The sequence below is a fragment of the Pristiophorus japonicus genome, chromosome 13 (assembly GCF_044704955.1).
Source record: "Pristiophorus japonicus isolate sPriJap1 chromosome 13, sPriJap1.hap1, whole genome shotgun sequence".
Lineage (NCBI taxonomy): Eukaryota > Metazoa > Chordata > Chondrichthyes > Pristiophoridae > Pristiophorus > Pristiophorus japonicus.
The window spans coordinates 190,609,763-190,681,851 of NC_091989.1; positions in this window are offsets into that span (position 1 = coordinate 190,609,763).

The following is a 72,089-nucleotide window of genomic DNA, read 5'->3' on the forward strand; positions in this document are numbered from 1 at the left end:
TGGTATTCACACCACCGCCAGTGAACGAGCAACAAGAACATTCAGCAGCATGCACAGTCCCTGCGGTCAGCCCGGACAGGCCGGAATCACCACAGGTGACAAAGACGCATGCCAAGGCTCAAAAACCAGGGCCCCAACTGCGGCACTCCACGAGAGAGCGTCGACCGCCTGAAAGGCTTAATCTTTGACCCAGAGAAATTGGGGGGGGAGGTTATGTCATGTATGTAACCTTCATGTCACTGTAACCTTCATGTAACAACACTGCATACTGTATACACCTAAGAAATGCACACCTTGACCACAGGGGGCGAACTTGTGGGAGACACTCCTCACCTGGTCATCCAGGTATATAAAGGGAGGTCCCATGCAGGGTCAACACTTCTTGGTCCTGTGAATAAAGGTACAGGTCACAGAGTGACCTTGTCTGCAGTATGAGCCCCATGTTGATTTACAGTAGAGTGTAAGGACATAACACACACAATGCCCCCCCCCCACCCCCCACTCCCATGTCTCCACCCTCCCCTGACTCCTCACTCTCGAGCTCTTCTGCAATCTCCTGTCCCTGTTCCCCATCAGATACAGAATCTCCCTTAGAGAGTCCTTCTGCTAACATGGTTTCTCTAACAGTGCCACTCCCTTCAGCCTAACCTCCACCGTTGACCCTTGCTCCCCATTTCTTCTCTCTCTGGGACAATGGCGCATCTCCACCCACCTTGCTCCGTTTTGGCTTCTTTGTCTCCCCGCTCTCATCCTGCTGCCCCTTTAAGGCTCCTGCCTCTTGTACCCTCTCTTAGTCTTGCCCCCTCCTGCTCCCCAAGATGTCTGACTCCCTGGCTTTCTTTGGGATACAGGGTACTTACACTTTCCCCGCACCCCGCTCCCGCCTCCGCTCCCCCCATGGACAACCGATTCTTTAGAGAGAGTCGAGCCATAATAGAGAGGAGATATCGTATTGTGGCTCTACTCTGCTCTTGACCCATGCTGCCCCCCGCTGGTTTTGTCCTTTTCCACTGTACTTGGTGTGTTTTCAACCATCTCCATCTTGTTCTCTACTCCACAATTTTCTGCCTCTTCTTGCGATCTTTTCTCATTCCATTCGCAGGCTGCATCCTCCGCCTGTTCCTTCTCCCATCTCCTCATCACTCAAGGGGCTTCCCTCTGCCTCACACTCACAGCAGGTGGGGCCTTTGTGACACACCCCACAGCTCTCTGCCTTTCAGTTCTGAGCGATGTGTCCAGACTTGCCACAGTTATAACAGAACAGGTCTGGGCTGCTTCTTGCAAGATGGTCGTGTCCAAGGCACTAATAGCAAACCCTCACCTGGTTATCATCGTCTCCTGCCGGCCGGGACGATCGGCAGGCCGGGGCCATTGGAGGGAGCAGCGTGTGGCGGTATACCACTGCAGGTAGCAGCGTGTGGTGGTATACCACTGCAGGGAGCAGCGTGTGGTGGTATACCACTGCAGGGAGCAGCGTGTGGTGGTATACCACTGCAGGGAGCAGCGTGTGGTGGTATACCACTGCAGGGAGCAGCGTGTGGTGGTATACCACTGCAGGGAGCAGCGTGTGGCGGTATACCACTGCAGGGAGCAGCGCGTGTTGCTGCAGGAGGGCGAGGGCTGGGAAGCCAGGTCGCTGATTGCAGTGCGGGCAGGTACAGCAGGAGGGGCGAAGGAGCGGTGAGAAATTGTAAATGGAAGTGACTGGGGCCCAGGAGAGGCGTGAGTTCGGGGCCCAGAAGAGGCGAGGGCCCAGGGACAGCACGGACCAGCCCACACTGCGATATGTGAGCGCGCTAGGCCCGTGCAGCAGAGCTGGTCTCCAGTCGTCCTGGTTAACCCTTGCCCCTGGACCAAGACCTCGCTCTGTCAAGCCCGTGTGGTGGCTGGTGTCCAATGACCACCCCGCATTAAAAAAATCCACGCACAGGCATCTTCCACCCTTCAGGATGTAGTTCGGGATCTGGAATATTAGTTTGGGATCTAGAACATTGAAACACCTGTGAACTCATCCCTTTTTGGCATGGAAGCAAGTCATCCTCGCTTCAAGGGACTGCCTATGATGATGATGAAAATGATGACCATGCAGAACCCAGAAGTACTGCACTCCTTCCATTGTCTCGAATTTCTTGCCGTGGGGCAATGACCTCACCCCCTCTGGGAACCGTACCTTTACATAACGGGTTCCATTGCGTACTCGCGTTCCAGGATAGTATCTCCTCTTTATTACTGAGCAAAGTTTAATGTCCCACGACTCCAACTTTTTTATCAGCACATCGTCCTCAACATAAACCGACAGGTTTAAGAATGAGACCACCAGCATTTCAGAATACAGCAAAGATACATCCAAATACTTCTCACTAACCTTCAGGCTCAGTAAAAGTCTTCCCACCTGCGCCCAGCCACTGACCGTCACCTCGAACCCAACACTGGGCTTTAGCTGGCCGGCAAAGCAACTTCCCTCCCCACAGTCCTTGTGTACGGCCCGGATAATATCCCAAGCTCGCATCTCCTCATCCTGGCAGTGAACCACCACCGTGTTTTCTTTTCCAAACCTCCTGGGATCCCGGCCCAAATCTTTGAGCCTATTATTCCCCCTTCCCCCAACATTTTCTCCCCTGATTAAATTCATCCTGGGAACATTGTTCTGTGAGGGGCCCGGAACTCCGGACCCCACTGCAGCCTCTGGCTGATGTTTATGGGCCAAAAATGCCCTAAAAGCTGAAAAAAAACATCACCACCAGCAGTTTTTTTACGAACTCACGCCAACTCCCTGCAGGAATCAGCAGCACCTGCTCACTCCTAGCCCCTCCCACCCGAGAGGGCCGCCCACTGAGCCACGGCTGATACCAATACCACTGACTTGGAACCGTTGGCACAAAGAAAGAAATTGCATTCTTTGGGCACCTTCCATTTCCTCAGGGCATCAGCCAATGAAGTTCTTTTTCAAGTGTGGCCACTGTAGTTATGTGGGCAAATGCAGCGGCCAATTTGTGCACAGCAAGCTCCCGCAGAAAGCAAATGAGATAAATTACCAGTTCATTGGTTTGGTTGAACGTTGATTAGAAGAATTCTCTACTCTTCTTCAAACAGTGCTATGCAAGTTTTATGTATTTCATATCCTGTTTAGTGCCTTGGGCCACTTTAGTACATTAAAGGTGCGACATAAATGTAAGTTACAGTGTTTTATCCACCTGAACAGGAAGATAAGCCCTTGTGTTAACATCTGGTTCAAAAGACCCCGACTCCGACAGTGCAGCACTCTCTATACCACATCAGCCGAGACTATGTGCTCAAGTCTCTCGAGTGGTATTTCAACACACAGCCATCTGACCCAGGCCTAAGCTGTTATGCTAAACCTGTCTGGAACCTTGGTTAAACCACAGTTGGAGCACTGCGTACAGTTCTGGTCACCATATTATAGAAAAGATATAGAGGCACTGGACAGGGTACAGAGATGATTTACAAGGATGATACCAGAAATGCGACGGTATACATATCAGGAAAGGATGGACAGGGTGGGTCAATTTTTCTTGAAAAAAGAAGGCTGAGGTCTTACCGAATATATGTCTTTAAAATTATGAAAGGTTTTGATAAAGAGTGTTGTGTATCTGTAAAGCATGCACTCCCATGTTCCACCACCAGGGAGCTCATCCCCTGAAATCCCAAAGGATCCCAGCATCCCTTGGGAGCACTGTATATAAGCCGGCCCCTAAGGCCTGTTCCTCACTCTGGAGTGTCTTATTAAAGACTGAGGTCACTGTTACTTTAACCTCCCTGTGTGCAGTCTCATCTGTGTTAGGAACACAATAACTGGCGACGAGTATACGAATCCAACGCAAAGATGCAGCAAACTGTGGGCATCCTGGAGAAGTTCTCGGAGGGTGAGGACTGGGAAGCCTATGTCAAACAGCTAGACCAGTACTTTGTAGCCAATGAGCTGGGCGGAGAAGGAAGCGCTGCAAAAAGGAGAGCGGTCCTCCTCACAGTCTGCGGGGCATCGACCTACAGCCTCATGAAGAATTTTCTGGCTCTGGTGAAACCCACAGATAAGTCGTATGAGGAGCTGTGTACACTGGTTCAGCCGAGGGAGAGCGTGCTGATGGCGAGGTATCGGTTCTACACGTGCCAGCGATCTGAAGGTCAGGAAGTGGCAAGCTACGTCGCCGAGCTCAGGCGACTTGCAGGACAATGTGAGTTTGATGGATACCTGGAGCAAATGCTCAGAGACTTTTTTGTACTGGGCATTGGCCACGAGACCATCCTACGAAAACTTTTGACTGTAGAGACACCGACCCTCAGTAAGGCCATTGCGATAGCACAGGCGTTTATGTCCACCATGATAACACCAAACAAATCTCTCAGCACACAAGTACTAGCAATGTTCATAAATTAACTGGAACTGTGTTTGTGAGCAGAAATGTACAGGGCAGAAACCACGAGTCTGCAACTGCCAGCAGGTCTCAGGTGACCCAGATGACCCAGAGTCCGCAACAAAGGATGAATGCAAGGGAATTCACACCTTGTTGATGTTGTGGATGTTTCCATTCAGCCTATTCATGCCGCTTCAAAAGGTATGTTTGTAAGAGCTGTGGAACAATGGGGCACCTCCAATGAGCTTGCAGACGAGCTGCAAGCTCTGCAAAACCTGCTAACCACCACGTGGCAGAGGTGGATCAAAGCAATTTTGAGCCTCAAAGAGAGGAGGCAGATGCTGAAGTACACGGGGTGCACACATTTTCGACAAAATGTCCACCTATAATGCTAAATGTAAAATTGAATGGCTGACCCATAGCCATGGAACTGGATACTGGCACTAGCCAATCCATCATGAGTAAAAAGATGTTTGAGAGACTGTGGTGTAACAAGGCACTCAGACCAGCCCTGAGCCCCATCCACATGAAACTGAGAACATAAGAGCTTATCACTGTCCTGGGCAGCGCCATGGTCAAGGTCACCTTCGAGGGCACGGTGCATGAACTGCCACTCTGGATTATCCCGGGCGATGGCCCCACACTGCTTGAAAGGAGCTGGCTGGGCAAAATCCGCTGGAACTGGGATGACATCCGAGCACTATCACATGTCGATGAGGCCTCATGTACCCAGGTTATTAACAAATTTCCTTCCCTTTTTGAGCCAGGCATTGGAACCTTTTCCGGGGTGAAGGTGCGGATCCACTTGGTCCCAGATGCATGACCCATTCACCACAAGGCGCGAGCGGTACCTCACATGATGAGGGAGAGAGTGGAAATCGAGCTGGACAGGCTGCAACGCGAGGGCATCATCTCCCCAGTGGAATTCAGCGAGTGGGCCAGCCCGATTGTTCCAGCACTCAAAAGTGATGGCATGGTCAGGATTTGCGGCGATTATAAAGTAACTATTAATCGTTTCTCGCTACAGGACCAATACCCGCTACCTAAGGCAGACGACCTATTTGCGACGCTCGCAGGAGGCAAGACATTCACCAAGCTTGACCTGACATCGGCCTACATGACGCAGGAGCTGGAGGAGTCTTCGAAGGGCCTCACCTGCATCAACATCTACAACAGATGCCCGTTTGGAATTCAATCGGCTGCAGCGATCTTCCAGAGAAACATGGAGAGCCGACTCAAGTCGGTACCATGCACGGTGGTTTTTCAGGACAACATGTTGGTCACGGGTCGGGACACCGTCGAGCACCTACAAAACCTGGAGGAGGTCCTCCAGCGACTGGATCGTGTAGGGCTGAGGCTGAAGAGGTCGAAATGCGTCTTCATGGCAACAGAAGTGGAGTTTTTGGGGAGAAAGATCACGGCGGACGGCATTCGGCCCACAGACACCAAGACAGAGGCTATCAGGAACACGCCCAGGCCACAGAATGTCACGGAGCTGCGGTCGTTCCTGGGACTCCTCAACTATTTTGGTAACTTCCTACCGGGGTTAAGCACCCTCTTAGAGCCCCTACATGTATTATTGTGTAAAGGTGACAACTGAATATGGGGAAAAAAACAAGTAATTGCTTTTGAGAAAGCCAGAAAAACTTTATGCTCCAACAAGCTGCTTGTATTATATAACCCGTGTAAAAGACTTGTGCTAGCATGTGATGCGTCGTCGTACAGAGTCGGGTGTGTATTACAACAAGCTAACGTTGCGGGGAAGTTGCAACCTGTCGCCTATGCTTCCAGGAGCTTGTCTAAGGCCGAGAGGGCCGACAGCATGATTGAGAAAGAGGCATTAGTGTGTGTGTTCGGGGTAAAGAAAATGCATCAGTATCTGTTTGGCCTCAAATTTGAGATGGAAACCGATCATCAGACCCTCATATCCCTGTTCGCTGAAAACAAGGAGATAAATACGAATGCCTCAGCCCGCAAACAAAGGTGGGCACTCACACTATCAGCGTATAACTATACCATCCGCCACAGGCCAGGCACCGGGAACTGTGCGGATGCTCTCAGTCTGCTACCATTGCCCACCACAGGGGTGGAAATGGCGCAGCCTGCAAACTTGTTGATGGTCATGGAAGTGTTTGAAAATGATAAATCACCTGTCACGGCCCGCCAGATTAGGACTTGGACCAGCCAAGATCGTCTGCTGTCCCGAGTAAAAAACTGTGTACTGCATGGGAGCTGGGCCAGCATCCCCGTTGAAATGCAAGAGCTAATCAAGCCATTCCAGCGGCGAAAGGACGAGCTGTCCATTCAGGCAGACTGCCTGTTGTGGGGTAACCGCGTAGTGCTACCCAAAAAGGGCAGGGAGACGTTCATCTCGGATCTCCACAGCACACACCCGGGTATAGTAATGATGAAAGCGATAGCCAGATCCCACATGTTGTGGCCCGGTATCGACTCTGACTTCGAGTCCTGTGTACGGCAATGCAGCGTATGTGCTCAGTTGAGCAACGCGCCCAGAGAGGCACCACTAAGTTTGTGGTCCTGGCCCTCCAAACCATGGTCGAGGATCCATGTCGACTATGCGGGCCCGTTTCTCGGTAAAATGTTCCTGGTGGTGGTGGATGCTTTTTCAAAATGGATTGAATGTGAAATAATGTCGGGAAGCACCGCCACCACCACCATTGAAAGCCTGAGGGCCATGTTTGCCACCCACAGCCTGCCTGACATACTGGTCAGTGACAACGGGCCATGTTTCACCAGTGCCGAATTTAAAGAATTCATGACCCGCAATGGGATCAAACATGTCACCTCGGCCCCGTTTAAACCAGCCTCCAATGGGCAGGCAGAGTGGGCAGTACAAACAATCAAACAGAGCCTTAAACGAGTCACAGAAGGCTCACTCCAAACCCGCCTGTCCCGGGTACTGCTCAGCTACCGCACGAGACCCCACTCACTCACAGGGGTGCCCCCGGCTGAGCTACTCATGAAAAGGACACTTAAAACCAAATTCTCATTGGTTCACCCCAACCTGCATGATCAGGTAGAGAGCAGGCGGCAGCAACAAAATGTAAACGCTGGTCGCGCCACTGTGTCACGGGAAATTGATCTGAATGACCCTGTGTATGTGCTAAACTATGGACATGGTCCCAAGTGGATTGCGGGCACGGTGATAGCTAAAGAAGTGAGTAGGGTGTTTGTAGTCAAACTAGACAATGGACAAATTTGCAGAAAGCACCTGGGCCAAACGAGGCTGCGGTTCACAGACACAGCAGACACCACCTTTGTCGAGCCCACAACACACACCCAAAGGATCAACGACACCACCCCGGACCAGGAAATCAAACCCATCACGCCCAACAGCCCAGCAAGGCCAGGCTCACCCAGCAGCCCTGCAGGGCCAATAACACACCAGCCCAGCGAGGGCACAGCCAACACACCAGAACAGACATTTGTACCGAGGCGGTCCACCAGGGAAAGAAAGGCTCCCGACCGCCTCACCTTGTAACTAGTTTTCACTTTGACTTTGGGGGGGGAGTGATGTTATGTATCTGTAAAGCATGCACTCCCATGTTCCGCCACCAGGGAGCGCATCCCCTGAAGTCCCAAGGGATCCCAGCATCCCTTGGGAGCACTGTATATAAGCCGGCCCCTAAGGCCTGTACCTCACTCTGGAGTGTCTTAATAAAGACTGAGGTCACTGTTACTTTAACCTCCCTGTATGCAGTCTCATCTGTGTTCGGAACACAATCGAGAGGATACAGAAAGAATGTTTCCACTTGTGGGGAAGAGCATAACTAGAGGCCATCAATATAAGATCGTCACCAAGAAATCCAATGGGGAATTCAGGAGAAACTTCTTTACCCAGAGAGCGGTGAGAATGTGGAACTCGCTGCCACAGGGAGGGGTTGAGGTGAATAGTATCGATGTATTTAAGGGGAGGCTGGACCAGTATTTGGGGGAGAAGGGAATAGAGGGTCATGCTGATAGAGTTAGATGGGGAAAGACGGGAGGAGACTCGAGTGGAGCATAACCGCCGGCCTGGACTGTTTGGGCCCAATGGCCTGTTTCTGTGCCGTATATCCCGTGTAATCCGATGTATTCTCCAACCCTAACATTACATTCAACACTTTAAAAAATATATTTCCCAAGCATTTTTTATTAGCATTTGGCTCTCAACTAAATTTCCAAAAGCACTTAAAATACATTTGGAACAATGTGTATTTTAAGCTTTCTCTTAACGTCACTGCATCTAACAGATTCCCAGAACATTTCAATTTGCCTTCAATTTATTTATAGTAATTCACCATTCAGTGTCTGTGCAATAGTGCCCGCAATAAAAAAATCTATCTGAGTTAAATTACATACTTTATCTACATTATAAAACATCACAGAAATAATACAAGAGGTTATCCAGCATAAAATATATGAATCGAACTGCAATAACTTCTAATGCATATTTTAATGCACGGTGTAGCCTCTGAGTCAGAAGGTTATGGGTACGTCCCACTCCAGCAACATGAGCACAAAAATCTAGGCTGACACTCTCAGTGCAGTACTGAGGGAGCGCCGCACTGTCGGAGGTGCCGTCTTACGGATGAGACGTTAAACCGAGGCTCCCTCTGCTCTCTCATGCCAACATAAAAGACCCATGGCACTATTTCGAAGACGAGCAGGGGAGTTCTCCCCATTGTCCTGGCCAATATTTATCCCTCAATCGACATAAGAAAAACAGATTATCTGGTCATTATCACATTGCTGTTTGTGGGAGCTTTCTGCGCGCAAATTGACTGCCACGTGTTATGTATTTAGCCCTTTGTAACCTGCATTACACCTGACCACCAGAGGGCCCACCTGTTGGAGTCCCAAGGGATCCCAGCATCCCTTGGGAGCACGGTATATAAGCAGGCCACCCACGAGGTACCTGCACTCTGGAACCTTAATAAAGGAGCTGAGGTCACACTTGCTCATTGCACACAGTACTCAGTCTCACCATTATTATGAGTGTAACAATTGCCGACAAGGTAACGAACAACTGCGTGAAAATGTAAAGAGCAGATGAAATCCTGGAGAAGTTCTCAGAAGGGGACGATTGCGAGGCCTTCATGGAGAGGCTCGACCAATACTTTGTGGCCAATGAGCTCGAAGGGGATGAGAATGCCACCAAACGAAGGGCGATCCACCTTACTGTCTGTGGGCCAGCAAACCATGGCCTCATGAAGAGTCTTCGAGCTCAGGTAAAATCAACAACTAAATCTTATGAAGAATTGTGAACGCTGGTCCGGGAGCACCTAAATCCTCAGGAAAGCATTTTGATGGCAAGATATCGGTTCTACACGTGTCAACGATCATATTGTGTTCCTAACACAGATGAGGCTGCACACAGGGAGGTTAAAGTAACAGTGACCTCAGTCTTTAATAAGACACTCCAGAGTGAGGAACAGGTCTTATATACAGTGCTCCCAAGGGATGCTGGGATCCCTTGGGACTTCAGGGGATGAGCTCCCTGGTGGCGGAACATGGGAGTGCATGCTTTACAGATACATAACATCACTCCCCCCCCAAAGTCAAAGTGAAAACTATTTACAAGGTGAGGCGGTCGGGAGCCTTTCTTTCCCTGGTGGACCGCCTCGGTACAAATGTCTGTTCTGGTGTGTTGGCTGTGCCCTCGCTGGGCTGGCGTGTTGTTGGCCCTGCAGGGCTGCTGGGTGAGCCTGGCCTTGTTGGGCTGTTGGGCGTGATGGGTTTGATTTCCTGGTCCGGGGTGGTGTCGTTGATCCTTTGGGTGTGTGTTGTGGGCTCGAAAAAGGTGGTGTCTGCTGTGGGTTGTTCAGGGCAGTCTGTGAACCGCAGCCTCGTTTGGTCCAGGTGCTTTCTGCAAATTTGCCCATTGTCTAGTTTGACTACAAACACCCTATTCCCTTCTTTAGCTATCACCGTGCCCGTGATCAACTTGGGACCATGTCTATAGTTTAGCACATACACAGGGTCATTCACATCAATTTCCCGTGACACAGTGGCAACGACCACCGTTTACATTTTGTTGCTGCCGCCTGCTCTCTACCTGATCATGCAGGTTGGGGTGAACCAGCGAGAATCTGGTTTTAAGTGTCCTTTTTATGAGTAGCTCAGCCGGGGACACCCCTGTGAGCGAGTGGGGTCTCGTGCGGTAGCTGAGCAGTACTCGGGACAGGCGGGTTTGGAGTGAGCCTTCTGTGACTCGTTTAAGGCTCTGTTTGTACTGCCCGCTCTGCCTGCCCATTGGAGGCTGGTTTAAACGGAGCCAAGGTGACATGTTTGATCCCATTGTGGGTCATGAATTGTTTAAATTCGGCACTGGTGAAACATGGCCCGTTGTCACTGACCAGTATGTCAGGCAGGCCGTGGGTGGCAAACATGGCCCTCAGGCTTTCAATGGTGGCGGTGGCGGTGCTTCCCGACATTATTTCACATTCAATCCATTTTGAAAAAGCATCCACCACCACCAGGAACATTTTACCGAGAAACGGGCCTGCATAGTCGACATGGATCCTCGACCATGGTCTGGAGGGCCAGGACCACAAACTTAATGGTGCCTCTCTGGGCGCGTTGCTCAACTGAGCACATACGCTGCATTGCCGTGCACAGGACTCTAAGTCAGAGTCGATACCGGGCCACCACACGTGGGATCTGACTATCGCTTTCATCATTACTATACCCGGGTGTGGAGATCCGAGATGAACGTCTCCCTGCCCTTTTTGGGTAGCACTACGCGGTTACCCCACAACAGGCAGTCTGCCTGAATGGACAGCTCATCCTTTCGCCGCTGGAACAGCTTGATTAGCTTTTGCATTTCAACAGGGATGCTGGCCCAGCTCCCATGCAGTACACAGTTTTTTACTAGGGACAGCAGAGGATCTTGGCTGGTCCAATTCCTAATCTGGCGGGCCGTAACAGGAGATTTATCATTTTCAAACACTTCCATGACCATCAACAAGTTTGCAGGCTGCGCCATTTCCACCCCCGTGGTGGGCAATGGTAGCCGACTGAGAGCATCCGCACAGTTCTCGGTGCCTGGCCTGTGGCAGATGGTATAGTTATACGCTGATAGCGCGAGTGCCCACCTTTGTATGTGGGCTGAGGCATTAGTATTTATCTCCTTGTTTTCAGCGTACAGGGATGTGAGGGGCTTGTGATCGGTTTCCATCTCAAATTTGAAGCCAAACAGGTACCGATGCATTTTCTTTACCCTGAACTCACACGCTAATGCCTCTTTCTCAATCATACTGTAGGCCCTCTCGGCCTTAGACAAGCTCCTGGAAGCATAGACGACAGGTTGCAACTTCCCCGCAATGTTAGCTTGTGTAATACACACCCGACTCCGTACGATGACGCATCACATGCTAGCACAAGTCTTTTACACGGGTTATACAATACAAGCAGCTTGTGGAGCATAAAATGTTCCTGGCTTTCTCAAAAGCAATTACTTGTTTTTTTCCCCATACCCATTTCTCACCTTTGCACAATAACACATGCAGGGGCTCAAAGAGGGTGCTTAACCCCGGTAAGAAGTTACCAAAATAGTTGAGGAGTCCCAGAACGTCCGCAGCTCCGTGACGTTCTGTGGCCTGGGCGCGTTCCTGATAGCCTCTGTCTTGGCGTCTGTGGGCCGAATGCCGTCCGCCGCGATCTTTCTCCCCAAAAACTCCACTTCTGTTGCCATGAAGACGCATTTTGACCTCTTCAGCCGCAGCCCTACGCGATCCAGTCGCTGGAGGACCTACTCCAGGTTTTGTAGGTGCTCGGCTGTGTCCCGACCCGTGACCAATATGTCGTCCTGAAAGACCACCGTGTGTGGTAGCGACTTGAGTCGGCTCTCCATGTTTCTCTGGAAGATCGCTGCAGCCGACCGAATTCCAAACGGGCATCTGTTGTAGATGAACAGTCCCTTGTGCGTGTTGATGCAGGTGAGGCCCTTCGAAGACTCCTCCAGCTCCTGCGTCATGTAGGCCGAAGTCAGGTTTGAGCTTGGTGAATGCCTTGCCTCCTGCCAGCGTCGCAAATAGGTCGTCTGCTTTAGGTAGCGGGTATTGGTCCTGTCGCGAGAAACGATTAATAGTTACTTTATAATCGCCGCAAATCCTGACCGTGCCATCACTTTTGAGTACTGGAACAATCGGGCTGGCCCACTCGCTGAATTCCACTGGGGAGATGATGCCCTCGCGTTGCAACGTGTCCAGCTCGATTTCCACTCTCTCCCTCATCAGGTGAGGTACCGCTCGCGCCTTGTGGTGAATGGGTCGTGCCTCTGGGACCAAGTGGATCCGCACCTTCGCCCCGGAAAAGTTTCCAATGCCTGGCTCAAAAAGGAAAGGAAATTTGTTAAGAATCTGGGTACATGAGGCCTCATCGACATGTGATCGCGCTCGGATGTCATCCCAGTTCCAGCGGATTTTACCCAGCTCCTTCCAAGCAGTTCGTGCACCGTGTCCTCGTAGGTGACCTTGACCATGGCGCTGCCCAGGACAGTGATAAGCTCTTTGGTGTACGTTCTCAGTTTCGTGTGGATGGGGCTCAGGGCTGGTCTGAATGCCTTGTTGCACCACAGTCTCGCAAACATCTTTTTACTCATGATGGATTGGCCAGCGCCAGTGTCCAGTTCCATGGCTATGGGTAAACCATTCAATTTTACATTTAACATTATAGGTGACCATTTCGTTGAAAATGTGTGCACCCCGTGTATTTCAGCATCTGCCTCCTCTCTCTGAGGCTCAAAATTGCTTTGATCCCACCATGGACCGATCTTCCTCTGCCACGTGGTGGTTAGCAGGTTTTGCAGAGCTTGCAGCTCATTTGCAAGCTCATTGGAGCTGCCCCATTGTTCCACAGCTCTTGCAAACATACCCTTTGAAGCGGCATGAATAGGCTGAATGGAAGCCTCCACAACGCCAACAAGGTGTGAATTGCCTTGCATTCATCCTTTGTTGTGGACTCTGAGTCATCTGGGTCACCTGAGGCCTGCTAGCAGTTGCAGACTCGTGGTTTCTGCCCTGTACATTTCTGCTCACAAACACATTTCCAGTTAATTTATGAACATTTCTAGCACTTGTGTGCTGAGAGATTTGTTTGGTGTTATCACTGGTGGACATAAATGCCTGTGCTATCGCAATGGCCTTACTGAGGGTTGGTGTCTCTACCGTCAAAAGTTTTCGTAGGATGGTCTCGTGGCCAATGCCCAGTACAAAAGAGTCTCTGAGCATTTGCTCCAGGTATCCATCAAACTCACATTGTCCTGCAAGTCGCCTGAGCTCGGCGACATAGCTCGCCACTTCCTGACCTTCAGATCACTGGCACTTGTAGAACCGATACCTTGCCATCAGCACGCTCTCCCTCGGGTTAAGATGCTCCCGAACCAGTGTACACAGCTCCTCATACGACTTATCTGTGGGTTACACTGGAGCCAGAAGATTCTTCATGAGGCTGTAGGTCGGTGCCCCGCAGACCGCGAGGAGGACCGCTCTCCTTTTTGCAGCGCTTCCTTCTCCATCCAGCTCGTTGGCTACAAAGTACTGGTCTAGCCGTTCGACATAGGCTTCCCAGTCCTCACCTTCCGAGAACTTCTCCAGGATGCCCACAGTTTGCTGCATCTTTGCGTTGGATTCGTATTCTCGTCGCCAGTTATTGTGTTCCTAACACAGATGAGACTGCACACAGGGAGGTTAAAGTAACAGTGACCTCAGTCTTTATTAAGACACTCCAGAGTGAGGAACAGGTCTTAGGGGCCGGCTTATATACAGTGCTCCCAAGGGATGCTGGGATCCCTTGGGACTTCAGGGGATGAGCTCCCTGGTGGCGGAACATGTGAGTGCATGCTTTACAGATACACAACATCACTCCTCCCCAAAGTCAAAGTGAAAACTATTTACAAGGTGAGGCGGTCGGGAGCCTTTCTTTCCCTGGTGGACCGCCTCGGCACAAATGTCTGTTCTGGTGTGTTGGCTGTGCCCTCGCTGGGCTGGCGTGTTGTTGGCCCTGCAGGGCTGCTGGGTGAGCCTGGCCTTGTTGGGCTGTTGGGCGTGATGGGTTTGATTTCCTGGTCCGGGGTGGTGTCGTTGATCCTTTGGGTGTGTGTTGTGGGCTCGAAAAAGGTGGTGTCTGCTGTGGGTTGTTCAGGGCAGTCTGTGAACCGCAGCCTCGTTTGGTCCAGGTGCTTTCTGCAAATTTGCCCATTGTCTAGTTTGACTACAAACACCCTATTCCCTTCTTTAGCTATCACCGTGCCCGCAATCCACTTGGGACCATGTCTATAGTTTAGCACATACACAGGGTCATTCACATCAATTTCCCGTGACACAGTGGCAACGACCACCGTTTACATTTTGTTGCTGCCGCCTGCTCTCTACCTGATCATGCAGGTTGGGGTGAACCAGCGAGAATCTGGTTTTAAGTGTCTTTTTCATGAGTAGCTCAGCCGGGGGCACCCCTGTGAGCGAGTGGGGTCTCGTGCGGTAGCTGAGCAGTACTCGGGACAGGCGGGTTTGGAGTGAGCCTTCTGTGATTTGTTTAAGGCTCTGTTTGATGGTTTGTACTGCCCGCTCTGCCTGCCCATTGGAGGCTGGTTTAAACGGGGCCGAGGTGACATGTTTGATCCCATTGTGGGTCATGAATTGTTTAAATTCGACACTGGTGAAACATGGCCCGTTGTCACTGACCAGTATGTCAGGCAGGCCGTGGGTGGCAAACATGGACCTCAGGCTGTCAATGGTGGCGGTGGCGGTGCTTCCCGACATTATTTCACATTCAATCCATTTTGTGGCTCAGGTTGAAATGCTCGAAGTGTGTTTTCCTGGCACGGGACGTCGAATTCTTAAGAAGGAGAATCACAGCAGACGGCATCAGACCCACCGATACCAAGACGGAGGCCATCAGGAACACGCCGCGACCACAGGACATGACGGAGCTGCGGTCGTTCCTGGGACTCCTTAACTATTTCAGTAATTTCCTACCCGGGTTAAGCACCTTGCTAGAACCTCTACATGTGCTACTGCGCAAGGGAGAGAACTCGGTGTGGGGGAATTCACAAGAGGATGCCTTTTGGAAAGCAAGAAATTTATTGTGTTCTAACAAACTGCTTGTCCTGTATAACCCATGTAAACAATTAGTGTTAGCTTGCGATACGTCATCATACGGGGTCGGGTGTGTGTTGCAACAGGCTAATGAATCGGGGATTTTACAACCTGTTGCGTATGCATCAAGGAGTTTGTCCAAGGCCGAAAGGGTCGACAGCACGGTTGAAAAAGAGGCTGGCATGCATTTATGGGGTTAAAAAAAAAATGCACCAGTACTTATTTGTCCTCAAGTTTGAGCTCGAAACTGACCGCAAGCCGCTCATATCGCTGTTCTCTGAGAGCAAAGGGATTAATACCAATGCCTCTGCCCGCATCCAAAGATGGGCGCTCACGTTGTCGGCATACAACTATGTAATCCGCCACAGACCGGGCACAGAGAACTGCGCAGATGCTCTCAGTCGGCTACCATTGCCCACCACCGGGGTGGAAATGGCACAGCCAGCGGACTTGCTCATGGTCTTGAGAACGAGAAGTCCCCCGTTACGGCCTGCCAGATCAGGACCTGGACCAACCAGGATTCTTTACTGTCCTTGGTAAAAAACTGTGTCCTCCATGGGAGCTGGTCCAGTGTCCCCAGTGGAGATGCAGGAGGTGATTAAGCCGTTCCACAGACGCAAAGACGAGTTGTCCCTGCAGGCAGACTGTATTTTGTGGGGCAATCGCGTGGTCTTGCCGAAGAAAGGCAGAGATACGTTCATATGTGAACTGCACAGCACCTACCCAGGCATTGTAATGATGAAAGCCATAGCTAGGTCGTACGAATGGTGGCCTGGCATTGACTCAGATTTAGAGTCATGCGTGCGCCAGTGCAACACTTGCTCTCAGTTGAGCAATGCACCCAGAGAGGCACCGCTAAGTTTGTGGTCTTGGCCATCCAAACCGTGGTCGTGGATCCATGTAGACTATGCGGGCCCATTCCGAGGCAAAATGTTTTTGGTTGTCGTGAACGCTTACTCAAAATGGATTGAATGATCAATAATGTCTGTAAGCACGTCCACGGCCACCATTGTTTGCCACGCACGGCTTGCCTGATGTCCTAGTCAGCGACAATGGGCCGTGCTTCACCAGTGCTGAATTCAAGGAATTCATGACCTGCAATGGGATCAAACATGTCACACCTGCCCCGTTCAAGCCCGCATCCAATGGCGAGGTGGAATGGGCAGTTCAGACCATCAAGCAAAGCTTGAAACGTGTGTCGGAAGGCTCCCTGCAGACCCGGTTATCCTGAGTACTGCTCAGCTACCGCACCAGACCCCACTCACTCACCGGGGTTCCCCCAGCCGAGCTGCTCATGAAAAGGGTGCTTAAAACAAGGCTCTCTCTAGTCCACCCTGATCTCCATGATCACGTGGAGGGCAAGAGGCATCAACAAAGTGACCGTGCAAATTTGTCACGCGATATTGAGATCAATGATCCTGTGTTTGTGCTCAATTATGGACATGGTCCCAAATGGCTCGCTGGCACGGTCACAGCCAAAGAGGGAAGTAGGGTGTTTCAGGTCAAATTGGCCAAAGGACACATGCACAGAAAACACTTGGACCAAATCAAATTGTGGTTCACCAACAGCTACGAACAACCTGAAGAGGACACCACCAACTTTGACCCTCCAACACACACACAAGTGGCAACTGACATCACAGTTGACCACGAAGCTGAACTCACCATCCCCAGCAGCCCGGCAAGGCCGGCTGCCCAACAGCCCAGTGAAGAACTGACCAACCCACCCACACCTGCATTTGTACCGAGACGACCGACAAGGGAGCAAAAAGCTCCAGATCGTCTCACCTTGTAAATAAGTGTACTGTTGACTTCATGGGGGAGTGATGTTATGTATTTAACCCTTTGTAACCTGTATTACACCTGACCACCTGTTGGAGCCCCAAGGGATCCCAGCAGCCCTTGGGAGCACGGTATATAAGCAGGCCACCCACGAGGTACCTGCACTCTGGAAGCTTAATAAAGGAGCTAAGGTCACACTTGCTCATTGCACACAGTACTCAATCTCACCATTTATTATGAGTGTAACACCGGGATTCCTACATTACAACAGTGACTATACTCCAAAAGTACTTCCATGGTTGTAAAGCGCTTCGAGACGTCTGATGGTCATGAAAGGCGCTGTAAAAATGCAAGTCTTTCTTTCTTTCTTACCCGCCTTTGATGCATATCCCTTGATACCCTTACCCAACATACATCAGTGGAGTTGCAGGTGTCACCAACATAAGCCCAGGAGTCAGCATGGCTAATGGGCTTGGAGGCACAATTGCTATTGTATCAGCTGTGGGTCAGTGGGTAGTTCTCTCACCTCTGAGTCAGCAGGTTGTGGGTTCAGTCCTGTCTCCAGAGGCTTGAGCACAGAATCTGGGCTGATGCTCCAGTGCTGTACAGAGGGAGTGCTATACAGTCAGAGGTGCTGTCTTTCAGGTGAGACAAGCTGAGGCCCTGTCTGTCCTCTCAGGTGGACATTTAAAAAAAGAAACCATGGCACTCTTTAACAAAGAGCAACCAAAATAAATGTTTTTAATTCAATGTGTGCGTGAAATATGTGGTCAATTTATCTCATTGATGTTTATGGGAGCTTGCTGTGCACAAATTGGCTGCCGCGTTGTCTACATTAATGAAAGTATTTCATTGGCTGTCACCGCTGCAGGATCTTTTATGTCCATCCATCTGAAAGTAGGGTTGTCAGTCCTTTAGGATTGTCATCCAGGAATGGAGATTAATCTGCACAGCACTGCCTGCAAGCAACACCAGGGGAAGAATTGCAGAGACTTTAACTTTGAGCACTTTTGTTAATTAGTTAGAAAAGTATTGGCCATGGGAAAAGGTTGTTTGACTGACAGTAAAGTATCACCCAATTGGGTATCAGAGAGCCAGTTCACTTTCGGATTGGCTGTGGGAAGGCGGGCCGTCGCCAGGATGGACGTGTCGGATGGCCAATGGCGGGAGAGTGGGGGAGGGGCCCAACCAGAATGGCCTCCTCCTCTTCCTCTGTTCCTGTGTGCCTTCTGGTTCAAGGAATTTGCGTATGAACCAAGCAGCTGGGGAAAAATTGTCCAGAACACATTTGCCTATAATTAAGAATAGAAAATTAACAATCTGGAGAAGTGTGAGGTAATGCGTCTGGGGAGGGCTAACAAGGCCAGGGAATACACATTAAATGGTACGACACTGAGCAGTGTAGAGGAACAGAGGGACCTGGGAGTGCAGGTCCACAGATCCCTGAAGGTGGCAGGCCAGGTGGATAAGGTGGTTAAGAAGGCATGCGGAATACTTGCCTTTATTAGCTGTGGCATAGAATATAAGAGTAGAGAGGTTATGCTTGAACTGTATATAACATTAGTTAGGCCGCAGCTAGAATACTGCATGCAGCTCTGGTCACCACATTACAGGAAAGATGTGATTGCTCTGGAGAGGGTACAGAGAAGATTTATGAGGATGGTGACAGGACTAGAGAATTTTAGCTATGAGTAAAGCTGGGTCTGTTTTCTTTGGAACAGAGGAGGCTGAGGGGAGACCTGATTGAGGTGTATAAAATGATGAGGGGCCTGGATAGAGTGGATAGGAAGGACCTGTTTCCCTTAGCGGGGAGGACAATAACCAATGTGAACAGATTTAAAGTAATTGGGGGGTGGTTTAGAGGGGATTTGAGGGAAATGTCTTCACCCAGAGGATGGTGGGGGTCTGGAACTCACTGCCTGAAAGGGTGGTAGAGGCAGAAACCCTCACCACATTTAAAAAGTACCTGGATGTGCACCTGAAGTGCTGTAACCCACAGGGCTACGGACCGAGAGCTGGAAAGTGGGATTAGGCTGGATAGCTCTTGGTCGGTCGGCACGGACACGATGGGCGGAATGGCCTCCTATGAGTCTATGATATCAGCCTAGAATATGTGCTTGAGTCTCTGGAGTGGGATTGAGTTTCTAAATCAGAATGTGAACTGGCCAATATTTATCCTTCAATCAACATCACAAAAACAGATTATCTGGTCATTGTCACATTGCTGTGTGTGGGAGCTTGCTGTGCACAAATTGGCTGCTGCGTTTCCCACATTACAACAGTGACTACGCTCCAAAAAGTGCTTCATTGGCTGTGAAGCGCTTTGAGACATCCGACGGTCATGAAAGGCGCCATATAAATGCAAGTCTTTCTTTTTTTCTTTCAGAGGCGAGAGAGCCAAGGCTGACACTTGCCTGTTTTAAATAGTTTAACTAACTAGCGACCTGGTTTAACCCGTAGGTGCTGGCAGTCGGCTGATGTGCTGAATTATCACCTTCCCCTCACGGTGATAAATAAGCTGAAGTCCATCCAGAACAAGTGGCTTCTCACACCGACTGCCGTCTGAATGTTTATGCGCATGTTGTACATCTGCAAACTAAAGCATCTTTAAGAGCTAACTGCAATACTCGTGCGTATAAACTGCATAACTCATTCACATACTGGCGTGTCCCAGTATCAATCTGGGCCTAACCACAGGGCATTGGCTGTCCTACCTGTGCGAGCAAAGCCGACTTTCTAATGATCAGAGCTCAGCTCCAAATCCTAGTCTTGCTCCACGCTTTAATGAGTGACATAAATTCAACCCAATTGCCGCTTCCTGAATACTAATGTAATCAGCTGTGACAGAGAGAGGTCAGCGTATTAAAAATCAGATATAGAATCATAGAACCACACAGCACAGGGGGCCCTGCGCCCCATCGTGCCTGCGCTGGCCCTTTAACTAAGCGATCCCATTAACTGGAAAGAAAGACTTGCATTTATATAGTGCCTTTCATGACCACCAGACGTCTCAAAGCTCGTTACAGCCAATGAAGTACTTTTGGAGTGTAGTCAGTGTTGTAATGTGGGAAATGCGGCAGACAATTTGCGCACAGCAAGCTCCCACACACAGCAATATGATAATGACCAGAGAGCCTGTTTTTGTTATGTTGATTGAGGGATAAATATTGGCCCCAGGACACCGGGGATGAATCCCCTGCTCTTCTTTGAAATAGTGCCATGGGATCTTTTACATCCACCTGAAAGAACAGACGGGGCCTCGGTTTAACGTCTCATCCGAAAGACGGCACCTCCGACAGTGCAGCACTCCCTCAGTACTGCTCTGGAGTGTCAGCCTAGATTTTGTGCTCAAGTCCCTGGAGTGGGACTTGAATCAACAACCTTCTGACTCACAGGCGAGAGTGTTACCCAATTAGTCCCATTGCCCCTGCCCCATAGACCTGCATTTCTTTCCCCACCAAGTACAGGTACAGCGTCGAGAATCCGGATTCCGGAATCCGTACTGTTCCAGAAAATGCACACCGCGTGGTGGGGTCGTCTGTAATCCGGAAAATGTTCCAGAATCCAAAACCCCCGCCTCAGGCCCCCGCCTCGGGCTGACCCCGCCCCCGCAGCTCGGCCGCACCCCCTTCCCCCCGCTGACCCCCCACCTCTACCTGGGCCCAGGCGTTCCCGGACTTGGGATGTCGGAAAGACGTTCCAAAGTCCGGAAATACACAGAATCTGGAGCGGCCTTGGTCCAGAGGCTTCCAGATTCTCAACGTTGTACCTGTGTATTATATTAAGACTATTGGCAAAAGAACCAAAGGCAATACGAGGAAGATACGTTTTACGCAGCGAGTTGGTGTGACTGAATTCACTTCCTGAAAGGGCGGTGAAGGCAGATTCAATACTCGCTTTCAACTGGGAAATTAGAATAAATACTTGAAGGGGGTAAATCTGCAGGGCTGTGGGGAACGGTTAGGGATGGGGAACTAATTGGAACGCCATTTCAAAGAGCCAGCACAGGCACGATGGGCCAAATGGCTCATTATGTGCTGCATCATTCTCAGATTCTGGATCCAATTCCATTTGCAAGTTACTATTGAATCTGCTCCCACCGCCCTTTCAGGCAGCGTGGTCCCGATCACAACAACTCGCTGCGTAATGATGATTGTCCTCAAGTGTCCTCTGATGCTTTTGTCAATTATCTTAAATCTGTGTCCTTTGGTTACCAACCCTTCTGCCACTGGAAACAATTTCTCCTTAACTTACTCTTTCAAAACATTTCATGGTTTTGAACGCCTCTATTATATCTCCCTGTAACCTTCTCTGCTCTGAGGAGAACAATTCCAGCTTCTCCAGTCTCTTTACGTGACTGAAGTCCCTCATCCCTGGGACCGTTTTGGTAAATCTCCTCTGCACCTTTTCACATTGTTCCTAAAGTGTCAACACGACACTTCAGCTGATGCCTAACCAGTGATTTTTAAAGGTTTGGCTTAATTTTCTTGCTTTTGTACTCTATGCCTCTGATAATAAAGCCAAATATCCCATTGGCATTTTTAGCAGCCTTCCCAATTTGTTCTGCTCCCTTCAAATAAAAGTTCACAGGGTTAAGGGTAATATATTAGCATGGATTGGCTAACTAACAGAAAACAGAGAGTCGGGATAAATGGTTCATTCTCGGGTTGGCAATCAGTAACTAGTGGGGTGCCGCAGGGATCAGTGCTGGGACCCCAACTATTTACAATCTATATTAACGACATGGAAGAAGGAACTGAGTGTAACGTAGCCAAGTTTGCTGATAATACAAAGATGGGAGGAAAAGCAATGTGTGAGGAGGACACAAAAAATCTGCAAAAGGACATAGACAGGCTAAGTGAGTGGGCAAAAATTTGGCAGATGGAGTATAATGTTGGAAAGTGTGAGATCATGCACTTTGGCACAAAAAAATCAAAGAGTAAGTTATTATTTAAATGGAGAAAGATTGCAAAGTGCTGCAGTACAGAGGGACCTGGGGATAGTTGTGCATGAAACACAAAAGGATAGTATACAGGTCAGCAAGTGATCAGGAAGGCCAATGGAATCTTGGCCTTTATTGCAAAGGGGATGGAGTATAAAAGCAGGGAAGTCTTGCTACAGTTATACAGGGTATTGGTGAGGCCACACCTGGAATACTGCGTGCAGTTTTGGCTTCCATATTTACGAAAGGATATACTTGCTTTGGTGCCAGTTCAGAGAAGGTTCACTCGGTTGATTCCGGGGATGAGGGGGTTGACTTATGAGGAAAGGTTGAGTAGGTTGGGCCTCTACTCATTGGAATTCAGAAGAATGAGAGGTGATCTTATCCAAACGTATAAGATTATGAGGGGGCTTGACAAGGTGGATGCAGAGAGAATGTTTCCACTGATGGGGGAGACTAGAACTAGAGGGCATGATCTTAGAATAAGGGGCCGTCCATTTAAAACTGAGATGAGGAGAAATGTCTTCTCTCAGAGGGTTGTAAATCTGTGGAATTCACTGCCTCAGAGAGCTGTGGAGGCTGGGTCATTGAATAAATTTAAGACAGAAATAGACAGTTTCTTAAACGATAAGGGGATAAGGGGTTAGTGGAGCTGAGTCCATGATCGGATCAGCCATGATCGTATTGAATGGCGGAGCACACCCTGTAAAATTGGACCATTTCGTTCAAATTGCCTCTCCTTGTTCTTCCTACCAAAAATGCATCAGTGCACACTTCTCTGCATTAAACTTCAGCTGCCACATGTCTGCCCATTTCACCAGTCTGTCTATGTCCTCTTGAAGACTGCGACTGTCATCCTCACTGTTTACTACATTTCTGATTTTTGCAAACTTTGAAATGCTGCCCTGTGTACCCAAGACCAGGTCATTAATGTATATTTTCTTCAGCTGTCATAGAATAGTACAGCACAGAAAGAGGCCATTTGGCCCATTGAGTCTGCGCCCGCTCTTTTGAAGAGCATAAATGCAGCAGTTAAGGTCTCGGTAATGGATTACGGGGTCGATTTTATCCTTAACCAGGCTTTGGGCAGGGGGGGGTCAATTGGAGCTTTCAAGATTGAGATTGGTGGATTGTTGTTAGGTAAGGGTAGCGAAAAGAAAAATTGAAAGAAAGAATTGCATTTCTATAGCACCTTTCCCGACCACCGGACGTCCCAAGGCACTTACAGTAAAATGAAGTGTGTTTTGGAGAATAGTTACTGTTGTAATGTGGGAAACGCGGCAGGCAACTTGCGCACAGCAAGCTCCCACACACAGCAATGTGATAATAGTGGAACCAACCTGTTGGAGATGGAAACCTGCGCCAGCTGACGGCTCTTCATTCCATTCCTTCCTTCACTCCTCCTCCCATCCTCTACGAAAGATGTCAGCTCTAGCTTGGGCAAGATGCCACAGGAGTATCAAGATAGCGGGTACCCCTGCCCATGGGGGCGATTCCCCCATGAAGGTGATTGGCGGCAACGCTGATATTAGGACAGGTGGCCAAAACCTTGACCAAAGAGCTTAAACATAGAAAAAGAAAGACTTGCATTTCTATAGCGCCTTTCTCGACCACTGGACATCCTAAGTTGTTTTATAGCCAATGGTCTTTTTTGGAGTGTAGTCACATTTGCAAGGTAGGTAATGCAGCATCCTATTTGCGCACAGCAAGCTCCCACAAACAGCAATGTGATAATGACCAGCTAATCTGTTTTTTAGTGATGTTGTTTGAGGCATAAATATTGGCCCCAGGGCACCGGGGATAACTCCCCTGCTCTTCTAAATGGTGACCGTGGGATCTTTAACGTCCACCTGAGAGGGCAAACAGGGCTCCAGTTTAATATCTCATCCAAATGATGGCACCACCGACATTGCAGCACTCCCACATACTGCCTCTCCGACACTGCGGCGCTCCCTCAGTACCGCCCCTCCAACAGTGCGGCGCTCCCGCAGTACTGTCCCTCCCAGAGTACGGTAATCCCTCAGTACTGCCCCACCAACAGTGCGACAATCCCTCTGTACTGCCCCTCCAACAGTGTGCGCTCCCTGAGTACTGCCCCTCCGACAGTGCAGCACTCCCTCAGTACTGCCCCTCCGACAGTGCGGCACTCCCTCAGTACTGACCCTCCAACAGTGCAGCATTCCCTCAGTCCTGCCCTCCGACAGTGCAGCACTCCCTCAGTACTGCCCTTCCAACAGTGCAGCACTCCCTCAGTACTGCCCCTCCGACAGTGCGGCACTCCCTCAGTACTGCCCCTCCGACAGTGCAGCACTCCATCAGTACTGCCCCTCCGACAGTGCAGCACTCCCTCAGTACTGCCCCTCCGACAGTGCAGCACGCCCTCAGTACTGCCCCTCCGACAGTGCAGCGCTCCCTCAGTACTGCCCCTCCGACAGTGCAGCACTCCCTCAGTACTTCCCCTCCGACAGTGCAGCACTCCCTCAGTACTGCCCCTCCGACAGTGCGGCACTCCCTCAGTACTTCCCCTCCGACAGTACAGCACTCCCTCAGTACTGCCCCTCCGACAGTGCAGCACTCCCTCAGTACTGCCCCTCCGACAGTGCGGCACTCCCTCAGTACTGCCCCTCCGACAGTGCGGCACTCCCTCAGTACTGCCCCTCCGACAGTACAGCACTCCCTCAGTACTGCCCCTCCGACAGTGCAGCACTCCCTCAGTACTTCCCCTCCGACAGTGCGGCACTCCCTCAGTACTGCCCCTCCGACAGTGCGGCACTCCCTCAGTACTGCCCCTCCGACAGTGCGGCACTCCCTCAGTACTGCCCCTCCGACAGTGCGGCACTCCCTCAGTACTGCCCCTCCGACAGTGCGGCACTCCCTCAGTACTGCCCCTCCGACAGTGCGACACTCCCTCAGTACTGCCCTGGATTTTGTCCTTGAACCCACATCCTCCTGACGCAGAGGTGAGAGTGAGCATGAAATCGAATCTTACATGTTCCTGATACAAATGCTTCAGTACCACACCAAGGAACATCTTTAAATTATTGAAGGAGCCCTTCATTTCCGTGTAATGTTTCTTAGCTTTAATGTACAACTAACGGGCAGATTCTAGCAACTCATTTTCAGCAGCCAGTCTACTGTGTGCCTTGCATCACAAGCATGTACCATGATGTTTCCCCCATTGTGTGCTAACTTCTGTTCACTGAGCTGCTGCCAGCGCACTTTGCCTCTGTGCTGGGTGGTTCCTCTAATCTGATCCTGTCCCAGGATGTCTCATGTTCCACCAAGAGCACTCACGCTGCACCTGGAGATTTAAATAGATTGAGAATTGCAGTTGAATAATTTAACTTGTGGTCACAAGGCACTATTAAAGGAATCTACGAAATAAAAGACAGACTGAAAACGACAAAAGAGATTGATAGCAAGCAGCAAATGTATCTTGCCAACTTAAAGCGTTAGCCAGTGTTTCCATTCCTGATTGTTTCCCTTCCTGCGGTAACATATTTGAACACCGAACAATGCTGGCATCTTTCTCATAGTCGAATGCTTCACCAAAGTTCACCCTCACGCTCCATACACAACGTTGAACGCTTGAGTGAGGTAAAAGACTTGCATTTCTATAGCGCCTTTCACAACCACCGGACATCTCAAAGCACTTTACAGCCAATGAATGTACTTTTGGAGTGTAGTCACTGTTGTAATGTGTGAAACGCAGCAGCCAATTTGCGCACAGCAAGCTCCCACACACAGCAATGTGATAAGGACCAGATAATCTGTTTTTGGGATGTTGGTTGAGGGATACATATTGACCCAGGACACTGTATTTACTTGGCAGATCTGTTTCAAAATAATGCCATGGGATCTTTTACATATCCCTGAGAGGGCGGACAGGGACTCGGTTTAATGTCTCATGCAAAGGACGGCAGCTCCGACAGTGCAGCACTCCCTCAGTACTGCCCCTCCGACAGTGCGGCGCTCCCTCAGCACTACCCCTCCGACAGTGCAGCGCTCCCTCAGTACTGCTCCTCCGACAGTGCAGCACTCCCTCAGCACTGCCCCTCCAACAGTGCAGCACTCCCTCAGCACTGCCCCTCCGACAGTGCGGCACTCCCTCAGTACTGCCCCTCCAACTGTGCGGCACTCCCTCAGTACTGCCCCTCCAACAGTGCGGCGCTCCCTCAGCACTGCCCCTCCGACAGTGCAGCACTCCCTCAGTACTGCCCCTCCAACTGTGCGGCACTCCCTCAGTACTGCCCCTCCAACTGTGCGGCACTCCCTCAGCACTGCCCCTCCGACAGTGCGGCGCTCCCTCAGCACTGCACTGGGAGTGTCAGCCTGGATTTATGTGCTCAAGTCGCTGGAGCAGGACTTGTACCCACAACCTTCTGACTCCGAGGTGAGAACTCGAGTCGCTGGATTTAGTGCTTGTGTTTTGGGCCTTGGTAGCTTAGTGGGTAACAGCCCGGTGTGGGTTTGTTCTAAACCAGGGGGTGTGCAGTCTACGGCCCCAGGGTCATGCCTCGCCCTAACCCCTAACCCCTGACCCCTGGCACACTGGCCCACACAACTCAGTACTGTCTGAGCTGCTATTTCCTATTTGCTGGTTAGTCCTGTTTAAATATTGTGGGCCTGGAGGCTGAGAACGGGCTGCTAATATCAGAACATAAGAACCTAAGACATAGGAGCAGGAGCAGGCCAAACGGTCCCACGAGCCTGCTCCGCCATTCAATCTGATCGTGGCTGTTCTTCAAAATCGATCTCAAATCCACTTTCCTGCACTGTCCCCATATCCCTCGTTTCCCTCAATATCCAAAAATCTATCGGTCTCCGTCTTGAATATACTCAATGACTGAGCCTCCACAGCCCTCTGGGGCAGACAATTCCAAAGATTCACCCCCCTCTGAGTGAAGAAATTTCTCCTCATCTCAGTCCTAAATGGCCGACCCCTTATCCTGAGACTGTGACCCCTGGCTCTAGACTCCCCAGCCCGGGGGGAAACATCCTCCCTGTTCCGACTGATGTTGATGGAAAGCATAAAGCAGAAGACCCCAGTTTCAGCACCTTAATGTGTCAGCCACAGCTCAGTGGTCGCGGTCTTGGCTCTGAACCGTTGTCTTCGGTCTCCGTCGCAAACTCCATTCACTAGCCACTTTCACTAGCCACTTTCACTGGCCCTTTCTCTGGCCACTGCCTGAGGCTGAATCAGACTGTCTGCAACCTTGGCACCCTATTTGACGCTGAGATAAGCTTCCGACCCCATTTCCGCTCCATCACCAAGAGCTCCTACCTTCACCTCTGTTACATCGCCCGTCTCCGCCCCTGCTTCAGCTCATCAGCTGCTGAAACCCTCAGCCGTGCCTTTGTTGCATCGAGACATGACCATTCCAACGCTCTCCTGGCCGGCCTCACATCTTCCATCCTCTGTAAACTTACAGTTCATCCATCGCCCTGCTGCCCGTATCCTAACTCGCACCGAGTCCCGTTCACCCATCACCATGCACTATACTGGTTCTTATATTGGTTCCTGGTCCGACAAGCCTTGATTTTAACATTCTCATCCTTGTTCTTAAATCTTCCCATGGCCTAGCCCCTTCCCATCTCTTCAACCTCCTCCAGCCCTACAACTCTCCGAGATTTCTGCACTCCTCCAATTCTGGCCTCTTGATCAACCCGATTTCCATCGCCGTGCCTTCTGTTGCCTGGGCCCCAAGCTCGGGAACTCCCTCCCTAAATCTCTCCGCCTCGCTACCTCACTCTCCTGATTTAAGACGCTCCTTAAAACCTATCTCTTTGACCAAAGAGACTTGTCCTAATGTCTCTTTTTGTGGCTCGGTGTCAAATTTTAAGCACTTTAGGATGTTTTATTATGTTAAAGACGCTATATAAATACAAGTTGTGGTTGCTGGTTTCAGTTTTATGTCCCAGTCCAGACTCTTGATCTGATCCATCACTGCAGTACTGAGGGAGTGCCGCACTGTCGGAGGGGCAGTACTGAGGGAGTGCCGCACTGTCGGAGGGGCAGTACTGAGGGAGTGCCGCACTGTCGGAGGGGCAGTACTGAGGGAGTGCCGCACTGTCAGAGGGGCAATACTGAGGGAGCGCCGCACTGTCGGAGGGGCAGTACTGAGGGAGTGCCGCACTGTCGGAGGGCAGTACTGAGGGAGTGCCGCACTGTCGGAGGGACAGTACTGAGGGAGTGCTGCACTGTCGGAGGGCAGTACTGAGGGAGTGCCGCACTGTCGGAGGGACAGTACTGAGGGAGTGCCGCACTGTCGGAGGGACAGTACTGAGGGAGTGCTGCACTGTCGGAGGGCAGTACTGAGGGAGTGCCGCACTGTCGGAGGGACAGTACTGAGGGAGTGCCGCACTGTCAGAGGGGCAGTACTGAGGGAGTGCCGCACTGTCGGAGGGGCAGTACTGAGGGAGTGCCGCACTGTCGGAGGGGCAGTACTGAGGGAGTGCCGCACTGTCGGCGGGACAGTACTGAGGGAGTGCCGCACTGTCGGAGGGGCAGTACTGAGGGAGTGCCGCACTGTCGGAGGGACAGTACTGAGGGAGTGCCGCACTGTCGGAGGGACAGTACTGAGGGAGTGCCGCACTGTCGGAGGGGCAGTACTGAGGGAGTGCCGCACTGTCGGAGGGACAGTACTGAGGGAGTGCCGCACTGTCGGAGGGGCAGTACTGAGGGAGTGCCGCACTGTCGGAGGGACAGTACTGAGGGAGTGCCGCACTGTCGGAGGGGCAGTACTGAGGAGCGCCGCACTGTCAGAGGGGCAATACTGAGGGAGCGCCGCACTGTCAGAGGGGCAATACTGAGGGAGCGCCGCACTGTCGGAAGGGCAGTACTGAGGGAGCGCCGCACTGTCGGAGGGACAGTACTGAGGGAGCGCCGCACTGTCGGAGGGACAGTACTGAGGGAGTGCCGCACTGTCGGAGGGGCAGTACTGAGGGAGTGCCGCACTGTCAGAGGGGCAATACTGAGGGAGCGCCGCACTGTCGGAGGGGCAGTACTGAGGGAGTGCTGCACTGTCGGAGGGACAGTACTGAGGGAGCGCCGCACTGTCGGAGGGGCAGTATGAGGGAGTGCTGCACTGTCGGAGGGGCAGTACTGAGGGAGTGCCGCACTGTCAGAGGGGCAATACTGAGGGAGTGCCGCACTGTCGGAGGGGCAGTACTGAGGGAGCGCCGCACTGTCGGAGGTGCCGTTCGTTGGATGAGACCTTAAACCGAGGCCCTGTCTGCTCTCTCAGGTGGATGTAAAAGATCCCACGGCACTAATTCGAAGAAGAGCGGGGGAGTTATCCCCGGTGTGCTGAACAATATCTATCTCTCAACCAAACATCACTAAAACAGATGATCTGGTCATGATCACATCGCTGTGTGTGGGAGCTTGCTGTGCGCAAATTGGCTGCCGCGTTTCCCACATTACAACAGTGACTACACTCCAAAAGTACTTCATTGGCTGTAAAGCGCTTTGGGACGTCCTGAGCATCTGGGAGAATTCCCCTTAAGCTTGTTCAAATCGTGCCATGGGATCTTTTATGTCCAACTTACAGGGCACCTTTTACAACAAACCGCGGGGGCATGGTGGCCTTGGTTTAACATCTCACCCGAATGGCTGCACCTCTGACAGCGCAGGTACCAGGGAGCATCAGCCAGGGAGTTCATGCTGAAGTCTCTGGAGTGGGGCTTGAACCCACGACCTTTGGAACCAGAGTGCCATCCTCTGAGCCAGCGCTGACACTGCAGTGAAGAGTTGAAAGTGTTGGCGTGTTTGCGTTGCGCTTCTGTCAGAACCCCGCTGTGCATTTCCAGCGTTTTAAGGCTTTCATTTGGATACCCGACATTGGCAATTTTTCTCTCATTATCTCCGATTAATGTGAGGCTGCTGACAGCCTGGTAATCAAATGCTGGGGCTGCAAATCAGAGCTGAATGTTTATCGGGCTGAACCGTGTCACCCCAGCCCTCTGCAGATCACCGAGGAGAACCGCCTGTGGGCAGTGCTGGGCTATTTTAGACATCCTTGCATCCAGGCGGACAGCCCGGGTTCAAAGGAGAGCGGCAAGATTGGGCTGTGATCGCCGCGGCAGTTCACCAGATGATAAGAGTAATTGGCCTGTCAACCGGGAGGCCTCTGCTTTCTCTAGCCCGCCACTCCGTAGTGTTCCAGAGGCTCCTGCCCGCCCCGTGCCAGCACTCCGACAGTGAAACACTCCTTTTGTGTTCAACTGAGAACACTTAGCAAAAGGACAGTGAAAGTTGGAATTTTTTTTAAAAAAGGTCCTTTTATGGTTTTAGCTCTCCACCAGCCTGCAGAAGACAAACTTCACCAAATTTTAGCTACGAGCAAAGGTTGGAGAGGCTGGAGTTGTTTTCCTTGGAACAGAGGAGGCTGAGGGCAGATTTAATTGAGGTGTATACAATTATGAGGAGCCGGGATAGAGTGGATAGGAAGAACCTGTTTCCCTTAGCAGACGGGTCAACCAGCAGGGGGCATAGATTTAAAGTAATTGCGGGGAGGTAGAGAGGGGATTTGAGGGGAAATGTTTTCACCCAGAGGGCGGTGGGGGTCTGGAACTCACGGCCTGAAAGGGTGGTAGAGGCAGAAACCCTCACCACATTTAAACAGGACCTGGATATGCACCTCAAGTGCCGTAACCCACAGGGCTACGGACCGAGAGCTGGAAAGTGGGATTAGGCTGAGTCGCTCTTGGTCGGCCGGCGCGGACACGATGGGCCGAATGGCCTCCTTCTGTGTTGACATTTTTCCATGATTCTATGGAGCGTTTGTAAAAGATCCCATGGCATTATTTCGAAGAAGAGCAGGGGAGTTCTCCTCGGTGTCCTGGGGCCAATATTTATCCCTCAATCAACATCACTAAAAATAAACAGATTATCTGCTCATTATCACATTGCTGTGTGTGGGAGCTTGCTGTGCGCAAATTGGCTGCTGCATTTCCCACATTACAACAGTGACTACATTCCAAAAGTACTTCATTGGCTGTAAAGCGCTTTGTGACGTCCGGTGGTCATGACAGGCGCGATCTCGCTCTGTCAAGCCCCGTGTGGTGGCTGGTGTGCAACGGTCACCCCACGTTAAAACAATCCACCCACAGGCATCTTCCACCCTTCAGGATGGAGTTCGGGATCTGGAATATTAGGTCCTTCATTGTAACACCTGTGAACTTGTCCCTTATTGGTGTGGAAGCAAGTCACCCTCGCTTCGAGGGACTGCTGATGACGATGATGTATAAATCCAAGCCTTTCTTTTTCTTTCTTTGCGTATTTTTGTTGTGTTTGTCTCTGTATTGGCTTTTATTTCTCTCGTTCTTTGTCCTGACCTTCTCTCGGTCTCCCTCTTGCTCTTGTGCTCGGTCTCCCTCTCTCTCGTTGTCTCTCTCTCTCCCTGTCCTTTGTCAGTGGAAGGGGTGTATGTTGATGGGTGGGAGGTACAGGCAGTGGTTGAGAAGTGGTGTGGCTTTGGGCCGGTGAGCGACGGGTGGGAGGGGCACAAGACAAATGTTTCCCCAATGTGTAAATCGTGAAAACCTGGCCATTAGATGTTTATTGCAGCAAATAAGGAGAAACTGCTTCTAGTGGCAGGAACATCGGTAACCAGAGGCCACAGATTTAATCGTAACTTTCAAACAGGTAATTGGATAAATACTTGAAAAGGAAAAAATTGCAGAGTTACGGGGAAAGAGCGGGGGGAGTGGGACTGATTGGATCGCTCTGCCACAGAGCCGGCACAGGCTCGATGGGCTCAATGGCCTCCTCCTGTGCTGTGTGAGTCTATAATTCTATGATCTGTAATACCTTCCAGTTGTGGTGAAGGGTTCTGGGTCCTTGTCTGTCCTCTCTACAGCCTCTGCTTAACTTGCTGAGTATCTCCAGTATTTCCTGATTCAAGTCTTGGAGTGAGTGGGACTTGAACCCACAACCTCCTGGCTCAGAGACAAGGTGCCACACGAGGACGGGATCAGGCTTAGCTCCTCCATCTCGCCCTCAGGATCAAAATGCCTCATTGCCCATGCTCGAACATCAAGCTGGAACCGTTAGATGATGTGTCAGAGGGTAGCAGTCACACTTACCACACCACATCACTCCTCAATGCAGTAATGGGCAAAGCAGAGAAAATTAAACAACAACAACTTACATTTATACAGCGCCTTTAACACCATAAACCGTCCCCAGCCACTTCACGGGAGCAATTATCAACATTTGACACCGAGCTATGTAAGGAGATATCTGGGTAGATGACCAAAAGCTTGGTCAAAGAGATTCAAGGAGCATCGCTGGCAAGGCCGGCATTTATTGCCCATCCCTAATTGCCCCTTGAGAAGGTGGTGGTGAGCCGCCTTCTTGAGCCGCTGCAGTCCGTGTGGTGAAGGTGCTCCCACAGTGCTGTTAGGGAGGGAGTTCCAGGATTGTGACCCAGCGACGATGAAGGAACGGCCGATATATTTCCAAGTCGGGATGGTGTGTGACTGGGAGGGGAACGTGGAGGTGGTGGTGTTCCCATGTGCCTGCTGCCCTTGTCCTTCTAGGGGGTAAAGGTCGCGGGTTTGGGAGGTGCTGCCGAAGAAGCCTTGGCGAGTTGCTGCAGTGCATCTTGTAGATGGTACACACTGCAGCCAGGGGGCGCCGGTGGTGGAGGGAGTGAGTGTTGAAGGTGGTGGATGGGGGGCCAATCAAATGGGCTGCTTTGTCCTGGATGGTGTCGAGCTTCTCGAGTGTTGTTGGAGCTGCACTTGGGTCGAAATTGCAGACTCTCCAAGGTCCTACGTTAAAGGCGCTATTTAAAAACAAGCTGTTGTTGTCAGGATGGGTGACCAAAAGCTCGGTCAAAGAAGAAGGTTTTAAAGAAGCGTCTTAAAGGAGGAGAGAGAGAGGTAGAGAGGCGGAGAGGTTTAGGGAGGGAGTTCCAAAGCTTGGGACCCAGGCAACAGAAGGCACAGCCACCGATGGTGGAGCGATTATAATCAGGGATGTTCAAGAGGGCAGAATTGGAGGAGCGCAGACATCTCGGGGGGTTGTGGGGCTGGAGGAGATTACAGAGATAGGGAGGGGTGTAGGGGCTGGAGGAGATTACAGAGATAGGGAGGGGTGTAGGGGCTGGAGGAGATTACAGAGATAGGGAGGGGTGTAGGGGCTGGAGGAGGTTACAGAGATAGGGAGGGGTGTCGGGGCTGGAGGAGGTTACAGAGATAGGGAGGGGTGTAGGGGCTGGAGGAGGTTACAGAGATAGGGAGGGGTGTAGGGGCTGGAGGAGGTTACAGAGATAGGGAGGGGTGTAGGGGCTGGAGGAGGTTACAGAGATAGGGAGGGGTGTAGGGGCTGGAGGAGGTTACAGAGATAGGGAGGGGTGTAGGGGCTGGAGGAGATTACAGAGATAGGGAGGGGTGTAGGGGCTGGAGGAGGTTACAGAGATAGGGAGGGGTGTAGGGGCTGGAGGAGGTTACAGAGATAGGGAGGGGTGTCGGGGCTGGAGGAGGTTACAGAGATAGGGAGGGGTGTAGGGGCTGGAGGAGGTTACAGAGATAGGGAGGGGTGTAGGGGCTGGAGGAGGTTACAGAGATAGGGAGGGGTGTAGGGGCTGGAGGAGGTTACAGAGATAGGGAGGGGTGTAGGGGCTGGAGGAGATTGATACTGAGCCAAAGAAGGAGCTGTTAGGAGAGGTGACCAAAAGCTTGGTTTTAAGGAGCATTTTAAAGGAAGAGAGAACGGCGGAGAGGTTCCGGGAGATTGAATCGGTCTTTGGGCAGTTTTACTATGTTAAAGGTGCTATATCAATGCAAGTTATTATTGTTGTTGTATACATGTCTTTAGACGAGTGGCAGCGCCCCTTACAGCGACAACAGGGAATTGGTTCCTCCGACTGCGACAAGCAATCTCTCAAATATCTGCTCATTAACTTTGATGTTGTCACTCCTCTTGATGTTCAGAGATTGTTAAATCGTTGTTTGGAATGTTCTCCACCCAACCCCGAGTGAACGACCTTTCTTTCTCCATCGCAGGGCTGCAAACCCACCGCCTCGCAGTTTAGACATTTCATTATTTCTATTTGTGAAGCAATCCGCGTCGCTTTTGACATCTGCCGCAGCACTGCATCGTTTCAAAGGGAGGAGCACTGGGCTGGAGCGAAGTGGCCAGGCACAATGTGTGGCCAGCCCTGACCTTTGACACGTTCTAATTAATGAACAATCGGGAGGCTGAGCAAAGCCAGGCTCTCCATCAATGTGTGAATACCGACGGGACGGAGTAGTGCCCGATGGACCCTGTGCATCGCCAGGGTCAGGCTGTATGCCCAATCCTGCTAAAGATAAAACAAACACAGTCACCAATTCAAAGGAAGAGAGACTCCCCTGCAGCTACCCGTGTGCTGAGCGATCATGTTTGGGTCTTGTAGTGACTAAAACAGGCGGGGCTGGGCTGTGTGTCGCTCGTCCTTACCGCGTGCTCCAGCTCTAGACAATCGCCTTACGTTTCAAAATTCACATCCTCCTTTCCAAATCCCTCCATGGCCCTCGCCCCTCCCTATCTCTGTAATCTCCTCTAGCCCCACAACCCCCCGAGATGTCTGCGCTCCTCTAATTCTGCCCCCCTGAGCATCCCTGATTATAATCGCTCCACCATCGGCGGCCGTGCCTTCTGTTGCCTGGCCCCAAGCTCTGGAACTCCCTCCCTAAACCTCTCCGCCTCTCTACCAACGTTCCCTGCAATTAACATTTTTATGGTGGTCAAACGCCTTTTCGCCTGGGCGCGCATTGCTAACGGCTCCCGCTGAATCGGGCAGCGAAGCATTATCGCCGTGCACACCCCGTCAGTGCCCCGGACCCCAAATTTAGTATTGTCCCCTGAAGCAGCGCTGAGCGATGTCAGCGACAGTGTCCGGGGGGCGTGTCCATGGCGGGCGGCCACTTGTGGGGCGAAGGTTCAAGGGGAGGTCCTTTAACAAAAAAGGTCCGGTTTTTTGGTGTGCACCATGGGCGCTTTGGACGTGGGGTTCGTGTGCCATCGGTCAGCCCGGCACTCTGCTTGAATACCAACTCGACTTAGATGTCCCAAGACGCTTCACAGCAGCATTATGAGATTTTTAAAAATTTGACAGCAAGCCACATAAGTAGAAATTAGGGCAGGTGACCAAAAGCTTGATCAAAGAGTCAGGTTTTAAGGAGCGTCTTGAAGGAGGAAAGATAGTGTACAGTCCTGACCCTGCAGTACAGACTTACACGAGGCACATGCTGAAGTCACGGTCACTCTGGACCTGCACCTTTATTTCACAGCTCTCAAGTGCCACACTTGCCTGAGACCTGCCTTTATATACCTGTGTGGAACAGGTATGCAGTGTCCCCTGCAAGTGCACCCCTGGTGGTAAAGTATGCTTGTGGTTACAGGTCATATCTATTTACAGTCATGTATAGCATGGTAAGGTACAGTTATATACAGTAGTGTGTGATACATGACAGAGAAGTGGAGAGGCGGAGAGGTTTAGGGAGGGAGTTCCAGAGCTTGGGGTCTAGGCAACAGAAGGCACGGCCACCGATGGTTGAATGATTATAATCAGGGATGCTCAGGAGGGCAGAATTAGAGGAGCGCAGACATCTCGGGGGTTGTGGGGCTGGAGGAGATTACAGAGATAGGGAGGGGCGAGGCCACGGAGGGATTTGAAAACAAGAATGAGAATTTTGAAATCCAGGTGTTGCTTAACCGGGAGCCAATGTACGTCAGTGAGCACAGGGAGTGATGGGTGAGCGGGACTCGGTGCGAGTTAGGACACGGGGTCAGTGAGCACAGGGAGTGATGGGTCAGCGGGACTCGGTGCGAGTTAGGACACGGGTCAGCGAGCACAGGGGGTGATGGTGAGCGGGACTCGGTGCGAGTTAGGACACGGGTCAGCGAGCACAGGGGGTGATGGGTGAGCGGGACTCGGTGCGAGTTAGGACACGGGGCAGCGAGCACAGGGGGTGATGGTGAGCGGGACTCGGTGTGATTTAGGACATGGGTCAGCGAGCACAGGGGGTGATGGTTGAGCGGGACTCGGTGCGAGTTAGGACACGGGGCAGTGAGCACAGAGGGTGATGGGTGAGTGGGACTCGCTGAGAGTTAGGACACGGGGCAGCGAGCACAGGGGGTGATGGGTGAGCGGGACTCGGTGCGAGTTAGGACACGGGGCAGTGAGCACAGGGGGTGATGGGTGAGCGGGACTCGGTGTGATTTAGGACATGGGTCAGCGAGCACAGGGGGTGATGGGTGAGTGGGACTTGGTGCTAACAGCTCATTCTTTGGCTCATTTTTTGCCTGATTACTTCTGTGAAGCAGCTTAGGGCATTTTACTACTTATCAGGCGCCATGTAATTGCAGGATGTTGTTGTAAACAGATGTCCTTCTGCACTGCGGTGATGGAACGAGAAGAGCACCGAAGAAATACCCGTCTTATAATTCTACGCTGTTGGCCATTTGCTGTCGATTCCGTGCAAATTGTCAGAAAACTTTAATCTCCCTTTTTAATTCTTGTTTTGCCACCTAAAGTATCGTGTCCCTATTCCTGGCACCACACTTTCGGGAGAATATCAAGTACATGGAGAGGGTGCAGAGGTGCTTTACCAGGATGTTACCAGGGAGGAAGGACTTCGCTGATGTGGAGAGACTGGAGAAGCTGGGATTGTTCTCTTCGAGCAGAGAGGGTTAAGGGGAGGTTTAATCGTGGTGTTCAATATCGCAAAGGGTTTTGATCAAGCAAGTAGGGAGAAATTGTTTCCTCCGGCAAGTGGGTCGGTAACCAGAGAGCATTGATTTAAAATAATTGGCAGAAGTACAGGTGAAATGAGGAGAAATGTTTTCACACTGAGGGCTGTGGTGATCTGGAACACATTGGCTGAAAGGTTGGAGCAATCAGATTCCAGTGGAACTTTCAAAAGGCAATTCGAGATGTATTTGCAGGACTAATTTACAGGGTTACGGGGAAAAGGTGGATGCAGAGAGGATGTTTCCACTGATGGGGGAGACTAGAACTAGGGGGCATGATCTTAGAATAAGGGGCAGCCCATTTAAAACTGAGATGAGGAGAAATTTCTTCTCTCAGAGGGTTGTAAATCTGTGGAATTCGCTGCCTCAGAGAGCTGTGGAAGCTGGGACATTGAGTATATTTAAGACAGAAATAGACAGCAGCTTAACCGATAAGGGGTTACGGGGAGCGGGCGGGGAAGTGGAGTTGAGGCCAAGATCAGATCAGCCATGATCGTACAAAATGGCGGAGCAGGCTCGAGGGGCCGTATGGCCTACTCCTGCTCCATGCTCTTATGAAAAAGCTGGGGGGTGGGACTAAATCGTATAGCACTATCAAAGTGCAGGCACAGGCACAATGTGCTGAATGGCCTCCTTCTGCACTGTAGGATTCTCAGGGGCCAAAATCGCCCCGTGCTGGGTCTGCAGCGTAAACCTTGAATTAGTGGGTGGGGTTGTGGTGGTGGGGCGGTAAGCATGCCTTCTGTCGGCGCTCCCAGGGCGCCCGCGACTCACCGCCAGCGCGGCATTAATGGTGTCGGCAGCCCTCCCCGTCTCTTACAGGGGCGGGCCACTGCGATCTGAGCAGCATTATCAGTGCCACCCACTGGAGACCACCAGGGAGGGTGTCGACACCCAAGAGGGGGGGGTGGTCCCGGTCTGCCTGTTGGCGGCCAGGCCCACCCAGCGGCCGCCATTGTCGGGCCGACTGAAAAGTCGGCCGACACAAAAATGTTGGCAGCCGCACCTCCCCTTTAAGGGTGTCTGGGGCTCCTCAGCAACACAGCTTCTCGCACTGCTATCCTAAGACGAGCAGGGGAGTTATCCCCGGTGTGCTGGGTTCAATATTCATCCCTCAATCAACATAACAAAAAAACAGATTAACTGGTCATTATCACATTGCTGTGTGTGGGAGCTTGCTGTGCGCAAATCGGCTACCGCGTTTCCCACATTACAACAGTGACTACACTCCAAAAGTACTTCATTTGCTGTAAAGCGCTTGGAGATGTCCGGTGGTCGCGAAAGGCGCTATAGAAATGCAAGCCTTTCTTTTCCTCTGCGACCAGGTGTGAGATGTGTACAGAGATGAGGGCGCAGATCTCGCATCCCACTCCAATAACCGCTCGCGTGTCCTTGAACTCACAGTTTTCACAACAGTCGGCAAGGTTGAGCAAACGTGTTGTCAAGCATGACAATGAATTTGGTCCTTTGTTTCTTCATAATGAGCCTATTTTAATTTGATTAAGTTCTAGATTGAGGTAATTAATAGCAACAAATCAGTTTGTTAGGAACAACACTGGGCTAGCTTACCATGAGAACAGGAGGGAAGTGAAGTTGCTCTTAACTGTTGCATCACCAGGAGCTTGTAGGAGTGCTCCCAGCAAAGGCTTCCCTGACAATCAGGGCCCCATTTACCATCGGAGTGAGGAGAAATTACACAATTTCAGCCGAAATCCAGCAGGCAAAGTGGGGAAAGGGGGTTGGACTCAAATCTGATTGATTTCCATCCCATGCACGTCTTCACTCAAAGGATAGAGGCAATTGGGGTTTCTCTCCACAACAAATGGCTGTGGATGGTGGGGGAGAGTTGAGCATTTTCCAGTTCTGAGATGGATCGATGTGTGTTGGGTGAGGATGTGGAGGGGTCTGGAGCAGCAGTGGGTAAATGCAGTTGAGGTACAGATCAGCCCTAATCTAATTGAATGGCGGAACGGGCACGACAGGCTAAATTACCTCCCCCTTATCCGATTAAAAATCACTCGTCAAATAACATGGAAACATAGAAACATAGAAAATAGGTGCAGGAGCAGGCCATTAGGCCCTTCGAGCCTGCACCACCATTCAATAAGATCATGGCTGATCATTCACCTCAGTACCCTTTTCCTGCTTTCGCTCCATACCCCTTGATCCCTTTAGCCATAAGGGCCATATCTAACTCCCTCTTGAATATATCCAATGAACTGGCATCAACAACTCTCTGCGGTAGAGAATTCCACAGGTTAACAACTCTCTGAGTGAAGAAGTTTCTCCTCATCTCGGTCCTAATCATTAGACTGTGTTCCCTGGTTCTGGACTTCCCCAACATCGGGAACATTCTTCCTGCATCTAACCTGTCCAGTCCCGTCAGAATTTTATATGTTTCTATGAGATACCCTCTCATCCTTCTAAACTCCAGTGAATAAAGGCCCAGTCAATCCAGTCTCTCCTCATATGTCAGTCCTGCCATCCCGGGAATCAGTCTGGTGAACCTTTGTTGCATTCCCTCAATAGCAAGAACGTCCTTCCTCAGATTAGGAGACCAAAACTGAACACAATGTTCCAATTGAGGCCTCACCAAGGCCCTGTACAACTGCAGTAAGACCTCCCTGCTCCTATACTCAAATCCCCTAGCTATGAAGGCCAACATACCATTTGCCTTCTTCACCGCCTGCTGTACCTGCATGCCAACTTTCAATGACTGATGAACCATGACACCCAGGTCTCGGTGCACCTCCCCTTTTCCTAATCTGCCGCCATTCAGATAATATTCTGCCTTCGTGTTTTTGCCCCCAAAGTGGATAACCTCACATTTATCCACATTATACTGCATCTGCCATGCATTTGACGACTCACCTAACCTGTCCAAGTCACCCTGCAGCCTCTTAGCATCCCCCTCACAGTTCACACCGCCACATAGTTTAGTGTCAACTGCAAACTTGGAAATATTACACTCAATTCCTTCACCCAAATCATTGATGTATATTGTAAATAGCTGGGGTCCCAGCACTGAGCTCTGCGGCACTCCACTAGTCACTGCCTGCCATTCTGAAAAGGACCCGTTTATCCTGACTCTCTGCTTCCTGTCTGCCAACTAGTTCTCTATCCACGTCAGTACATTACCTCCAATACCATGTGCTTTAATTTTGCACACCAATCTCTTGTGTGGGACCTTGTCAAAAGCCTTTTGAAAGTCCAAATATACCACATCCACTGGTTCTCCCTTGTCCACTCTACTAGTTACATCCTCAAAGAATTCCAGAAGATTTGTCAAGCATTATTTCCCTTTCATATATACATGCTGACTTGGACCGATCCTGTCACTGTTTTCCAAATCCGCTGTTATTTCATCTTAAATAATTGATTCCAACATTTTTCCCACTACTGATGTCAGGCTAACCGGTCTATAATTATCCGCTTTCTCTCTCCCTCCTTTTTTAAAAAGTGGTGTTACATTAGCTACCCTCCAATCCATAGGAACTGATCCAGAGTCGATAGACTGTTGGAAAATGATCACCAATGCATCCACTATTTTTAGGGCCACTTCCTTAAGTACTCTGGGATGCAGACTATCAGGCCCCGGGGATTTATTGGCCTTCAATCCCATCAATTTCCCTAAAACAATTTCTCGCCTAATAAGGATATTCTTCAGTTCCTCCTTCTCACTAGCCCCTCGGTCCCCGAGTACATCCGGAAGGTTATTTGTGTCTTCCTTAGTGAAGACAGAATCAAAGTGTTTGTTGTTCAATTGGTCTGCCATTTCCTTTTTCCCCATTATAAATTCACCTGATTCTGACTGCAAGGGACCTACGTTTGTCTTCACTAATCTTTCTCTTCATATGTCTTTAGAAGCTTTTGCAGTCAGTTTTTATCGTCCCGGCAAGCTTCCTCTCATATTCTATTTTCCTCCTCCTAATTAAATCCTTTGTCTACCTCTGCTGTATTACAAAATTCTCCCAGTCCTCAGGTTTGCTGCTTTTTCTGGCCAATTCATATGCCTCTTCCTTGGATTTAACACTATCCATAATTTCTCTTGTTTGCCACGGTTGAGCCACTTTCCCCGTTTTATTTTTACTCCAGACAGGGATGTACAATTATTGAAGTTCATCCATGTGGTCTTGAAATTTTACATAGGAACATAAGAACATAAGAATTAGGAACAGGAGTAGGCCATCTAGCCCCTCGAGCCTGCTCCGCCATTCAAAAAGATCATGGCTGATCTGGCCGTGGACTCAGCTCCACTTACCCGCCCGCTCCCCGTAACCCTTAATTCCCTTATTAGTTAAAAATCTATCTATCTGTGACTTGAATATATTCAATGAGCTAGCCTCAACTGCTTCCTTGGGCAGAGAATTCCACAGATTCACAACCCTCTGGGAGAAGAAATTCCTTCTCAACTCGGTTTTAAATTGGCTCCCCCGTATTTTGAGGCTGTGCCCCCTAGTTCTAGTCTCCCCGACCAGTGGAAACAAACTCTCTGCCTCTATCTTGTCTATCCCTTTCATTATTTTAAATGTTTCTATAAGATCACCTCTCATCCTTCTAAACTCCAACGAGTAAAGACCCAGTCTACTCAATCTATCATCAAAAGGTAACCCCCTCATCTCCGGAATCAACCTAGTGAATTGTCTCTGTACTCCATCCAAAGCTAGTATATCCTTCCTTAAGTAAGGCGACCAAAACCAATTGCCTATCCACCGTCAACCCTTTAAGTATCATTTGCCAGTCTATTCTAGCCAATTCACGCCTCATACCATCAAAGTTATCTTTGCTTAAGTTCAGGACCCTAGTCTCTGAATTAACTGTGTCACTCTCCATCTTAATAAAGAATTCTACCATATTATGGTCACTCTTCCCCAAGGGGCCTTGTTCAACAAGGTTGCTAATTAGTCCTTTCTCATTACACATCACCCAGTGTAGGATGGCCAACCCTCGAGTTGGTTCCTCGACATATTGGTCCAGAAAAACACCCCTAATACACTCCAGGAAATCCTCCTCAATTGTATTGCTACTAGTTTGGTTAGCCCAATCTATATGTAGATTAAAGTCGCCCATGATAAGTGCTGTACCTTTATTGCACGCATCCCTTATTTCTTGTTTGATTGTCTCCAATCTCACTACTACTGTTTGGTGGTCTGTACACAACTCCCACTAGCGTTTTCTGCCCCTTGGTATTCCGCAGCTCCACCCATACAGATTCCACATCATCCAAGCTAATGTCCTTCCTTACTATTGTGTTAATTTCCTCTTTGACCAGCAATGCTACCACACCTCCTTTTCCTTTCTGTCTATCCTTCCTAAATGTTGAATACCCCTGGATGTTGAGTTCCCAGCCTTGGTCACCCTGGAGCCATGTCTCCGTGATGCCAATTATATCATATTCATTAATTGCTGCCTGTGCAGTTAATTCGTCCACCTTATTCCAAATACTCCTTGCATTGAGGCACAGAGCCTTCAGTCTTGTCTTTTTAACGCACTTTGCCCATTTAGAATTTTGCTGTAATGTCGCCCTTTTTGATTTTTGCCTTGGGTTTCTCTGCCCTCCACTTCTACTTTTCTTCTTTCTGTCTTTCGCTTCGGCCCCTATTTTACTTCCCTCCGTCTCCCTGCATAGGTTCCCATCCCCCTGCCATATTAGTTTACCCCCTCCCCAACAGCACTAGCAAACACTCCCCCTAGGACATTGGTTCTGGTCCTGCCTAGGTGCAGACCGTCCGGTTTGTACTGGTCCCACCTCCCCCAGAACCGGTTCCAATGTCCTAGGAATTTGAATCCCTCCCTTCTTCACCACTCCTCAAGCCACGTATTCATCTGAGTTATCCTGCGATTCCTATTCTGACTAGCACGTGGCACTGGTAGCAATCCCGAGATTACTACCTTTGAGGTCCTACTTTTTAATTTAACTCCTAGCTCCCTAAATTCAGCTTGTAGTACCTCATCCAGTTTCTTTACCGATATCATTGGTACCTATATGCGCCACGACAACTGGCTGTTCACCCTCCCCCACCAAAATGTCCTGCACCCGCTCCGAGACATCCTTGACCCTTGCACCAGGGAGGCAACATATCATCCTGGAGTCTCGATTGTGGCCGCAGAAACATCTATCTATTTTCCTTACAATCGAATCCCCTATCACTATCGCTCTCCCACTCTTTTTCCTGCCCTCCTGTGCAGCAGAGCCAGCCACGGTGCCATGAACTTGGCTGCTGCTGCCCTCCCCTGATGAGTCATCCCCCTCAACAGTACCCAAAGCGGTGTATCTGTTTTGCAGGGGGATGACCCGCTGGGCTGTGGGCACTTCCCCAGCCCACCCCACTTACGAGACAGCCTCACTTGCAACACCAGAGGCTCATTGGGCAGCACTGTCATATCTGAGTCCACAGGTTGTGGGTTCAAGTCCCACTCCAGAGACATGAGCACAAAACTCTCGGCAGACTATCCAGTGCAGTACTGAGGGAGTGCTGCACTGTCAGAGGGGCAGTACTGAGAGAGCCCTGCACTGACAGAGGGGCACTACTGAGGGAGCGCCGCACTGTCGGAGGGGCAGTACTGAGGGAGCGCCGCACTGTCAGAGGGGCAGTACTGAGAGAGCCCTGCACTGTCAGAGGGGCAGTACTGAGGGAGCGCTGCACTGTCGGAGGGGCAGTACTGAAGGAGCACCGTACTGTCGGAGGGGCAGTACTGAGGGAGCACCACACTGTCGGAGGGGCAGTACTGAGGGAGCACCGCACCGTCGGAGGGGCAGTACTGAGGGAGCGCCGCACCGTCGGAGGGGCAGTGCTGAGGGAGCGCCGCACTGTCGGAGGGGCAGTACTGAGGGAGCGCCGCACTGTCGGAGGGGTAGTACTGAGGGAGTGCCGCACTGTCGGAGGGGCAGTACTGAGGGAGCGCCGCACTGTCGGAGGAATGGGTGGACGCGGGGCAGATGCAGTTTAACGCAGAAAAGTGTGAAGTGATGCATTTTGGTCGGAAGAAAGAGGAGAGACGATATAAACTAAAGGGTACAATCCTGAAGGGGGGAGCATGAACAGAGAGACTGGGGGTATATGGGCATAATTGGTTGAAGGTGGCAGGGCATGTTGAGAAAGTGGTTATAAACGCATACGAGATCCTGGGCTTCATAAATAGAGGCACAGAGTACAAAAGCGAGGACATTATGATGAACCTGTGTAAAACACTAGTTCACCCTCAACTGGGGTATTGTGTCCAATTCTGGGCACCACACTTTAGGAAGGATGTGAAGGCCTTAGAGAAGGAGCAGGGGGGATTGACGAGAATGGTTCCAGAGATGAGGGACTTCAGTAACGTGAAGAGACTGGAGAAGCTGGGGTTGTTCTCCTTGGAGCAGAGAAGGTTGAGAGGAGATTTGATCGAGGTGTTCAAAATCATGAGGGGTCTGGACAGAGTAGATAGATTGGGCTGGATTTTTGGCGTTGCAAATTTTGGGGCGGTAATGGCGGCGGGGCAGTAAAGTTAGCGCCCGAGAACAGTTTGCGCCTCAGTCAGTAACATTCATCCGCTGGGCCCTGAGTGTAGGGCGGGGCCCTGAGTGTGGGGTGGGGCCTCAGTGTAGGGCGGGGCCCTGAGTGTGGAGTGGGGCCTCAGTGTAGGGCGGGGCCCTGAGTGTGGGGTGGGGCCTCAGTGTAGGGCGGGGCACTAGGGGAAGCGTTACACACCTCTCTCAGGGCGCTAGGCCGGCTGGACAAAAGACAATCCCCCCGAGCTAAACCTGTCCTCAGACCGCTGTACGAGCGTCCTGGGGGGGATAAAAACTTGAAAAACCCAGGAAGAACATTCCCAATTAATGACCACGCCACCACAACATAAATTGCAACAAAAATACAATGAAACCCAACCACACTGACCCGAGGTGGACATCACTGACCTCACTGCGGCCGTTACAGCTCGGACCGCCCGCTTTCCCAGGCGTTCCCAGCAGGGGGCGCTGCGGGGCGTACGGATCGGGCGGGAGCCAATCATTGAGCCGGTGTCACACCCCGGGGCATTACACACCGGCTCGCCTCCCCCGGGCGGTAATGCTCCGCGCTCCGTCGATACCGGCACCGAATGTCACAGCGGGGTGCTGGGAGCTGGCCGCCCGCCCGGAATTGCTTGCCGTCCCTCCGGAGTGCTAACCGGGACGGCCAGCACCGGAAAATCCAGCCCCAACTCTTCCCATTTGTGGAAGGGTCACAAACCAAAGGCAACACGAAGAAAACGTTTTTAGGCAGCGAGTGGTTAGGATCTGGAATGTGCTGCCTGAGAGGGTGGGGGAGGCAGACTCAATCGCGGCTTTCGAAAGGGAGTTGGATAAGTTCCTGAAGGAAAATAATTAGCAGGGCTCCGGGGAAAGGGCAGGGGAGGGGGACTGGCTGAGGTGCTCTTGCAGAGAGTCGGCATGGGCTCAACGGGCCGAATGGCCTCCTTCCGTGCTGCAACCGTTCTATGAATAATTCTATGATTCTATATCCAGCAGCACGTCTGTTGAGATTGGGCCGATGTACTTTCCTGCGTCTAAAGCTCAACAAGCAATGAACAATCGATCTCAGAAGGAGAGACGGCCATTACTGCCAGTGCCAAAGATGCTGAGGATGAAGATCTGATAGACATAGCACTTTTTTATTTTCAGCTTTCGTGGCCTCTTGGAACAGCAGCTGCAATCTCCCTTGGTGGAATAGCTCTGTTGCAACGGTACAGGTTCATTTAAAGTTGGAGCAGGGGTCATTGCAATAGCTGAACCCGAATTTCAACCCACCACATCTCCCGCGATGCATTTGTGCCATTATCATTCCCTTTTATAGAGGGAGTCTCACCATCAGGGACCCCTTTATAGAGGGAGTCTCACCATCAGGGACCCCTTTATAGAGGGAGTCTGACCTTGGGGAACAGAGTGAAGCAATGGGGGGGTATGGCGGGCTGATTAACGGTCTGACGGGCCGTGGTGTGAATGCTCCTTCCATGGCCCTGACCACCTTCCTCAGCCAATGGAGAGGGGGTTGTGGGTGATTTAGTCCAATATGGCGAGAGAGGTTTATGGGCTCCCACAACCCATATGATGAGGGCAGGGGTCACCACACACACCAGGTGCGAGGATCCCGCTGGATGTCAGCACGGAATTCTGAGCCGGAGATGTGACTCCACTCTCTGGGACTGACTGGCGTCGGGTTCAAACCCGCAAAATTCTCCCCCCCCCACCCCCATTCTATCACCGAGCCAAAGGCTCAATACACTTCCGCAGCATGCCGTAACACAATGTGTTCACAATCTCGTGCATTGTTACTCATTAATACATCCAAACCTGCCGTCCTTGTTTCTGCACTCGGCGTCAAACCCCGTTGGTTGCCATTCCAATTTGACTTCCAAATCCATAATTTTATCAGTGAGTGGAAATTGGCACTGGGAGTGTTTGATGGGACAGTGTAGAGGAAGCTTTACTCTGTATCTAACCCCCTGTACCTGCCCTGGGAGTGTTTGATGGGACAGTGTAGAGGGAGCTTTACTTTGTATCTAAACCCATGCTATACCAGCCCTGGGAGTGTTTGGTGGGACAGTGTAGAGGGAGCTTTACTCTGTATCTAACTCCCTGTACCTGCCCTGGGAGTGTTTGATGGGACAGTGTAGAGGGAGCTTTACTCTGTATCTAACCCCCTGTACCTGCCCTGGGAGTGTTTGATGGGACAGTGTAGAGGGAGCTTTACTCTGTATCTAACCCCATGCTGTACCTGCCCTGGGAGTGTTTGATGGGACAGTGTAGAGGGAGCTTTACTCTGTATCTAACCCCATGCTGTACCTGCCCTGGGAGTGTTTGATGGGACAGTGTAGAGGGAGCTTTACTCTGTATCTAACCCCGTGCTGTACCTGCCCTGGGAGTGTTTGATGGGACAGTGTAGAGGGAGCTTTACTTTGTATCTAAACCCATGCTATACCAGCCCTGGGAGTGTTTGGTGGGACAGTGTAGAGGGAGCTTTACTCTGTATCTAACCCCGTGATCTCACCTAGACAATACTAATGAGAGGCAAAATGTTTATACTATTCTATTTTCCATTTCGACATCTCTCACTTTGACAAGTCAAAAAAAAGATACATGTAACATAAACGGTGGAAAAAAATCTATTCCCACGGTTCAACCATCCTTGTAGAAATCAGTCAGATCCAATTGTTGGTTGAATCTCGGAGGAAGACTCAATAGGAAACTTCACATTGAGTACTGAGCTCCCAGTGGGAGTCACACTGATAGAATTAGCTTCAGTGCACAAGGTGTGAGGCTGTGACAAGCCTAAGAATGCTTCCTGTTAACACAGTGTCATCGAGTTAATGAGGGCATGAAGGCTCCCTTCTTCACAGCTTTGTCTTTGTGAATGACCTAAGCCGACAGAGATCAGGACAGCCAAATCAAAAAATAAGGTTAGAATTCACTGATCTGAAATAATCAGCATTAATTGGTCTAATTTTATTCTGCTTTAATGAACCTTTTATCCCCCTCCTCTGTTGAGAGCAAGGAGCCCCTGCTGTGTTACAGTTCCACAAGCGTTGATATCCCGTCAGTACTTCACCCCAAGTGGCCCACTGCATACAAGAAAGAGTCAGCGAGCTGTTTGATGACTGCAAGAACATCACACTGACAACAGTTTCTTCTGTCCAATTCTGAGCTACTCAGTGTCCCTTTAGATGTCAGTCACGGCCGCTTAAGCAAGAACAACGGCAACTAGGATTCCTCTAACACGCTTAACGCCACAGAAATGATACAGATTTCGCCCATTATAGGATGCAGGGAAGGAAGAATCATTCACAATGCTGGGCGTTTGATCGGTTTGACCATTCCGTTCTCAGTTTCAAACGGTCCAACACCCCCGGGCAGTTCCGACGACTCCTCTCTGGGATATGGAAAGAACAAAACTGGTCAGTCGGGGGAGTCAATTTGGAAAGTTCTGAGGGAGAGAGCAAAATTGCCTCGTGAACTATTCTAGATTATTATATTAATATTTATTGTATAGACATTTCAATATTTTAGATGACAAAGTCCCACTTAAGAGATTGTTATCTAAGGTCGAAGCCCATGGAGTTGAGGGGAAATTATTGACCTGGTTAGGAAATTGGCTGAGTAGCAGGAGACAGAGAGTAGGGATAATGGGCAGGTACTCAAATTGGCAGGATGTGACTAGTGGTGTCCCGCAGGGATCTATGTTGGGGCCTCAACTATTCACTGTATTTATTAATGACTTAAGCGATGACATAGAAAGTCACATATCCAAATTTGCTGATGACACAAAGAGAAACATAGAAACATAGAAACATAGAAAATAGGTGCAGGAGTAGGCCATTCGGCCCTTCGAGCCTGCACCACCATTCAATATGATCATGGCTGATCATGCAACCTCAGTACCCCATTCCTGCTTTCTCTCCATACCTCTTGATCCCTTTAGCCGTAAGGGCCACATCCAACTTCCTTTTGAATATGTCCAACAAACTGGCCTCAACAACTCTCTGCGGTAGAGAATTCCACAGGTTAATAACTCTCTGGATGAAGAAGTTTCTCCTCATCTCGGTCCTAGATGGCTTACCCATTGTACGCAGGGTAGAAGAAAGTATAAAATTACAGCGGGATATTGATAGATTACGTGAATCGGCAAAACTGTGGCGAATGGATTTCAGTGTACGCAAATGTAAGATCATCCACTTTGGACCTAAACAGATAGAACATGGTACTTTCTAAATGGTGAAAAGCTAAACACAGTGATGACCCAAAGCGACTGGGAGTTCAGGTACATCGATCATTAAAATGTCATGGACAAGTACCGAAAATAATCACAAAGGCGAATGGGATGCTGGTCTTTATATCTAGAGGACTAGAATACAAGGGGGGTAGAAGTTATACTGCAGCTGTACAAAGCCCTGGTTAGACCCCACCTGGAGCACTGAGAGCAGTTCTGGGCCCCACAGCTTAGGGAGAATATATTGGCCTTGGAGGGAGTGCAGCGTTACCTGAATCATAGCTGAATTTCAAGGGTTAAGTTACGAGAAAAGATTACACAAACTGGGGTTGTATTCCCTAGAATTTAGAAGGTTAAGGGGTGATCTGATCGAAGTTTTCAGGAACAGAGGGTAGATAGAGAGACACTGTTCCCGCTGGTTGGAGGGTCTGGGACAAGGGGACAGAGTCTGAAATTAGAGTCAGACCTTTCAGGAGTGACATTAGGAAACACTTCTACACACACAGGGTGGGAGAAGTTTGGAACTCTCTTCTGCAAACGGCAATTGTTAATTTTAAATTGGAGATTGATCGTTTTTTGTTAATCAAAGGCATTAAGGGATATTGGGCAAAGGCGGGTATATGGAGTTAGGTCGCAGATCTCATTGAATGGTGGAGCAGGCTCGAGGGGCTGAATGGCCTCCTCCTGTTCCTACATTCCTATTTTCCTATTAAATTAGCTTCTATAGCAGGTGGACCAGAAACATGGACCCCGAATTTCCTGTCACTGCATCGTCTTAGCTTTGTTGGAAGTCTGGAGGAAGAGCCATTTACAACAGCTCATCTCTATCTCTAACCTCCTCCAGCCCCACAACTCTCCGAGATATCTGCGCTCCTCCAAATCCGGCCTCTCGAGCATCCCCGATTTCAATCACGCCACCATTTTTCAGCTGCCTAGGGCCTAAGCTCTGGCACTCCCTCCCTAAACCTCTCCGCCTCTCTCTCCTCCTTTAAGACGCTCCTTAAGACCTACCTCTTTGACCGAGCATTTGGTTAGTCTTTAGGTGTCAAATTTTTCCTGTGAAGCGCCTTGGGTCCTTTCACTCCGTTAAAGGTGCTATACTAATGCAAGTTGTTGTTGTAAACTCCACACTTGACAAACTTACAGCTGCTCAGTGGTAGCAGGTCTGAGGAAATACAGGGCCACCGAGGATATTGAAGTGTCACACAGAGTTACACAGAATGTACAGCACAGACACAGGCCATTGGGCCCAGTGCTCCGTGCCGGGGTTTATGCTCCACACCAGACCCCTCCCACCCCTCTCTATCTCACCCCATCACCCCATCCTTCTATTCCCTTCTCCCTCGTGTGTTTATCCAGCCTCCCCTTAAATACATCGATACTATTCACCTCAACCCCTCCCTGTGGCAGCGAGTTCCACATTCTCACCGCTCTCTGGGTAAAGAAGTTTCTCCTGAATTCCCCATTGGGTTTATTAGTGACGATCTTAGGCCCTAGTTTTGGACTCAACTTCTCTACGTCTACCCTATCAAACGCCTTCATAATTTTTAAAGACTTATTTTTTCTAGACAAAGGAGCCCTCAGTCTTTCCTGATAGATAGAAGCTCTCAGGTGATGCTATCCTTGTAAATCTTTTTTTGCACCAGCTCCAGTGTATAAGGCCAGGGCACTGCAGGATTACAGAACCAGCAACACAACCGAGGCACTTAACTTATGAAGGCTAAGAACATAAAAACATAAGGAATAGGAACAGGAGTTGGCCATTCGGCCCCTCGAACCTGCTCCGCCATTCAATACGATCATGGCTGATCCGATCATGGACCCAGCTCCACTTCCCTGCCCGCTCCCCATAACCCTTCACTCCCTTATCGCTCAAAAATCTGTCTATCTCAGCCTTAAATATATTCAATGACCCAGCTAAGGTTCATCTTCTTGATTTATTTTGATCCCTTTTGATTATTTTGTCCACTCAAGCAGTTGGCTAATAGCCTTTCTATTGTAAGTATATAATTACACCGCTGTCACATTATTTGCTTGATCATTGTTTAAGATCTTGGTGCTCGACACTTTCAAAGACTGGAATCATAAGATAAATTGAATTGCTTATAATATTACTTATCAAATAGGGTCTCCTGTTCAATTACTAAAAGTTTACCTGAATCGCAAAGAAAGAAATACTTGCATTTATGTAGCGCCGAAAGTCTTAAAGCGCTTTACAGCCAATGAAGTACTTTTGGAGTGCAGTCACTGTTGTAATGTAGGAAACGTGGCAGACAATTTGCGCACAGCAAGCTCCCAAACACAGCAATGTGATAATGACCAGATAATCTGGTTTTTTTTGTTATGTTGATTGAGGGATAAATATTGGCCCCAGGACACCGGGGATAACTCTCCTGCTCTTCTTCAAAATAGTGGCTGTGGGATCTTTTACATCCACCTGAGAGAGCAGACAGGGCCTCGGTTTAATGTCTCATCCGAAAGACGGCACCTCCGACAGCGCATCACTCCCTCAGTACTGCCCCCTGACAGTGCAGCACTCCCTCAGTACTGCCCCCCGACAGTGCAGCACTCCCTCAGTACTGCCCCTCCGACAGTGCAGCACTCCCTCAGTACTGCCCCCCGACAGTGCAGCACTCCCTCAGTACTGCCCCTCCGACAGTGCGGCTCTCCCTCACTACTGACCCTCCGACAGTGCGGCACTCCCTCAGTACTGCCCCTCCGACGGTGCGGCTCTCCTTCAGTACTGCCCCTCTGACAGTGCGGCACTCCCTCAGTACTGCCCCTCCGACAGTGCGGCTCTCCCTCAGTAATGACCCTCCGACAGTGCGGCTCTCCCTCAGTACTGACCCTCTGACAGTGCAGCACTCCCTCAGTACTGCCCCCCAACAGTGCGGCGCTCCCTCAGTACTGCCCCTCCGACAGTGCGGCACTCCCTCAGTACTGCCCCCCGACAGTGCGGCTCTCCCTCAGTACTGCCCCTCCACAGTGCGGTGCTCCCTCAGTACTGCCCCTCCGACAGTGCAGCACTCCCTCAGTACTGCCCCCCGACAGTGCGGCTCTCCCTCAGTACTGCCCCTCCACAGTGCGGTGCTCCCTCAGTACTGCCCCTCCGACAGTGCGGCTCTCCCTCAGTACTGCCCCTCTGACAGTGCGGTGCTCCCTCAGTACTGCCCCTCTGACAGTGCGGCGCTCCCTCAGTACAGCCCCTCCGACAGTGCGGCTCTCCCTCAGCACTGCACTGGGAAGCGTCAGCCTGGACTTGGTGCTCAAGTCTCTGGAGTGGGACTACTGAGCCAGCTACCCACAACTGACAAAGGATAATAACATTCTCAAACGGTACAAGCAGTTGGGACTCACCCGTCAGGGTGATCTTGGGTATGAGAGTCAAAATAATCTACAGTGAGAAAGGTAGAACATGTAACACCCATCGCTGTCCTCACCTGATGCCAACGATGTCCGCATTGCCTCAGTGGGCAGCTCTCTCGGACTCTGCGTCAGAAAGTTGTGGGTTCATGTTCCACTCCAGGGACTTGAACGCTAAAATCTCGGCTGACATTCCTGTGCAGTACTGAGGGATGCTACACTCTCAGAGGTGCCGTCTTTCAGATGAGACAACTTGTATTTATATAGCGCCTTTAAGGTAGTAAAACGTCCCAAGGTGCTTCAGAGGACTATTACAAGATAAAAATCTGACACCAAGCCAGATAAAAAGAGAGGTAGAGAGGCGGAGAGGTTTAGGGAGGGAGTTCCAGAGCTTGGGGCCCAGGTAACAGAAGGCACGGCCACCGATGGTGAAGCGATTATAATCAGGGATGCTCAGGAGGGAAGAATTAGAGGAGTGTGACATCTCGGGGGGTTGTGAGGCTGAAGGGGATTACAGAGATAGGGAGGGGCGAGGCCCTGGAGAGATTCGAAAACAAGGATGAGAATTTTGAAATCGAGGTGTTGCTTAATGGGGAGCCAATGTAGGTCAGCGAGCACAGGGGGTGATGGGTGAGCGGGACTCGGTGTGAGTTAGGACACGGGGCACAGGGGGCAATGGGTGAGCAGGACTCGGTGTGAGTTAGGACACGGGCAGCCGAGTTTTGGATGACCTCTAGTTTACACCGGGTAGAATGTGGGAGGCCAGCCAGGAGTGCGTTGGAATAGTCAAGTTTAGAGATAACAAAGGTATGGATGAGGGTTTCAGCAGCGGATGAGCTAAGGCAGGGGGGTGGAGACGGGCGATGTTATGGAGGTGGAAATAGATGGTCTTAGTTATGCTGCAGATATGTCGAAAGCTCATTTCAGGGTCAAGCATGACACCGAGGTTGTGAACAGTCTGGTTCAGCCTCAGACAGGAGTTGGGGAGAGGGATGGAGTCAGTGGCTGGGGAACGGAGTTTGTGGTGGGGACCGAAAACAATGGCTTCGGTCTTCCCAATATTCAGTTGGAGAAAATTTCTGCTCATGCTGAACTGGATGTGGGACAAGCAGTCTGACAATTTAGAGACCGAGGAGGAGTCGAGGGAAGTGGTGGTGAGGTAGAGCTGTGTGTCATCAGTGTACATGTGGAAACTGATGCTGTGTTTTCGGATGATGTCACCGAGGGGCAACATGTAGATGAGAAATAGGAGGGGCCAAGGACAGATCCTTGGGGGACACCAGAGGTAACGATGCGGGGGTGGGAAGAGAAGCCGGTACAGGTGATTCTCTGGCTACGATTAGATGGATAAGAATGGAACCAGGCGAGTGCAGTCCCACCCAGCTGGACCATGGTGGAGAGGCGTTGGAGGAGGATGGAGTGGACAACCGTGTCAAAGGTCGAGAAGGACGAGAAGGGATAGTTTACCTTTGTCACAGTCACAAAGGATTTAATTTGTGACTTTGACGAGAGCCGTTTCAGTTCTGTGGCAGAGTGTAGTGATACAAGAGTCTTGTTACTGTAAATGGCCTCAGGTGTAATAAACCTTATCCAACTATATTCATGCTCAAAGTACCCGCGTGACATGGTACCCACGCTTATAGACCAGTGACTGAGCACGCGCGCGCGCAGCCCGATGACCACTGACAGTGGCGCCCCTGGTGTCTGGTGACCCCAAGCATAAATACATAACAACATCCCCTTTCAAGATCTTAATATCAGTCTTTTTACAAATTAAGACGGTCTGGGACTTTCCTCTCATGAGTTGATCGTCTCAGTTCAACTTTAGTTCTGGGTGAGTGTTCTGAGTCAGTTGAGACTGAGGGCTGAGTGGCCGATCTGATGGGAGTGGTCATGACCACATCAGAAACTGAAGGTCCAGGGTCAGTATGACAGCAGAGTCCTCTGATGAATGAACATTGGTTGGTTGGTCACTGACTGCATCTTCCTCAAACGGTTCCAGTTGATCCGTGTGCTGCAGTTTTACCCGATCAGCATGTTTCCTGCATGTTTTGTCCATTCTTGAGCACGACAATAAACATTCTGTTACCCTCCTTGCCTGTAACAGTGCCGGCGATCCACTTTGGACCTTGACCATAGTTCAGTACATAAACCGGATCGTTGACAGAGATGTCACATGACACAGCAGCACCATCATGACACCATTGCTGACTTTAACGTCTGTTTTCAACACGATCATTCAAATCAGGAGAAAGCTTGGTCTTGAGATTTCTCTTCATCAGTAGTTCAGCAGGGGAAACCCCAGTAAGGCATGAGGTCTTGTCCTGTAACTGAGCAATATACATGACAAACGAGTCTGCAGTGAACCCTGAGTTATACGTTTCATACTCTGCTTGATCATTTGAACAGCACGCTCTGCTTGACCATTAGAAGCAGGTTTGAATGGAGCTGATCTCACATGTCTAATACCATGAACTCCTGGAACTCAAGACTTGTGAAGCAAGATCCGTTGTCGCTCACAACAATGTCAGGCAAACCATGAGTAGCAAACATGATACGAAGGCTCTCAATAGTAGCTGTAGATGTACTGGATGACATAATAATACATTCTATCCACTTTAAATATGCATCCACCACAACAAAAAGCATCTTTCCCAGGAAAGGGCCCGCAAAATTGATGTGGATCCTCGACCATGGTTTAGATGGCGACCAAAGACTCAGTGGAGATTCCGCTGGTACTTTATTTAGCTGCATGCAAGTACAGCACTGATGCATGCATGATTCCAGATCAGAGTCAATTCCAGGCCACCATACATAAGACCCAGCAATGGACTCCATCATGACAATACCAGGATGAGTGCTATGTAGTTCACGTATAAATTTTTCTCAACCTTTCTTAGGCATAATGACACGATTACCCCACAGCAAACAGTCTGACTAAATGGACAGCTCATCCTTGCGATGGTTGTAAGGTTTGGTCTCTTCACACACAACTCCATAGATATTGTAGACCAATCACCACTGAGGACACGTTTCACAACCGATAAAATGGCTGGTCCAGATCCTAACTTGTTGAGCAGTGACAGGGGTTCCTTCTTTCTCAAAAGCATCCATTACTAACAGTAGATCTGCAGGTTGAGGCATCTCCATATCAGGTGTGGACAAAGGCAGATGACTCAGTGCATCGGCACAATTCTCAGTACCCGGTCTATGACGAATAACATAATCATAGGTAGACAATGTCAACACCCACTTCTGGATGCGGGATGATGCATTGGCATTAATACCTTTGTTTTCCGAAAACAATGAAATGAGTGGCTCGTGACCTGTTTCGAGCTCAAAACGAAGACCAAACAGGTACTGGTGCATCTTTTTGACCCCATACACACAGGCCAAAGCTTCTTTTTCTATCATGCTGTAAGCTCTTTCCGTTGACAAACTTCTCGAAGCATACGCAACAGGTTGTAGCTTGCCCGACTCACTGGATTGTTGGAGTACACAGCCAACCCCATATGATGAAGCATCACAGGCCAATACAAGACACTTACACGGATCATAATGAACAAGCAGCTTGTTTGAACAGAGCAGATTCTTAGCTTTCTCAAAGGCTCTATCTTGAGACATACCCCAGACCCAGTTGTCGCCTTTTCTGAGTAGCACGTGCAGTGGCTCTAATGAAGTGCCCAGTCTGGGTAAGAAATTACCGAAGTAGTTGAGTAGCCCAAGGAATGAACACAGCTCCGTCACATTCAGAAGCCTGGGTGCATTTTTGATGGTCTTGGTTTTCGAATCAGTGGGTCTGACACCATCAGCAGCAATATTCCGAGGAATTCAAATTCAGGTGCCATGAATACACACTTTGAACGTTTCATCCTGAGCCTCACTTTGTCCAGATAATGTAGGACTTCTTCAAGATTGTTCAGCTGTTCAGCAGTGTCGTGACCTATGACCAGAATGTCATCTTGAAACACAACAGTTCTAGAAACAGACTTCAGTAGACTCTCAAAATTCCTCTGTTGTAGACAGTCTTTTATGGGTGTTGATGCACGTGAGTTTCTTCAAAGTGTCGACAAGCTCCTGTGTTATATAGGCCAACATCAGATCTAGTTTAGTGAATGACTTTCCACCAGCTAGCATGGCGAACAGGTCATCGGCCTTCAGTAATGGATACTGATCCTGTTTCGAAAATCGGTTAATCGTAACCTTGTAGTCTCCACAAATCCTGACAGTGCCATTACTTTTCAATACAGGACCAATGGGACTGGCCCACTCATTAAACTCGACCGGTGATATGATCCCTTCACGTTGGAGTCTGTGAAGCTCAATTTCAACCTTCTCCCTCATCATGTAAGGAACAGACCAAACTTTATGATAGACAGGCTTTGCATCAGAATCCAGGTGAATCTGCACCTTGGCTCCAGTAAAACTACCAATGCCTGCTTCAAACAAAGAAGGAAACTTCATCAGCACTTGAGCACACGAAGTGTCATCCACCGAGGACAACGCTTTGACATCATTCCAGTTCCACTTGACTTTCTCGAGCCAATTCCTGCTGAACAGCATTGGACCATTACCTGGGACGATCTATAACGGTAGATCATGAACCACACCGTCATATTACACCTCGACTACTGCACTGCCAATCACCGGTATGAGTTCCTTAGTGTAAGTATGCAACTTGGCATTGACTGGACTCAGCTTAGTCTGCACAGCCTCAGTGTCCCACAGCTTGTCGAATGTCCTTTGGCTCATTATCGACTGTCTCGCACCCGTGTCCAGCTCCATTGATACAGGCACACCATTCAGCTTCACATTAACAATTATCGTCAGGCTCTTTGCCAAGAATGAATACAGACCATACATTTCCTCCTCAGGTTGTATATCCGGGCCAGCACTGGACTGGTCATCATCAGCAATGTGATGAGCGACAGCACGCTTGCTCAGTTGTGGGCACATTCTCTGAAGATGCCCACTTTCGAACAGCCATTACAGGAGTATTGTTGAAACTGACACTGATGAGGCCGATGATTGCCCCCACAACGCCAACAGGGTGATATCGGATTGGTACCAGTTGGCGGGCTCTGAGCAGCTACAGGTTTCACAGAAGCAGTCGAGTAGGCCCTGCCATAAGCAGCACTGCCAGAAGATGACACAATCTTGTTTACAGTATCTGCCGTGGAGCTTCAACTCTTCGATAATATCTGCCTCAAATTATCATCAGTCGTCATGCATGCCCAGGCAGTCACAATGGCCTTTTTAGAATTTTTTGAGGATGTAACTAGCAGAGTGAACAATGGAGAACCAGTGGATGTAGTGTATTTGGATTTTCAAAAGGCTTTTGACAAGGTCCCACTCAAGAAATTGGTGTGCAAAATCAAAGCGTTGCGGAATTGGAGCTGAAGGTGGATTCACTCTGGAACATCCACGATGCTAAGAATGACGTGAGTAGCACGTTTAGTGAGTTGGTCCACAGCCAGATAGAGAATGGAAGACCAGCAGGAAGAGCAGTGCAAGGAAGGTAGTGCAGGGGTCCCCTGCGGTCATCTCCCTGCAAAACAGATACACCGCTTTGAGTACTGTTGGGGGGGATGACTCATCAGGGGAGGGCAGCAGCAGCCAAGTTCATGGCACCATAGCTGGCTCTGCTGCACAAGAGGGCAGGAAAAAGAGTGGGAGAGCTATAGTGATAGAGGATTCAATTGTAAGGGGAATAGATAGGCGTTTCTGCTGCCGCAATCGAGACTCCAGGATGGTATGTTGCCTCCCTGGTGCAAGGGTCAAGGATGTCTCGGAGTGGATGCAGGACATTCTGAAAAGGGAGGGTGAACAGCCAGTTGTCGTGGTGCACATTGGTACCAACGATATAGGTAAAAAACGGGATGAGGTCCTACGAGACGAATTTAAGGAGCTAGGAGCTAAATTAAAAAGTAGGACCTCAAAAGTAGTAATCTCGGGATTGCTACCAGTGCCACGTGCTAGTCAGAGTAGGAATCGCAGGATAGCGCAGATGAATACGTGGCTTGAGCAGTGGTGCAGCAGTGAGGGATTCAAATTCCTGGGGCATCTGGGGTAGGTGGGACCAGTACAATCCGGACGGTCTGCACCTGGGCAGGACCGGAACCAATGTCCTAGGGGGAGTGTTTGCTAGTGCTGTTGGGGAGGAGTTAAACTAATATGGCAGGGGGATGGGAACCAATGCAGGGAGACAGAGGGAAACAAAAAGGAGACAGAAGCAAAAGACAGAAAGGAGATGAGTAAAAGTGGAGGGCAGAGAAACCCGAGGCAAAAAACAAAAAGGGCCACTGTACAGCAAAATTCTAAAGGGTCAAAGTGCGTTAAAAAGGCAAGCATGAAGGCTCTGTGCCTCAATGCGAGGAGTATTCGGAATAAGGTGGATGAATTAACTGTGCAGATAGCAGTTAATGGATACGATGTGGTTAGTATCATGGAGACATGGCTCCAGGGTGACCAAGGCTGGGAACTCAACATCCAGGGGTATTCAACATTTAGGAAGGATAGACAGAAAGGAAAAGGAGGCGGGGTGGCATTGCTGGTTAAAGAGGAAATTAATGCAATTGTAAGGAAAGACATTAGCTTGGATGATGTGGAATTGGTATGGGTGGAGCTACGGAATACCAAGGGGCAGAAAACGCTAGTGGGAGTAATCTATAGACCTCCAAACAGTAGTAGTGATGTTGGGGAGGGCATCAAACATGAAATTAGGGGTGCATGCAATAAAGGTGCAGCAGTTATCATGGGTGACTTTAATATGCACATAGATTGGGCTAACCAAACTGGAAGCAATACGGTGGAGGAGGATTTCCTGGAGTGCATAAGGGATGGTTTTCTAGACCAATATGTCGAGGATCCAACAAGGGGGGAGGCCATCTTAGACTGGGTGTTGTGTAATGAGAGAGGATTAATTAGCAATCTCGTTGTGTGAGGCCCCTTGGGTAACATTGACCATAATATGGTGGAATTCTACATTAGGATGGAGAATGAAACAGTTAATTCAGAGACCATGGTCCAGAACTTAAAGAAGGGTAACTTTGAAGGTATGAGGCGTGATACTTAAGGGGTTGACAGTGGATTTAGATGGCAGACATTTAGAGACCGCATTTAGAGACAGTTTTGATCTCCTAACTTGAGGAACGTCATTCTTGCTATTGAGGGAGTGCAGGGAAGGTTCACCAGACTGATTCCCGGGATGGCGGGACTGACATATCAAGAAAGATTGGATCAACTGGGCTTGTATTCACTGGAGTTCAGAAGAATGAGAGGGAATCTCATAGAAACGTTTAAAATTCTGATGGGTTTAGACAGGTTAGATGCAGGAAGAATGTTCCCAATGTTGGGGAAGTCCAGAACCAGGGGTCACAGTCTAAGGATAAGGGGTAAGCCATTTAGGACCAAGATGAGGAGAAATTTCTTCACCCAGAGAGTGGTGAACCTGTGGAATTCTCTACCACAGAAAGTTGTTGAGGCCAATTCACTAAATATATTCAAAAAGGAGTTAGATGTAGTCCTTACTACTCGGGGGATCAAGGGGTATGGTGAGAAAGCAGGAATGGGGTACTGAAGTTGCATGTTCAGCCATGAAGTAATTAAATGGTGGTGCAAGCTCGAGGGGCCGAATGGCCTACTCCTGCACCTATTTTCTATGTTTCTATGTATTGGGGATAATGTAGTGACGTGGATAAAGAACTGGTTGGCTGAGAGGAAGCAGGGAGCTGGGATAAATGGGTCCTTTTCAGAATGGCAGGCAGTGACTAGTGGGATGCCGCAGGGCTCAGTGCTGGGACCCCAGATATTTACAATATACATCAATGATTTAGATGAAGGAATTGAGTGCAATATCTCCAAGTTTGCAGATGACACTAAGCTGGGTGGCGGTGTGAGCTGTGAAGAGGATGCTAAGCGGCTGCAGGGTGACTTGGACAGGTTAGGTGAGTGGGCAAATGCATGGCAGATGCAGTATAATGTGGATAAATGTGAGGTTATCCACTTTGGGGGCAAAAACACGAAGGCAGAATATTATCTGAATGGCGGCAGGTTCGGAACAGGGGAGGTGCAACGAGACCTGGGTGTCATGGTACATCAAAATTTGGCATGCAGATACAGCAGGCGGTGAAGAAGGCAAATGGTATGTTGGCCTTCATAGCTAGGGGATTTGAGTACAGGAGCAGGGAGGTCTTACTGCAGTTGTACAGGGCCTTGGTGAGACCACACCTGGAATATTGTGTTCAGTTTTGGTCTCCTAATCTGAGGAAGGACGTTCTTGCTATTGAGGGAATGCAGCAAAGGTTCACCAGACTGATTCCCGGGATGGCAGGACTGACATATGAGGAGAGACTGGATCGACTGGGCCTTTATTCACTGGAGTTTAGAAGGAGGGGATCTCATAGAACATATAAAATTCTGACGGTACTGGACAGGTTAGATGCGGGAAGAATGTTCCCGATGTTGGGGAAGTCCAGAACCAGGGAACACAGTCTAATGATTAGGACCGAGATGAGGAGAAACTTCTTCACTCAGAGAGTTGTTAACCTGTGGAATTCTCTACCGCAGAGAGTTGTTGAGGCCAGTTCGTTGGATATATTCAAGAGGGAGTTAGATATGGCCCTTACGGCTAAAGGGGTCAAGGGGTATGGAGAGAAAGCAGGAAAGGGGTACTGAGGTGAATGATCAGCCGTGATCTTATTGAATGGTGGTGCAGGCTCGAAGGGCCGAATGGCCTACTCCTGCACCTAGTTTCTATGTTTCTATGTTTCTCAAATCCAGCTTCTCTTTGGCCAATAACTTTCGAAGAATCAAATCATGGTTGATGCCTATCACGAAGAAATCTCGCAACATGTCTTCCATCATGTTCTCGAACTTACACGGCTCAGCAAGACGTCACAGGTCAGCGACGAAACCCGACACATCCTGGCCCTCAGCACGAACATGCGTGTAGAAGCGATGGCGTGAAATGATGATCCCCTCTTTTGGCTCAAGATGGTTACGCAACAAAGCACACAAATCCTCGTACTCTTTGTCCGTTGGATGTAAAGGCGAGAGAAGGTTCTTCATGAGGCCATAAATCTTTGGAGCAAAGACAGTGAGGAAAACCGCCCTGCGACTAACTGCATCAGCCTCTCCCTCCATTTTGTTGGCCACAAGATACTGATCCAGGAGGTCGATAAAATCCGCCCAATCCTCACCATCCATGAATCTCTCCAGATTTCCAATAGTGCCCATTGTACATGGAAAGGTTCTTAAGTTACCTTGTCGCCAAATATAATGACTCAAGAGTCTTGTTATTGTAAATGGTCTCAGGTGTAAACCTGATCCAACTTTATTCTCCCTCAAAGTACCTGCGTGACATGGTACCCGCGCTTATTACCAGTGACCGCACACGCGCGCATACAGCACGATGACCTCCGACAGTGGCGCCCCCTGGTGTCTGGTGACCCCAAGCATCAATACATAACACAGAAGTAGCAATCTGATTGGAGGGATTCAAACACGGAGTTGCGGGAAAGATGGTCACGGATATGGGAGGCGACAACATGTTTAAGGACTTTGGAGAGGAAAGGGAGGTTAGAGATGGGATGGTCGTTTGCAAGGACAGATGGGTCAAGGGTTGTTTTTTTGAGGAGACATGTGATGACGGCAGATTTGAAGGAGCGGGGACAGTACCTGAGGAGAGAGAACCGTTAACAATGTCGGCTAACATGGGAGCCAGGAAAGGAGGTTGGGTGGTCAGCAGTTTGGTGGGAATAGGGTCGAGGGAGCAGGGAGTGAGACTTGTGGACAGGATGAGCTCGGGAAGGTCATGAGGGGAGATCGGAGACAAACTGGAGAAAGATGTGAGGTCAGGGCTGGGGCAGGGGGGGTCCTTAGAGGAAGTTTGGCCGGTGGGCTCGGGGAAGGAAGGGAAGAGGTGGCTGAACGAATGGTCTCAATCTTAGAGACAAATAAGTCCATGAGTTCCTCACATTTATTGTCGGAGGTGAGGGTGGAGACTGGGGGGAGGGGTTTAAGAAGATGGTTAGCTGTGGAGAATAGAAGCCTGGATTTATCTTTGTATTCCAGAATGATTCTGGAATAGTTAGCAAGTTAAGCAGACGAGAGCAGGACCCGATAATGCTGTATGTGGTCAAGCCAGATCTAGCGGTGAATGGCCAAACCAGTTGTCCGCCTTATCCATTCAAGTCTGCGTCTCTTGGACTTAAGGGAGTGAAGATCAGGGCTGTACCAGGGGAACGGCCAGGGTGAGAGAGAGTTATGGTTTTAACAGGGACTGGGGCATCAAAGATGATGATTGAGCCGATCAGTAGTTGCAGAGATGTCACGGTGAGTGGAAGGCCAAAGGCTGGTCAGTTGGGAGTTTCTAAGTGCAGTTTTAAGAGAGTTTGGAGAGATTTTTTTCCAGGGATGGTCACAGAAGGAGATAGGGTTGTGGGTTGGAGGGGGGGCGGGGTGCAGGGGGGTGGGGGAAGGGGGATGTGGGTGGAGAGTGATACGAGGAAGTGGTCAGAGATGGCCTTATCTGCGATTGACACGATGGGATTAGCGAGGCCACGAGAGATGGCAAGGTCGGGGGATGGCCGTGAATATGGGTTGGGGAGTTCACGCGAAGGGAGAGATTAAGCGAGGACAGGAGGGTAGTGAACTCAGGGAGAGAGAGCATGATGAATTGAGATGGAGGTTGAAATCACCGAGGATGAGAAGTCGTTCGCTGCAGAGGGAAGAAAGTAGTGAAGAAATATCGGTGATAAAATGTTTATGGTACTTGGGGGGGGGGAGTGGGGGGCGCAGTAGAGAATGAGATTTTTAAATGAGAGGTGAGAGGGGTGGAGTCGGGCGAGATGCTCAAAGGAGGAGAAAGTGCCGGAGGAGTCGGGGGACCGACCAAGCTGTGATTCGCTGATGAGAGCCACATGGCCTCCACGGCGGTGTGGGTGGGGCAAGTGGTGAAGATATACCCCGGGTGGGGAGGCTGCATTTTAGGGTAAGGTGTCATCCCCTCAGCCAAGTTTCTGTCAGGGCCATGATGTCAACGCAATCATCCACGGTGAGCTCATGGATGGCAATGGCGGAGGAGATGCTAAGCTCTCTCAGGTCACTATCTCGAAGAAGAGCAGGGGAGTTATCCCCGGTGTCCTGGGCCAATATTTATCCCTCAATCAACATCTGGTCATGATCACATTGCTATTTGTGGGAGCTTGCTGTGCGCAAATTGGCTGTCACGCTTCCTACATTAAACGGTGATTACACTTCAAAGGTACTTCATTGGCTGTAAAGCTCTTTGGTTTGTCCCGCAGTCGTGAGAGGGCAGACAGGGGTCACGGTTTAATGTTTCATCCAAAAGACAGCACATCGGATAGTACAACGCTCCCCACAGCCGAGATTATGGTTCATCTCTCTGGAGTGTCTTTGAACCCAAAACCTTCTGATGTAGAGACAAGAGTACTGCCCACTGAGCCACGGAACTAATTGTTTAAGCAACATCAGGGAGTGAATACTACTCAAGAGACAACATTTCATCTGTTGCAAGATCACAAGTAACAAGCATCACGCCTGTAGTTACACTAATAAGCTGATGAAGTCTGTCCCCTCTCCATGTTACCAATCCCCGGAGCCTGGCTTCCTTTAAGATGTTTAACAAGACAATTTTACCAAACAACCAACTTCTCCTTCCAGCGCCAGCTGTGGCTCAGTGGGTAGCACCCTCACCTCTGGGTCCGCAGGATGTGGGTTCAAGTCCCACTCCAGGGACTTGAGCACGTTAAAAAGAATCTCAGCAGACACTCCAGTACTGTACTGGGGGAGTGCTGCACTGCTGGACCTCATTCTTCTAAACGCCAGAAAATATAGGCACATTCTACTCAAGCTCTCTCAAAAGGACAGCCCTTTCATCCCAGGAATCAATCCATTGAACCGTTGTTTGTTGTACCCTGTCTCAGACTAGTATATCTCTCCGTAGGTAAGGAGACAAAACACTAAATGTGTGGTCTCACCAAAGTTGGATATAATTGCAGCAATATTTCCTTACTCATACTCCAACCCCTTTGACAAAAACATACAATTTGCCATCCTAATTGCTTGCTGTTCCTGCATCATTCCTGCTCCTCCCACCTTGCTTCATCTCACCCTATCGGCATAACCTTCGATTGCTTTCTCCCTCAGTGTCAGCCGTGGCCCAGTGGGTAGCACACTTGGACCTGAGTCAGAAGGTTGTGGGTTTAGGTCCCACTCCAGCAACCTGAGCGCAAACAAAATCCAGGCTGACACTCCCAGTGCAGGGCTGAGGGAGTGCCGCGTTGTCAGAGGTGTCGTCTTTCGGATGAAATGTTAAACCGAGATCCCGTCTGCTCTCTCAGGTGGATGTAAAAGATCTCACGGCACTATTTCGAAGAAGAGCAGGGGAGTTATCCCCGGTGTCCTGGCCAATATTTCATCATCCTCATCGGCAGTCCCTCGAAATCGAGGAAGACTTGCTTCCACTCTAAAAGTGAGTTCTCAGGTGACTGAACAGTCCAATACGGGAATTACAGTCTCTGTCACAGGTGGGACAGACAGTGGTTGAGGGAAGGGGAGGGTGGGGCTGGTTTGCCGCACGCTCCTTCCGCTGCCTGCGCTTGGTTTCTGCATGCTCTCGGCGACGAGACTCGAGGTGCTCAGCGCCCTCCCGGATGCTCTTCCTCCACTTAGGACGGTCTTTGGCTAGGGACTCCCAGGTATCGGTGGGGATGTTGCATTTTATCAGGGAGGCTTTGAGGGTGTCCTTGTAACATCTCCTCTGCCCGTCTGGGGCTCGCTTGCCGTGTAGGAGTTCTGAGTAGAGTGCTTGCTTTAGGAGTCTCGAGTCTCGGGCATGCGGATTTATCTCTCAATCAACATAACAAAAACAGATTATTTGGCCATTCTCACATTGCTGTTTGTGGGAGCTTGCTGTGCACAAATTGGCTGCCGTGTTTCTACAATACAACAGTGACTACGCTTCAATAGTACTTCATTGGCTGTAAAGCGCTTAGCAACATCCTGTAGAACTGCAAGTCGATCTTTTTAAACTCTCAACTAGTGATTTTTCTATTTGAGGGCCTCTTCCTCTCCTCCTTCATGCTCTATAAACTGCGTGATTTACACTCCCTCCTCCTGCCAATAAATCAATTTCACTGACAACGATAGACAATAAATACCTGGAATGCAATGCGGCTGAATTAGTCCAGGTAATTTAAGTTACTGTGGGTCTGTTAACTGGTGACAGTTTAACAGATTGAGAGCCAGGGAGTTTTGTTTAATGTGATAGAACAAAGATAGATTTGTCGGGGCAGGAGGGATTATTTTATGGGGATGCTTTGGATCTGAGCTTGCCAATTCAAGCAAAACTACTTCAAAAAGGTTCATTGGCCAAATCAGAATTTCACAATAAGGTTCAAGTGGAACATGATTAGTCCCAGTACTCCCACTTCCCTGGATGGTGCAGCTCCAACAACACTCAAAAAGCTCGACACCATCCAGGACAAAGCAGCCATTTGATCGGCTCCCCATCCCCCACCTTCAACACTCACTCCCTCCACCACCGGCGCACCCTGGCTGCAGTGTGCACCATCTACAAGATGCACTGCAGCAACTCGCCAAGGCTTCTTCGGCAGCACCTCCCACCTAGACCCGCGACCTCTACCACCTAGAAGGACAAGGGCAGCAGGCGCATGGGAACACCACCACCTCCTCGTTCCCCTCCCAGTCACACACCATCCTGACTGGGAAATATATCGGCCGTTCCTTCATCGTCGCTGGGTCACAATCCTGGAACTCCCTCCCTAACAGCACTGTGGGAGCACCTTCACCACACGGACTGCAGCGGTTCAAGAAGGCGGCTCACCACCACCTTCTCAAGGGGCAATTAGGGATGGGCAATAAATGCCGGCCCTGCCAGCAACGCCCACATCCCGGGAACAAATTTTTAAAAATCCATTGCTTTTTATGGGAGAGAGTCCCACACTTCTATCACCCTTTGCATGAAGAAGTGTTCCTAACTTCTCTGCTGAGTGGCCTGGCCCTGATTTTAAGGTATACCTCCTAGTCCGAGACTCCCCCAGGTAAAATGTCTGCTTCAGTGGCCTTCCCTGGAAACTTACCGGATACTCGACAACCCTCGACTTGCAAATCTCTGCCGCAATTCCCTCTTCCCTCCCAATTTCCTCATTTTTTTTTTTAAACTCGCTTTCCCTGGGATTTGAATTCTTTTCCTGTCACGAGTAATTTGGCTCGGGAGGAAGTTGTCCCAGTCTCGCATCTTTGTTTCCAAGCAGGACTATGGGGGAAGGGGCTTTGGCGAGGGACGTGGGACAAGCTGAGGTGATCCGGCAGACAGCCGGCACGGGCAGGCTGGACCAAATGGCCTCTTACTGTGCCGTTGCCATTCTACGATTCTGTCATAACCCTGAAAACGTCTTGTGGTCGCGACCTCGAAGGCCCTGGATTGCTGACGGACTGGCGCTAGCGTTCCAATGCCAATACGCAACGAAAGAAAGAAGCAAATCTCAGAAAGATTGCTGGCATCACCAGGAATGAAGCGTGTCTGTGCGAAATCAGACATCTCCGAAACAAAATGAATTACACGGTGAAAATGATTTTTAATTAAATGTATGTTTCGGGGGTAAATTGGGTCCGTGCAGCATTTTGCAAAAAATGTTCTGAAATAAAGCATAGGCGTAGACAGCACATCAACTGGAGAAAAACATAAGCAACAAGGAAAGGCCTGGCTGTCTGTCTGACTCCACACTGCCTTGGCCCTTTCTTTTTGAGTGCCTTGATTCTGAACCGTCTTGTTCCGTGATTGTCATATCCTTAACTGTCTCAGGCTCGGAATTAATTTACATTCCCTTCAAAAAATAAAAGAGCTGAAGGGTCCGGGAATGTTCCAATTACAGGAGACAACCGGACCACATCATGTCACATCGGGTGAGGTTAATGAGCGACAGTGCTACAACCAGGCATGTTAAGTAGCCTGCTTCACTCAGCCCCCATAGCTGGCTCCCGCAGGTCATTACAACATTACACCGTGAGAGCACCAGCGGCTGGTCAGGAGCGGCGAGCGGCCTCAGGAGCAGTGTGGAGGTCCCAGGAGACTACTCCAGGGAGCAGCGCGAGCTGGTGCAGGAGGGCGATGGCCGCGAGGAGTGACTTCATCAAGGTCCAGGTCGCTGATTGGAGCGTGGGCAGGTACAACAGGAGCGGCGAGAGACTGTAGAGGGACGTGACCGGGGCCCAGGAGAGGCGTGAGTTCGGGGCCCATTCAGGCGAGGGCCCAGGGGCTGCACGGGCCCAGCCCACACTGTGCGATATGTGAGCGCACTGGGTCCGTGCAGCAGAGCAGGTCTCCAGTCGTCCTGGTTAACCCTTGCCACTGGACCAAGACCTCGCTCTGTCAAGCCCGTGTGGTGGCTGGTGTGCAACGGTCACCCCACGTTAAAACAATCCACACACAGGTATCTTCCACCCTTCAGGATATAGTTCGGGATCCGGAATATTAGGTCCTTCATTGAAACACCTGTGAACTCATCCCTTTTTGGTGTGGAAGCAAGTCATCCTCGCTTCGAGGGACTGCCTATGATGATGATGACAACAGTGACTACACTCCACAAAAGTACTTCATTGGCTGTAAAGCATTTTGAGAAGTCTGGTGGTCGTAAAAGGCGCTATATAAATGCAATTCTATCTTTCTTTCTTTTATTTTTTCCCTCCACTGTCTTTTCAATCTCCTTTGTGTCCAACTGGAGCCAAGGTACTTGCATTTATATAGCACCTTTGAGGCAGTTTAAAGATCCCACATGAGCGATTGTCAAATAAAATTTGACACCGAGCCACATAAGGTGAAATTAGAGCAGGTGACCAGAAACTTGGTCAAAGAGGGAGGTTTTAAGGAGTGTATTGAAGGAGGAAAGAGAGGTAGAGAGGCGGAGAGGTTTAGGGAGGGAGTTCCAGAGCTTGGGGCCCAGGCAGTTGAAGGCACGGCCCCCGATGGTGGAGCGATTATAATCAGGATGTGCAAGGTATAATGGAGTAGGAACACCACAGGAACAGGACCACAGGCCATTCAATCCCTCGAGCCTATTCCCTATTCAATTCGATCATCGCTGATCTGCACCTCAACTCCATGTACCCGCCCTTGTTCCATATCTCTTGATACCCTGAGCGAACACAAATCTATCGATCTTACCATCCACAGCCTGTTGGAGGAGAGTTTCAGATTACCACTATCCTTTGTGTGAGAAAGTGTTTCCTGATTCCTCCTAAATGGTCCGGCTGTAAGTTTAAGATTAGTCCTTGATTGACCTACCAGAGGGAATAGTTTCTCTCTGTATCTAAAGAACTGAGAGGCTTTAACTATCAGAGAAGATCGAACAGGCCGGGGCTTTTTTCTCGTGAGAAAAGAAGGCTGATGGGTGAGCTGACAGAGGTCTTCAAGATTACAAAAGGGTTCGATAGGATTGATGTGGCGAAGGTAGTTCCACTTGCGGGAGAGACCAAAACTAGGGGCCATAAGCATAAGATAGTCACTAATAAATCCAAAGGGGAATTCAGGAGCAACCTCTTTACCCAGAGAGCGGTGAGAATGTGGAACTCGCTGCCACAGGGAGGGGTTGAGGCGAATAGTATCGATGCATTTAAGGGAAAGCTGGATAAACACATGGGGGAGAAAGGAATGGAAGGATATGGTGATGGGGTGAGATGGAGAGGGGTGGGAGGGGGCTGGTGTGGAGCATAAACCCCGACACGGAGCGATGGGAACAATGGTCTCCTTCAGTGCTGTAAGATTCTATGAGGATCTGAAAGATGAATATAAAAACAAGCCTTTCCTTCCCTTGTTAACGCATCAACTATTGTGCTGTAAGAGTCAATATAAAGTTAAATGTTAAAAGCCATCAGATACACACTGGGTTAGAAGCTGAGCGATGAAGAAAGATGCCCATGATATGCTCGCGAGTTTGATTTTGCATTCCCTGTTCCACATAAGCACTATTACAAGCTGTGCTTGCCACGATGTTGACCCAAGTGTATCTAATCAACAGATGTAAATTGTGCTTCCCCCGGTGCGCCAACACATTGCCGATCCCTTCAGACCATCTACCGCTCTGCATCCACACCTCGTCCGACAATTAGGAGCTCGCCTCAGCACGCAGGAGGGGTTACGACCAGAGGCCAGCTCTGGGAAAGGCTGGAAAACACACAACCTGGGAGCAGAGAATCTCGGCTTGGCCAGGATTCAATGGGAGCGGAACTGTTGTGTCAAGGAAGGATTTCAACTGAATTTACCCCACTTCCTTCTCCCATCAAAGTCACACAAAGAACAAATGAATGAATCATCGGATAATCTCTTTATTTTTTTTAGATGGTGTTGGACCGGACACCAGAAAAAAATCCTTTGGTCCTCTTCAAGTCGAACAACTGATATCTTCTCTATCAAGCACAGGAGGCAGAGGGTCTTCAACAACAACAAACCAACAACGTGTATTTATATAGCGCCTTTAATGTAGTAAAACGTTCCAAGGCGCTTCACAGGAGTATTATAAGAAAAAAAGTAATTTGACTCCAAGCCAGATAAGAAGAAATTATGGCAAATGACCAAAAGCTTGGTCAAAGAGGAAGGTTTTAAGGAGCGTCTTGAAGGAGGAAAGAGAGGTAGAGAGGCGGAAAGGTTTAGTGAGGGAGTTCCAGAGCTTGGGGCCCAGGCAACAGAAGGCACGGCCACCGATGTTGGAGCGATTATAATCGGGGATGCTCAGGAGGGCAGAATTAGAGGAGCGCAGATATCTCGGCGGGGGTGGGGGTGTTGTGGGGTTGGAGGAGATTACAGAAATAGGGAGGGGCTAGGAGGCCCTAGAGCGATTTGAAAACAAGATGAGAATTTTGAAATCGAGACGTTGCTTAACAGTGAGCCAATGTAGGTCAGCGAGCACAGGGGGTGATGGGTGAGCGGGACTCGGTGCGAGTTAGGGCACGGGGGCAGCCGAGTTTTGGATCATCTCTAGTTTACGTAGGGTAGAATGTGGGAGGCCAGCCAGGAGTGTGTTGGAATAGTCAAGTCTAGAGGTAACAAAGGCATGGAGGAGGGTTTCAGCAGCGGATGAGCTGAGGCAGGGGCAGAGATGGGCGATGTTACGGAGGTAGAACTGGGCGGTTTTAGCTATGCTGCGAATATGTGGCCGTGGGCTTCAATGTAACAGCATCCGAAAGATGGCACCTCCAGCTAGGCAGCACTCCCTCAGTACTGCACTGAAGTGTCGGGCTAGTCGATGCATTCTCGTCCATTGTCACGTTCAGAACCCACAGCCTGCTGACTCAGAGGTGAAAGTTCAGCCAACTTGAGCCAAGCTGACACTGTGTGACAAGTGTATGTTGAAATCAGGTCACAACACTGAAAGGACGCTTTTCAAAGTCACAAGTGATGCCGTATGGGACAAGGCGGATGCAGAGAGGATGTTCCCACTGATGTGGGAGACTAGAACTAGGGGAGCATGATCTTAGAATAAGGGGCCGCCCATTTAAAACAGAGATGAGGAGAAATTTCTTCTCTCAGAGGATTGTGAATCTGTGGAATTCGCTGCCTCAGAGAGCTGTGGAAGCCGGGACATTGAGTATATTTAAGACAGAAATAGACAGTTTCTTAAACGTTGAGGGGATAAGGGGTTATGGGGAGCGGGCGGGGAAGTGGAGCTGAGTCCATGATCGGATCAGCCTCGATCGTATTGAACGGTGGAGCAGGCTCGAGGAGCCATATGGCCGACTCCTGTTCCTATTTCTTATGTTCCTATTAAGCAATCCTTCCTCCTCCTTCTTGACCTGTCGGTAGCCTTTGACTCTGTTGCCCACACCGCCCTCTGGTGTCCATCTGTGCAAGCCCGAGACAGCGGCTTTTCAAACCGCAGTGCGCCAACGCTTAGCGAAGATGTTTTCAATGTTTCCAATGGCTGAAGGGTCGATAACCAGACGGCACAGACTTCAGACGATCGTCAAAAGCGCCAGAGGCAACATGTAGAAAAACCTTGTTTACACAGCGAGTGGTTAGGATCTGGAACACGCTGCCTGAGAGGGCGCTGGATACAGATTCAACAGCAACCTTCAGCAGGGAATTGGATAAATACCGGAAGGAGAAACAATTACAGGGATATGGGGAAAGAGCAGGGAGTGGGACTGACTGGATCGTTCTTCGAAAGAGCCGGCGCAGACTCGATGGGCCGAATGGCCCACTTCAGTGCTGCATTATTCTGTGATTCTATGGGCTAGACTTTCCATTAGTGTCGCAATCACCCAAAAGTGGGCGATATTTCCAGCATTAGCATTTATGGTGGTTTTTGTGATCGCCGGAATATCGCCCTTTTCAAACTCGCGAGTTTCCATTTTATAATTTAGGCGTGAAATGGACGTTAGCGGTTTTTTCAGTTTTTTCTATCATGAAAGGCCGGCATCCACAGCAACGGTCCTTTCTTGCATTGCAGGAGGTCAGGGGTCAGTGCAGAACAGAGAGAGAGAGAGAGAGAGAGAGTTGAGTGTGGGTGTGTTTGGAAAGCTGGTTTTGTGGATAGTGAATAATTGATTTTTTTGTCTAAAAGAATAGAAAATAATTAAAACAAAATGATGGAGCACATAGAGGAGGTGCTGGGTGATGTTGTAAAAGTGGAGGGGGAGGGGGAAGGCAGTGATCTGGGTGAGGTGGGAGCAGAGATCGGTGGCAGAAGGCCTGCAAAGTGTTTTTCTGATGATGCTAATGCTGCTCTCGTCCATGAGGTAGAAACTCATTGGGCCCAATTGACCCGGGGTGGTCGTGGGAAGCCACCCCCAGGGTTTATCAGCAAATACGGGCAGAGATCGCCGATGTGGTCTCGTCAATGACACATGAGGTCCATGAGCCGAACCAGTGCCGCAAGCGCTGGAACAATCTTGTTGGTTCCGGATGAGTAATTATTAAATTTATTTAAATTTATTTATATAATTGTAATTGTAATTATGAATTTAAATTCAGATCTGATGTATTGTAGTTAGACCGGTAATCATTTAATCCAAACC